At 44.1% G+C, this 72,089-nt stretch overlaps 2 protein-coding genes across 2 annotated transcripts; one reads left to right on the forward strand and one right to left on the reverse strand.

Annotated features, from left to right (window-relative positions):
- Positions 1–769: 769 nt before the first annotated feature.
- LOC308316173 (mitogen-activated protein kinase kinase kinase 12-like) lies at positions 770–31,060 on the reverse strand (the record flags this gene model as incomplete). Its single annotated transcript, XM_080764610.1, has 15 exons — positions 30,977–31,060; positions 25,669–26,228; positions 25,134–25,317; positions 24,091–24,282; positions 21,727–21,885; positions 19,238–19,396; positions 18,502–18,610; positions 17,149–17,258; positions 13,743–13,859; positions 12,236–12,373; positions 9,683–10,042; positions 8,618–9,041; positions 7,637–7,704; positions 4,997–5,342; positions 770–1,198 (listed from the first exon to the last, which is right to left on the reverse strand). Exons 2-15 carry the CDS (start codon positions 26,174–26,176, stop codon positions 770–772), a joined length of 3,303 nt encoding a protein of 1,100 aa, XP_080620736.1. The 5' UTR covers positions 26,177–26,228; positions 30,977–31,060.
- A 2,033-nt stretch (positions 31,061–33,093) lies between these two features.
- Positions 33,094–49,687, forward strand: aaas (achalasia, adrenocortical insufficiency, alacrimia). Its single transcript, XM_080763572.1, has 17 exons — positions 33,094–33,217; positions 37,763–37,882; positions 38,438–38,565; positions 38,655–38,710; positions 39,327–39,418; positions 40,636–40,682; positions 41,296–41,394; positions 43,051–43,194; positions 43,326–43,446; positions 44,043–44,167; positions 44,252–44,312; positions 44,405–44,495; positions 45,034–45,115; positions 46,177–46,244; positions 46,402–46,468; positions 46,749–46,833; positions 49,244–49,687. Exons 2-17 carry the CDS (start codon positions 37,775–37,777, stop codon positions 49,433–49,435), a joined length of 1,566 nt encoding a protein of 521 aa, XP_080619698.1. The 5' UTR covers positions 33,094–33,217; positions 37,763–37,774; the 3' UTR covers positions 49,436–49,687.
- Positions 49,688–72,089: the final 22,402 nt, after the last annotated feature.

The raw sequence follows: 72,089 nt of genomic DNA on the forward strand, positions 1-72,089 counted from the left end.
TTTTAAAGGAACCATTTGATGGTCCCAATGTCGGGGCATGTTGTCTTTGAAGTGGACCGTTGTGTGGTCAAGGTTTTAACCAAACAAAAAGGTTGTGAACCACTGCTTTCTAGAACCTTGGTTGTTCTATATGGCATCACTCTGAGGAGACCGTTTCGGTTCCAGTTGGCACCTTTATTTTCCTGTGTGGTACTGTACTGTACTGTACTGTACTGTACTGTACTGTACTGTATTTGATTCTCAAAGTACTGGGCTCCTCAGCAAAAAAAATGTTGATAATAGCGTCACAATCATTTCAACCATTTTTATACTTTTATACTATTCAAAAATAGCGGATGTACAAGTTCATTGTGCGCCATTTCGTGCCACGCTATGAGCTTGTGGATCTTTTTTTAAACCGTGAAAACTTGTGCAAATCTTTTCGTGTACATTTTTTTTTTCAAAGACAACATTTTTTTAACTGAAACCGTTGCTTCTGGAGGTCCCCTCTGACTGGCACGACATATTTTTGAGATGGGGGTCCGCGCAGCCAATTATTATTTTGGGGGTCCTTGGCATGAAATGGCTTGAGAACCACTGTACTGTACTGTACTGTACCGTACCGTACCGTACCGTACCGTACCGTACCGTACTGTACTGTACTGTACATGTGAGCTGTTCCAACAACAGCAAGGTGGTTGTTGGCTGCAGTGCAAGGTAGTCGGAGGGTCTTGGCTGTAAGGTAGTCAGTGGGCCTTGGCTATAAGGGCTAAGCGTCTAGTCAGTGGTTCTACATTGGGCCCGTCTGAGGGCTCTGCTGTTGAGGGGGGGGTCCCGGGCCTTGCTGGGGGGAGGGTCCCGGGCCTTGCTGGGGGGAGGGTCCCGGGCCTTGCTGGGGGGAGGGTCCCGAGCCTTGCTGGGGGGAGGGTCCCGGGCCTTGCTGGGGGGAGGGTCCCGGGCCTTGCTGGGGGGAGGGTCCCGGGCCTTGCTGGGGGGAGGGTCCCGGGCCTTGCTGGGGGGAGGGTCCCGAGCCTTGCTGGGGGGAGGGTCCCGGGCCTTGCTGGGGGGAGGGTCCCGGGCCTTGCTGGGGGGAGGGTCCCGTCTGGGACGGGCCGGGGGGCACCCATGCACCCGCGCTGGGGGGGCGACTGGGCTCCCCGCTGCCTGATTGGTCCAACTCAGCGCTGTCGCAGTCCGAGTCGTCACACAACCCCCGACCCTGAGAGAGAGAGAGAGAGAGAGAGAGAGAGAGAGAGGGGAGAGAGGGGGGAGAGGGGGGAGAGGGGGGAGAGAGAGAGAGAGAGAGAGAGAGAGAGAGAGAGAGGGTTCTGAGTGGTGCAACCACTCCAAGGAACAGCAGTGTCACTCCCTATATGTCCTAACGGTAACCTATGTGACTATGTCCCAATGTTTAGAGTACCATTAGGGGGTGCTGTTGCACCACTCGCTTCAGACTGGTCTGATATTTCATTAAATTGCGACCCAGACCCGAAATGTAACTTCAGGATTCCAATTTAAAAAATGGCAGGGTAGGTTAGGGTAGGTAGGGAGGGAGGGGCAGTTGTGACGGGTGCCCCAGACAAACAAGTCAAAGGCACCGCTCACTTCACACAAGTGTAATTCTTTTTTGCCGTTTTATGAATTTGTCCGATTTTTGAGGGGCCCTTCCTATACACAGGTTTAATGTTTGTCTTTAGTTCAAAGCTTGTTTAGTAAACGCATTGACAACGAAGGGAACATTTACGCCATAATAGTGTCGTTTACGTCATATTGTCTCTTTATTGTTAATGGCGTTTAATGTTTGTGTTGGCACCGTTTGTTTTACATCACCCAATCAACATGACTGAGTTAGACTTTAATATATTAGCGCCCCTCACTTCACACGGGTGTGATTTTTATTATTTTTTATCGTAGGCACGCTTTTATCATGTCTGCGTCGTCGGGTTGTTATTGTTGGTTGTCATGGCTGCCAGTTCCCACCTGATGTCGTGTGTGAGCTCCGACTGCTCCAGACCGTTCTGAATAACTGCCAGCTTACATAATGTCTTGAGGCTAGGATTGAAGTCTAAGACATACAGGTCATCAGGGTTGGTGTTTCCTCCAAAGAGGAAGATACGATCTCCCACCATGCATGCAGCAGCATATCTCATACATCGGACCCGGACCTTTCCCTTGGGCTCAACCTTCTTCCAGGAGAAGGTCTCTGGACTGAATTTACACACATAATTATTGTTCCAGCCACCAAATATGTACAGCTCTCCATTGTAGGTAAATGCTGAATGATAGAGTCCTTCTGGATGAGGCTGTGGAGATGGTGTGCTCAGCCAGAGGTTGGTCTCTGTGTCAAACACTCTGAGGGGGTACTGGTCCACATTGTCCCCAAATACAAACATCTTTGTCCCGATGATGGTGGCAGAGTGAAGGTATGTAGCAGTAGGTTGAGTTCCTCTGGTGTTAATTAAAGTCCAGACCATTGTGCTGGTGTCCAACTTGTACATGTCATTAGTCCATCCAGTCAGCATGGTGCATCCTCCATGTATAAACATGACCTTCTCCAACACACATGCTGAGTGGTACTCCCTCTCCTCTGGAACAGTGCCAGAAACCCTGGGTTTGAACCATCTGTAGGCGTCAACATCAAATGCATAAAGCACATTGCAGTAAGGCCTCCCTCCCCAGATGTAGACTATATCTTCAACCAACACAGCTGTGTGGCCAGAGCGCCTGGATGGAACCTCTAGGTGGCGTCGTCCTCCTCTTCCTGGGCTCAGCTTCCTCCAGCATAAAGACACTGTGTTGAAGACGTGAACATCGATGGGATCACTGTCTCCTCCAAAGCAGTACAGTTTGTCCTGCAGCACCACAGCTGCAAGGCGACATCTCTCTGCTCCTCCTTTCAGACGGACGGTCCAGCGGATCATTCTAACATCAGGTTCTTCTTGCTTCTCTGTCCCACAATGCAGTTCTGACTCTCCGTCTCTGTCCCAGGATGCAGTTCTGTCAACCACACGCCATCTCTTATATCTCTACAGTGGTACAAACGTCATGTGACGCCTCTGGCCAATCCGTGAAGCCGGTGTGTTGAGTCAGCCAGACATACAGTAAGTAGTCTGTCTATCTGTGTCCGTCACTCAGGGAAAAGGCTCCAGTTTATCAGTCTATCATAGAGTAATGAAAGGATAGAGACCGAACGGGAGCGTTGGCTGCTTCAACGTTGGATAGCCTTACTGGAGGCTTTGGTGTCTATGCCATGCATGGGCAACTGGCGGCCCGGGGGCCACATGCCGCCCTCACCGTCACGTAATGCGGCCCTCAGGTTAATATCCGAACATTGATATATTATTGATTTCAGTTAATTACTAGTATTGCAATGTTATTGTTGTCTTCTCTTTTTTATGTCCAATGTATTTGTATTTAATTCATAAAGTTATATAAGATAACTATAACTAAATCCATTTGAAATTCAATAAAACTTTTACTTTTACTACTTACTAAAAAAAATGGCAAAAAAAATATTCAGGATTTCAATTCAAATACAGCAAAAAACTGCTGATCTACAAGCTCAAAACGCGTCGCAGTGCGACGCGTTTTGAGCTTGTAGATCGGCTATTTTTGCTACGACATTAATATGCAATGTGGCCCCACTGGAGTGAGTGTGGAAATATTGTGGCCCTCTCTATCGTCAAAGTTGCCCACCTCTGCTCTATGCACAACTCACCTTCCCTGTGGACCGGTTTGTTTGTTTGTTTGTTTGAACTGTGAATGTTCAGGCCTGTGTGGAATGCCAATGCATTGATACCTTTTCCTCCCTTCTATTTTTGCATGTTTATATGTATATTTCTTTGATGTGTTTCTTTACCGTTTACCTCTTACCTGTAGCATGGCATAGTTTATATAGTTTCAATATGCAGATTATAATCTTTTGCTAGTGTATTGTTTAGACTGATGCTATAGTGTCTTGGTTTTCCTATGATCCTATAGATTATACACTGTCTGCCTCTCTGCATTTGATGCTTTATTGTCAGTCGCTCTGGATTAAGAGTGTCTGCTAAATGCCTAAATGTACCCTTCGCTAAATAAAGCGATTGTCCAATTCCAATCCAAATAGTTTAGCAACTTTAGCAAGTTTGGGCAAGCTTCCGTCACCTCATAGCTGGCAATGTTATTTGTGCTGTTGAACACATACACAGCGTATTGTCGCCGGGAAAGTTACAAGACTCACCTGCCCTAGCCTGGAACTAACCTATGCTTTTTATGGCATAGGCAGCTCCCGGCAGGATCCGCCGGGAGAAACTATGCGCAGCTGCGCGACATGAGACTAATTACTTAGAGCGACAGAGAGAGAGAGAGAGAGGAGCGTGTGTGTGTGTGTGTGTGTGTGTGTGTGTGTGTGTGTGTGTGTACATGTGTATGTCAATTTTACAAAGGTGAAGACGATCAGAAATCAGCAGAGAGTGAGCGATGTTTGCTTTGCGCTACTCTATGCCGAATTGAAGTGGACTCAGACCCAATAAAAACGTCTGGGTTTCCTCGGCTATACACCTGCCCAGGTGATGGCAATCATACTAATCACCGTAGTCTGACCATGCGTTGCATTACAACTCCTGTAAAGTTGATTGAGTTTCTCCCTCTAACATTTCCTCATGTTTTACGTTATTGCATTTTTTTTCCTCTCCATTGCATAGCCTACTGCAGGCCTTGTTGACAAGATTTATAAGACATTTTCAAGCTCTTGCTACTGAAATGATCGATTATTTACGCGGATAAATCCCGCGCAACAGGCGCTCCCAGGCTGTGGAGTGATGATGCGATCCATTTTCATATCAATAAACTTCGTCTTTTGGATAAAACTTCGTCTTGGGCGGCGGGCGTTACTAATAGAAAGGACGGGCGATTTGGGGCGTTAACGTGCACCCACGAGTGGGTGCACGGGGCTTCAGAAGGGTCAATGTGTAAATTGTCTCCAGCATGTCTGTGCCCCATGAGCATGTGAAGCCGCTGGGGTACCATACCGTACCTCATTAGCATTCTGTCCCAGGTCCAGTGGGGGTGGCGTTTTAAAGGGGGCTCGGCCTCCGCCGGGGGCTCCTCCTCCGTCTCCCCCTCCCCCCCCCGACCCCGCGGCGGGGTCCGGGGTGTTGTCGGCGGGGATCTCGGAGCCCTGCGAGAGCAGGTCGTCGCTGCGGTTGCCGTCCAGCCGGTCGTCACCGTCCAGCCGGTCGTCCGTGTTGGTGCTGACCACGTCGGGCGTGCCGCTGTGGGAGTGGTCCGTGGTGTGGCCCTCCTCCTCGCCGTCCGACACCGACAGGTTCTCCGAGCTCAGCGTGGACGCCGACTGGCATTTGGTGATGCTGGTCGGACGTCTGAGAGAGAGAGAGAGAAAAACAACACGTCCTTTAGTTGGCTTATATCGGCGCGGTGGGGATTTGACGTTCATGTCTAGAGTAAAGGCCCATTCATAGTCTGGATTTTCGGTGGTGAGGTGACCATCACTCCGGTGGTGAGGTGACCACCGGAGCTGAAATAACGTTGAGCGGTGGTGAGTAAAAACAGAGAGAAGGGCTGGAGCGGTGGCGGTGGTTTGCTCTTCACCGCGGCTCGTGACGTCATGTTGTAGTTGGGTGGTCACCCCACCACCGTAAATCCAGACTATGTATGAGCCTTAGCCTCAGTCTGTTGTGTGAAGAACAACCCGCTCTCTGTGCTCACAGTCACACATAGTATTGACTTCCACGATCGCCTGAACGTAACATTCTTCACGTCAAAGACCTAATAATTTCGAACGAATCTCTCATGTGACGTCCCACTGGTTTATAATAAGAACTGTTAACACATCATTGTCACGGGGCAACCCGTGCCCTATAGACACTAGAAGACTCTACAATATAAAACTGGTCATGACAAACACACACTGCACAGATGCTTCCATTAATTGACTGTCATCAAGCTCCTTGGAGAGGTGGCCATGTGTAGCATCATATACCCTTATCTGTGTTGCCTAATTCTATTGTAATTGTTTTGTGTGATGTGATGCCTTGGAAAACATTCAGACTCTAAATGGGTAATTGTATAGTTGGTCTAACTCATGGGTCATGGTTTACCTGGTTTGAGTAGATTGGTCCAATTACTAATCATTGTGGGTGGGTCTCACCTGGTATATAAGGGAGGCTGGAAATGTTGAGGGGGATTGCTCAGTTGGCTTGAGACAGCAAAGAGACAACACCAAGGGAGAGCTGCCAGGGTCTTCAGGGAAGGCATAGCCTGTTTTCAGTGTCTTTAGTTCTTGGTTTGTTGTTTTTGTCTTTGTTAGTTATCAAGTGTTTATTTATTACTTTTGGTTTTTGAAAGTGTATCGTGGCCAGTATCATTCGTGCAGTATTTTGTTTTGCCTCAGACCCGGGCTGTGACAATCCGTCATATGGGCTGTTCATCAGTTTTGGAGGTAAATAAATACAACAAAAGATGTACATTCTTGGACTGTGTCGATTCTTGGAGCCTTGGCCGTTCGGGCAACTTCACATGTGGTGGCAGCGGAAAAAGAAGAAAAGACAGTCCAGAATGCCTACAAATCGACATCACCAGCAGCAGCAAGCCATACTCTTGGAGGAAGAGGGTGCCACAGGGGGAGCTGTCGAGGACGGTATCCAGCCCAAGGTGGACACAGCCACTTTCCAAGAGGCAAGCTTTGCCAATTACATCAAGCTGGTGGAGCCATTTCATCAGTTCCAGAGGGACAAGGGTACAGAGAAGGTGAAGGAGAGGCAGCAGCTCAGTGGCCTCAACCTCCGGATGGCCCAGCGCCAGTGGACATGGAGGCACAGGGGGCACAGCCAATGCACCTGCTGGGGAAGCAGTGTCTACTACTGGTGCACTTGTGGGGTGAGAACTTTGGTGGTCTTCTTTCAAGGACGCCACAGGGGGCGTCATCTGAAGGGGGGGGGAAATGTCACGGGGCAACCCGTGCCCTATAGACACTAGAAGACTCTACAATATAAAACTGGTCATGACAAACACACACTGCACAGATGCTTCCATTAATTGACTGTCATCAAGCTCCTTGGAGAGGTGGCCATGTGTAGCATCATATACCCTTATCTGTGTTGCCTAATTCTATTGTAATTGTTTTGTGTGATGTGATGCCTTGGAAAACATTCAGACTCTAAATGGGTAATTGTATAGTTGGTCTAACTCATGGGTCATGGTTTACCTGGTTTGAGTAGATTGGTCCAATTACTAATCATTGTGGGTGGGTCTCACCTGGTATATAAGGGAGGCTGGAAATGTTGAGGGGGATTGCTCAGTTGGCTTGAGACAGCAAAGAGACAACACCAAGGGAGAGCTGCCAGGGTCTTCAGGGAAGGCATAGCCTGTTTTCAGTGTCTTTAGTTCTTGGTTTGTTGTTTTTGTCTTTGTTAGTTATCAAGTGTTTATTTATTACTTTTGGTTTTTGAAAGTGTATCGTGGCCAGTATCATTCGTGCAGTATTTTGTTTTGCCTCAGACCCGGGCTGTGACAATCCGTCATATGGGCTGTTCATCAGTTTTGGAGGTAAATAAATACAACAAAAGATGTACATTCTTGGACTGTGTCGATTCTTGGAGCCTTGGCCGTTCGGGCAACTTCACAATCATATTATGAAAAAAGAAGCCCTGCTCACCGTCTCCGTGGCAACTCCACTTCGCTGTCGACTTCGCCCTCCTCCTCTTCCGAAGACACGCCCCTCCTCTGTAGTCATGGCGACGGGGATAAAACAGAGACACAAATGAGGAAGAGCTGAACATGTTCAGTAGAACGTGTAGCTCCGGACACCGTCATTTACATCTTGAACATCTGATACACGATATATAGCTGTGAAATAAAGGTTCCTTACTTGAACCATCAAGGCCTGCTCTACTCAGACAGTCTTATAAAGTGTGTTGGGTGCAAAATGAACACCCGAAAATAAATAAATTCCGCACTCTCAGTCGAGTAAGAGTCTTCGTTAGCTGTATTTTTTACTTCATTAAATGTCCATAGATTTGGCTCCGACTTGACATAATTTCTGAAAGCCAGACGTTGGAGGGGATAGCGCCCCTCAGAAAAAGGCCTATAGTTTTGACCCAAAAGAAAAGACAAATGAAATTTCTTCATGTCATATGACAGCTCTTCTCTTCACTGTATGTACCTTATTAGTCCAGCACCAGACAGGAACTGGATGTGCGCTAGCCACCTACCTTTTTATATGAAAGCAGGGAATCATAGCTTCAAATTGACATATTGGTTGTTCAGTTTGGCCCACCAGTTTTGGAGATATGGCTTATAGAGTAATGTCTTGGAGAAAACAGGCTTGAAAGGTTCACTTCTGTGGTCTCTAACTTTACACCTACAGTATAGCTACATGTTTAAGTATTTATTTCATATTTATATGTCGATTTCAGCTCCGACACTTATTTCAGACATGCTCTAGTATGTGAAGAGTCTGCCTGTGCTATAAACTTTTCTCCTCTGGTGAAAAGCTGTAATTTGCGCTATGGCAGCCTCTCAGTCAAATGTGGTCACACATGTCACGCATGTACCTGTTTCCGTGTGATGGCGGCCCGGTACAGGATGGCCGAGGGGGTGAGGTGTACCTGGGGGAGGGGGTGAGGTGTACATGTACCTGTTTCCGTGTGATGGCGGCCCGGTACAGGATGGCCGAGGGGGTGAGGTGCTGCCCGCCCCCGCTCCCCCCCGCTGACGAGCCGCCGCGGGGCAGCCGGACGGCGCCCGCCCCCGCCCCCTCCTCCTTGTCCTCTCCTCCGCCCCCCAGGGAGCCCCGCCCCCCGGCCGCGCCCCCCCTCCCGCTGCAGGGCGAGTCGGGGCTGCTGGAGAACGGGAAGGAGGCGGCGTCTTCGCTGGGCGTCTCGCTGCGGGGGGGCGTCTCCGCCAGGTCGTCCAGGAGGCCGGCCCCGCCCCCTCCCAGGCCCTCCGAGGCCCGCCGGGAGGAGGGGTCTCCCTTCCCCCCCGTCACGTGGCTCCTCCCCCCCGACCCCCCGGCCTCCAGAGCGCTGCAGATCAGGTCCGGGCTGGAGGACGAGAGCTGCCTGTGTGTCGTGTTGTGGAACAAGGTTAATATACAAGAAACTAAAATAACAAAAACATTATTGATTGATTGACTGAATAGTTTATTGAACATAAATGTAAAAACAGCAACAGAGTCCTACAGTCAAACACTCAGTTCAAATTAAGGGATAGCACCAAAAAAAGGTCTTTGCAAAAAAAGATCCGTCACTCTACAAGCTCATAGCGCACCACCGAAGTGCCGCGCTATGAGCTTGTAGGTCTGCTATTTTTGAAAAATCGAAGAACCACTGAGGATGCAGAAGACATTTTTTTTAATCTGATCTCAGGTCAGAATGGGTTAGACCCACTTTCACTTTCAGAATTATTCAAAAAATAAGCAACATAAGATGAAGACGATGAAACATGGAGGTACAGATACAAGGTTTTCTGCCCGACAGTGGATGAAATTATCATATATTAACCCATTCTGACCGGGAACCCGTTTTGGTGTTAGCATCGTGTTATGCTTTAGCTATTGAAAAATAGCAGATCTACAAGCTCATAGCGCGCCACCGAGTGGCGCGCTATGAGCTTGTAGATCTGCTATTTTTGAAAAATCGAAGAACGACTGACATTTTTAGAATCTGATCTCAGGTCAGAATGGGTTAAAACCTTCCCCTACCTGGCTTGCTGCTCGTGGCTTAACCCCCGCATGGCCGCGCTGGGGTCCAGCAGCTGCTTGCCTGCTTGCGGGTCGCCGCCGCCCGACCCGGCAGCAGAGATGGCGTTGATGACCACCTGCTGTGGACCACCGGAGGAGGACGGCGAGGGCAGGCGGGTGGCCTTGAGGCCTGCCAGGTCTCCGCTGCTGCCCTTGCCCGGCTTGCGGTGGCGGGTCTTGACCCGGCGGGACCGGCTGGGCGACGTGGAGGTCCGGTTGTTGTGGTTGGGCTTGGGGGCGGGGCAGGAGGACGGCGCGGTGACCTGCAGCACCGACAGGTCCATCTTGGGGAGGATGACCTCGGACTTGAGGATGTCTGGCCTGGGAAGAGGTAAGCCATAACCCATTTTGGTGTTTAGCATTATGTTATGCTTAAGCTATTGAAAATTAGCAGATTACAAGCTCATCGCGCACCACCGAGTGGCGCGCTACGAGCTTGTAGGTGAAAATGTGCCTCAAATTTGGAATATATTTTTTCAGAACTAATGTTTTTTACTCAAATCTTTGCTTCTGGAGGGTCCCTGGAACACATATTTTCAGATGGGGGTCTCGGAGGCCAATTACAGATCATTTTGGGGTCCTTGACATGAAATATTGAGTGATATAGGCCTAGAAACATTAGGTATTTCAGAAAACTGTCATTTCTTTCAGGCCTAAATGGGTTAAGGAAGGAGCGGTCAAATAAATAACACCTGTTCACCAGTCGTTGCCTTTTAGCAAATGGTTGTAGTTGTCATAATGTGTCTGTTCCTCTGTATAAAATAGCTTATGAAATGAACAGAAATGTCATCATTCCATAGAAGTCTGATGTAATGTATGCATCCTATACATATCGGTCACATTTTTCTTCCCCCCCATTCTGAATTCCCATAGACGTGTTTAATCGTCTGTGTCACGGGGCAGCCCGTGCCCTATAGACTAAGGACTAAAGTCTATAGACTATACTAAAGTCTATAGACTATACTAAAGTCTATAGACTATACTAAAGTCTATAGACTATAGACTAAAGAGGAACAAACAGGCATAGACTACTACACAGTCTGCTTCTATTTAACAGCAAGCCGGCTTGGAGGACGGTGTGACTGGACCGTCATTTAGTGTTGCATGTTGTTCTAATTTTATTATTTGTACAGACAATGAATTATAAATAGGACACAAAGATGGTGTGGTGGGGGTTTTAACAGCATTTCTGTTGACTGGGAATTGTGTTTAATTATGATTGTTTGCCACCTGTGACCTGGCTCTCCTGCAGTACTGGTGATCCTCTTTGATTGAGTGGGGGAAGGTACCAAGTGCCGTAGAGCAGGAGGGGTGTCTGTCTTGTGTTTCAAGAGCTCTTGTGTTATAATGTTCTCTTATGTTAATAATGTGGCGCCCTGAAATGTTTTAGTGTATTTGGAATACGTTTAGTAAAACCATAATATAATTGTGTAAATCAACTCATGGGCCGTAGTTTGCCTTATTTGAGTTAAGTGGTTAGTTCTGTGTTCTTGGTATGGTCTCACCCAGTATAAAAGGGAGGCTGCAGGATGCAGAGGTTCAGTAGTGGCTTGGACAACAAGCAGGTAACACCCAGGGAGGGAGAGCTGCTAGGGGTCCCCTTTTTGGAAGGGTTTATACTATAGCCTAATACAGTTTCTTACGTTCTGGGTTTTTGTTTCCTAATTTGCTTTCAAGCTAAGTTTCATCTGTCTTTTTTTGTGAGTTTAGTCTTCAGTGTTTTCGTTGGTCTGTTATGACCTTCCACTGTAAATACTGCTGCATTGGGGAGAAATATAACCCTCTAAATGGTATTTATTGCTGGATTCTGTCACTTTTTGGAGCCTTGGCCACTCGGCCAACTTCACAGTCAGCATATAATAACTATATATGTTCCAAAAAGAAACGAATGAACCCGGTGGTTTGGCTCATATGGATATGAAGCATCAACTGACCGTCAGAAAAAGATCAAATATAAGTGACTGACTAATGACTATATGGTAAACGATACAGAGCCACCTCCCCTGACAATAGCACCGGAATAATAATTTGTTTATTGTTAAGACCAGAATTCTTAAGACAATGATTTTATGATGCCCCAATATTATTGTCCGTAGAAGAATTACCTCCGTGACCCGCAGGGGAAGAACAAGTGACGTCAGGGACTCTAAGCGAAGGTGAGTACCAAAACCCAATAGAGCCCAGAAAGCATCTGTGTCATCTTAGATTTTTTTTGGCGTTATGGCTATTCAAAGATAGCAGACATACAAGCTCGCAGAGCTTCACTTGTACGCCTGCTATTTTGTTTTACGTGAAGGAGAAAGTGATTAACCCATTTTAGGCAGGAACCCCTTTTGGTGTTTGAAACATTGTTATAATTTAGCTATTGAAAAATAGCAGATCTACAAGCTCATAGCGCGCCACCGAGTGGCGCGCTACGAGCTTGTAGGTCTGCTATTTTTTGAAAAATCGTGGCGCAAATTTGGAAACCTAGATATAAACATGGTTAATGGTTATAGTTCATGTGATATGCACCTCTTTCCAGAGGGCAGTTTCTGTGGCACGTTCCTCTTCTTGATGAACTTGTCCATGTTGTTGTTGGAGGAGCTGCTCTGTCTGGAGGTGTGATGTTTCAACAGGCCGGGGCACTTCTTATCCAGAGAATGCTCTCTCCTGGAGAAACACAACATAATCACAGTACTTCTTATCCAGAGAATGCTCTCTCCTGGAACAATTTAGGCATATAGCAGACGCTCTTAATCCAGAGCGACTTACATTAAGCAAGAACAAAAAAGCATGGGAATACATCACACAAAAGCATTTATCATGAAACATGCGTAAGCTAAGAAAGTAACAGTGGAATATCTATATAATGAAACATACATCTATACTACTATGCTATACATATGTACTATGACGTGCTATGACTACAGAAATGCTATCTAAGGGGGTGGGGTAAGTGCTATGGGCCATGATGGAGTCTGAAAAGGTGGGTTTTCAGACTACGGCGGAAGATTGGGAGTGATGCTGCAGTTCTGACTGCAATGGGAAGTGCATTCCACAGTTTTGGAGCCAGAAGGGAGAAGAGTTTGGGACGTGTGGAGCAACACAAAACACAACAGTACTTCTTAACCAGAGACTTTTGCTATAATGAACAAAATGATGTTGGTGGTTTCCTTGTCGCCATGACTACAGAGAGGCGGGGCGTGTCTTCAGCGGAAGACGCGGGCAGTGAATTGACAGTGAAGTGGAGTTGCCACGGAGACCGTGATTAAGGCTTCGTTATGAACGGTATTTTTTTTATTAATGTCCTTAGAATGTGTTAATCTGTGTCGGGGGGCCAACCACATGATGTGGCTATTGTCATAATAGGGGAACATTTTTTATTATATTTATTTTTTTAGTGGGAATATTTGGCTAAAACAGACATAACAACGCTGATCTACCAGTGGTTTACAGTTTAAACCACTTTAAACTTTAAACCACTGGTTCTCAAACCTTTTCAGCATCTGCTATTTTGTATTTTCAAAAGATTTTGAAAAGTTGTGAAATGGGACATTCTGCATAATGACTCTGAGTAGCCTACTTTCTACTTTTGGTACTTTTTTAAGTACATTTTGATACCAATAATGTTGTACTTTTACCCAAGTAAATGTTTTAATTCCAGACTTCTACTTTTTCGTAAAAGTACGTCAAATAATGTGAGTACTTTTTCCCCAACACTGCCCTCTAGGTCCTTGGACCTCACTTTGAGAACCCCTGGTTTGAACAGAGCATACTGTATATCAGGGGGGGGGTCCCCAGATATAAATGGCATTAAATGGGGGGTCAGTAGCCTCTACATGTCAAACTGGGGGTCCTTTTCAAATGGGGTCTTGCCCTGAAAATACATTTTCAGGGCAAGACCTCGACCTTGCGCGTGCCGACTCGGCCCCCCAGCCTGCAGGTACCCTATAGTCAAAATATGGCCCGTGAGGAAAATGAATTGGGGAACCCTGCTGTATATGTTGTGGGTTTAAACGGTACAGTAGGTACAGTATACCTCTGTAGCTCCTTCTCTTTGAGCTCCAGCTGCAACATGACGGCGTTCAGCTCCATGTACAGGTTGTTGGCCCGCTCCAGCTTGCGCTCGTAGTGCTCACGGATGTCCAACGCATGCCTGAAAGGAAAAGAGAGAAAAAGAGAAAAGGGGTTTAATACTAATGACATCTTGGCTCTGCAGGAGGGGACTCTAAATACTCTGCAGGAGGGACTCTAAATACTCTGCAGGAGGGACTCTAAATACTCTGCAGGAGGGACTCTAAATACTCTGCAGGAGGGGACTCTAAATACTCTGCAGGAGGGGACTCTAAATACTCTGCAGGAGGGACTCTAAATACTCTGCAGGAGGGGACTCTAAATACTCTGCAGGAGGGACTCTAAATACTCTGCAGGAGGGGACTCTAAATACTCTGCAGGAGGGACTCTAAATACTCTGCAGGAGGGACTCTAAATACTCTGCAGGAGGGACTCTAAATACTCTGCAGGAGGGACTCTAAATACTCTGCAGGAGGGACTCTAAATACTCTGCATGAGGGACTCTAAATACTCTGCAGGAGGGGACTCTAAATACTCTGCATGAGGGACTCTAAATACTCTGCATGAGGGACTCTAAATACTCTGCAGGAGGGACTCTAAATACTCTGCAGGAGGGACTCTAAATACTCTGCAGGAGGGACTCTAAATACTCTGCATGAGGGGACTCTAAATACTCTGCATGAGGGGACTCTAAATACTCTGCAGGAGGGACTCTAAATACTCTGCAGGAGGGACTCTAAATACTCTGCAGGAGGGGACTCTAAATACTCTGCAGGAGGGACTCTAAATACTCTGCAGGAGGGGACTCTAAATACTCTGCAGGAGGGACTCTAAATACTCTGCAGGAGGGACTCTAAATACTCTGCAGGAGGGACTCTAAATACTCTGCAGGAGGGACTCTAAATACTCTGCAGGAGGGACTCTAAATACTCTGCATGAGGGACTCTAAATACTCTGCAGGAGGGGACTCTAAATACTCTGCATGAGGGGACTCTAAATACTCTGCAGGAGGGGACTCTAAATACTCTGCAGGAGGGACTCTAAATACTCTGCAGGAGGGACTCTAAATACTCTGCAGGAGGGACTCTAAATACTCTGCATGAGGGGACTCTAAATACTCTGCATGAGGGACTCTAAATACTCTGCAGGAGGGGACTCTAAATACTCTGCAGGAGGGACTCTAAATACTCTGCAGGAGGGGACTCTAAATACTCTGCATGAGGGACTCTAAATACTCTGCAGGAGGGACTCTAAATACTCTGCAGGAGGGGACTCTAAATACTCTGCATGAGGGACTCTAAATACTCTGCAGGAGGGGACTCTAAATACTCTGCATGAGGGACTCTAAATACTCTGCAGGAGGGGACTCTAAATACTCTGCAGGAGGGACTCTAAATACTCTGCAGGAGGGACTCTAAATACTCTGCAGGAGGGGACTCTAAATACTCTGCAGGAGGGACTCTAAATACTCTGCAGGAGGGACTCTAAATACTCTGCAGGAGGGACTCTAAATACTCTGCAGGAGGGACTCTAAATACTCTGCAGGAGGGGACTCTAAATACTCTGCAGGAGGGACTCTAAATACTCTGCAGGAGGGACTCTAAATACTCTGCAGGAGGGGACTCTAAATACTCTGCAGGAGGGACTCTAAATACTCTGCAGGAGGGACTCTAAATACTCTGCAGGAGGGGACTCTAAATACTCTGCATGAGGGACTCTAAATACTCTGCAGGAGGGGACTCTAAATACTCTGCAGGAGGGACTCTAAATACTCTGCAGGAGGGACTCTAAATACTCTGCAGGAGGGACTCTAAATACTCTGCAGGAGGGACTCTAAATACTCTGCAGGAGGGGACTCTAAATACTCTGCAGGAGGGACTCTAAATACTCTGCAGGAGGGACTCTAAATACTCTGCAGGAGGGGACTCTAAATACTCTGCAGGAGGGACTCTAAATACTCTGCAGGAGGGACTCTAAATACTCTGCATGAGGGGACTCTAAATACTCTGCAGGAGGGACTCTAAATACTCTGCATGAGGGGACTCTAAATACTCTGCAGGAGGGACTCTAAATACTCTGCAGGAGGGACTCTAAATACTCTGCATGAGGGGACTCTAAATACTCTGCAGGAGGGACTCTAAATACTCTGCATGAGGGGACTCTAAATACTCTGCAGGAGGGACTCTAAATACTCTGCAGGAGGGACTCTAAATACTCTGCAGGAGGGGACTCTAAATACTCTGCAGGAGGGACTCTAAATACTCTGCAGGAGGGACTCTAAATACTCTGCAGGAGGGACTCTAAATACTCTGCAGGAGGGACTCTAAATACTCTGCAGGAGGGACTCTAAATACTCTGCATGAGGGGACTCTAAATACTCTGCAGGAGGGGACTCTAAATACTCTGCAGGAGGGACTCTAAATACTCTGCAGGAGGGACTCTAAATACTCTGCAGGAGGGACTCTAAATACTCTGCAGGAGGGGACTCTAAATACTCTGCAGGAGGGGACTCTAAATACTCTGCAGGAGGGACTCTAAATACTCTGCAGGAGGGGACTCTAAATACTCTGCAGGAGGGGACTCTAAATACTCTGCAGGAGGGACTCTAAATACTCTGCAGGAGGGACTCTAAATACTCTGCAGGAGGGGACTCTAAATACTCTGCAGGAGGGGACTCTAAATACTCTGCAGGAGGGACTCTAAATACTCTGCAGGAGGGGACTCTAAATACTCTGCAGGAGGGACTCTAAATACTCTGCAGGAGGGGACTCTAAATACTCTGCAGGAGGGGACTCTAAATACTCGCGGTACAAAAGAAAATGCACGTTTTCACGTTGTCCCATATTCCAGTGTCCCCCCTTTCTCCACTGAATAGAAAAGAAGAAGGCACTGGCTGGCTGAAGAAGGCACTTCTTTTCTATTCTGTGGAGAAAGGGGGGACACTGGAATATGGGACAACGTGAAAAGGCCCTGATAAACAGACCACCATGTATAGTTATTAACTTATTATGCATGCTGTAGCATTATTATCTACTGTTAGACTGTTCATACTAGTGGCCGATGATAGCCGCTCCATATACTCCAGTAATGTAATTAGTACTGTAATTAGTGCTGTAATTATTTACACACAGGAACTCCTTGGTTTGTGCAGGCAGTCACTATAGGGACTACTTTCTTGTAGTGGAATTGTAATTAAAACATCATGTTGCCTTTATATGGTGTACATTTTAGAAAAGATAATTCCAGATTTTCCAACGGCTAAGAGGGTCGGAAGCCCTCCGGGGTGCCTCACCACTGCGCCTTTTAGCCGCTGTAAAACCCACGGTAAACCTTTTATATAGATAAAAATGACCCTCTGGTGGAACACAGACCTGAGCTCCTCTCTGCGTCGGTTGATCAGCTCCTCGTCCAGTCGGTGGAGGCAGGTTCCTTCAGATTTAATCTTCTCAAAGTGCTGCTTCACCTCCTCCCGCCACTCCGCCTGGTGAATTACATTTACATTAAGATACAGTGATTATGGTAATAGTACGGTTATTTGTCAGTCACATGTTGTTGTATTGTATATAGATTGTTGCTGATTGAAGTTCTCAGTCCCAGGTCTGGTTGCTGCTGTGGTGCTCGGAGCTGGAGAACCATCCACCTTCCACCTGCCCCACCTCGTCACCGTGAGCCTATCGTCAAGCAGAGGGGCCGGCTTGTGGAAGACTACTTAAGCACAGCTGTGACTTACTGAAGCTTTTTGGCATTGTGGCTCAGTCTGTCATACTGAGAACACTCTGTCCAGGGAGCTGAGAAGTCCACCTCAGTCTGTCATACTGAGAACACTCTGTCCAGGGAGCTGAGAAGACCACCTCAGTCTGTCATACTGAGAACACTCTGTCCAGGGAGCTCTGAAGACCACCTCAGTCTGTCATACTGAGAACACTCTGTCCAGGGAGCTGAGAAGACCACCTCAGTCTGTCATACTGAGAACACTCTGTCCAGGGAGCTGAGAAGACCACCTCAGTCTGTCATGCTGAGAACACTCTGTCCAGGGAGCTGAGAAGACCACCTCAGTCTGTCATACTGAGAACACTCTGTCCAGGGAGCTGAGAAGACCACCTCAGTCTGTCATGCTGAGAACACTCTGTCCAGGGAGCTGAGAAGACCACCTCAGTCTGTCATACTGAGAACACTCTGTCCAAGGAGCTGAGAAGCTATATTGTATACAAAGCCAACACTAGGGACTCTGAATGTTTGGAGAATGTTTGGAGCGCCCTATACGTGTCTGAATAGTATGCCTCTGTCGCAGTGTTGATGTTACAAGCAATTATATACTAATTATTATACTTACGTTATGGTTTAACTGGTATGGTATAAGTCAAAGGGAACATATGGGAGCTTGCTTTTTGTAAACGTCATTCTTTTGTTAGGCATAAGGTAGAGTAGAGAATGTATTTAGGTTCATCATATCATTTGTAACCCTTCTTTTCCTTTTGGTGGTTAGGTTTAGGTAGAGGGTTAATTTGCATTTAGATTAGGTGTAGTTCATTTTGTTTGTTTCTCTGGGTTGCCCCATACAGCCATTTTTGGTCATTATATAATTTAAATAACATCAGGTCTGCTGACGTACCTGGGAATTGAAGTAGGTCTCCTGGGGGGTGGAGAGCAGGTCTGCTGACGTACCTGGGAATTGAAGTAGGTCTCCTGCGGGGTGCAGAGCAGGTCTACTGAGCCAAACGTACCTGAGACTTGAAGTAGGTCTCCTGGGGGGTGGAGAGCAGGTCTGCTGAGGCGATGTCCAGATGCAGCAGGATCTGCCTGAAGGAAGGCCTGCTCCTGGGCTTGCAGTTCCTGTGGAGACAACGTGGAGGACTTTCAGAAGGACTCCGTGCCGTTCGACGGTGCACCACGTGTACTTATGTGTTAAAAAAAGGTCAGTTATGGGTCGACTTTAACCCATTTAGGCCTGACCTCGAAATCCCTTCGTGCGGCGTAGTTTAGCTCATAGGAATAGTTTGGTTTGGTGAATCGATATTTTTCCAACTCATGGCGACCAGGAGGCTAAACTAGATGCAGTATTGAAATGGGGATTGGGGGAACTGTCTGTGAGATGGAGGGTCACAGATTTAGAGGTGTGGCTGCGCACCTGTTGTGCATGGACTTGATCAAGGCACAACAGGTTAAATCAGCCATCTCCACAAACACTCAGGAGAGAGAGCCTCTGTCCGGACAGAGGAGAGGCGATAGCTCTCCACACCATGCTCTGAGTTCAGTTCTAGTTTGACTCAGGCCAGGTGTGACTGCTTAAATCAGTCACCCTCCATCTCACACTGTCGAAAAACCGGAATCACCAAACCAGACTTTTCTTTTCTTTTTTCAGTTTCAGTGGCCTAGACCAGATCACACACACAGGCCAGTTTGGAATGAACAACGGGCTTTCCTCCGAGGTGGGAAGTCTGGAGACACAAGGTTACTCACCAGGTCTGTCGGAGGAGGATCTTGAATCCGTCGGGGCAGCTTTCTGGGATGGGCAGCTGCAGACTGTTGTTGCCCACGCCCCAGATGATGGCGGACGAGTCGACGTCCTTGTAGGGGACCTCTCCGGTGAGCATCTCCCACAACACCACGCCAAACGACCTGCCACAATGACATATGACTCACAATAATGACCCACAACACCACGCCAAACGACCTGCCACAATGACATAATTATGACTTACAATAATGACCCACTGCACCTCTGCACAAAGGCAAGAGATGTGCAATCATTGCTTTATTATTGTGGTGTTCCAGTATAGCCTTGACACTCAGTATGAATTTTCATTTCGTTTCACTTCATTATTCAGACTGAAAGCCCTTCCTTCCCACGGCAGCAGTTTCTGGGATGGGCACCACTTAGTGGGCAGTACCATGGAGGACCCACTTAGCGGGCAGTACCACTGAGGACCCACTTAGCGGGCAGTACCACTGAGGACCCACTTAGCGGGCAGTACCACTGAGGACCCACTTAGCGGGCAGTACCACTGAGGACCCACTTAGCGGGCAGTACCACTGAGGACCCAGCGGGCAGTACCACTGAGGTACCACTGAGTACCCACTTAGCGGGCAGTACCACTGAGTACCCACTTAGCGGGCAGTACCACTGAGGTACCACTTAGCGGGCAGTACCACTGAGGACCCACTTAGCGGGCAGTACCACTGAGGACCCACTTAGCGGGCAGTACCACTGAGGACCCACTTAGCGGGCAGTACCACTGAGGTACCACTTAGCGGGCAGTACCACTGAGGACCCAGCGGGCAGTACCACTGAGTACCCACTTAGCGGGCAGTACCACTGAGTACCCACTTAGCGGGCAGTACCACTGAGGACCCACTTAGCGGGCAGTACCACTGAGGACCCACTTAGTGGGCAGTACCACTGAGGACCCACTTAGCGGGCAGTACCACTGAGGTACCACTTAGTGGGCAGTACCACTGAGGACCCACTTAGCGGGCAGTACCACTGAGGTACCACTTAGTGGGCAGTACCACTGAGGACCCACTTAGCGGGCAGTACCACTGAGGTACCACTTAGTGGGCAGTACCACTGAGGACCCACTTAGCGGGCAGTACCACTGAGGAACCACTTAGTGGGCAGTACCACTGAGGACCCACTTAGCGGGCAGTACCACTGAGGACCCACTTAGCGGGCAGTACCACTGAGGACCCACTTAGCGGGCAGTACCACTGAGGACCCACTTAGCGGGCAGTACCACTGAGGACCCAGCGGGCAGTACCACTGAGGACCCACTTAGCGGGCAGTACCACTGAGGACCCACTTAGTGGGCAGTACCACTGAGGTACCACTTAGTGGGCAGTACCACTGAGGACCCAGCGGGCAGTACCACTGAGGACCCACTTAGCGGGCAGTACCACTGAGGACCCACTTAGTGGGCAGTACCACTGAGGACCCACTTAGTGGGCAGTACCACTGAGGTACCACTTAGTGGGCAGTACCACTGAGGACCCAGCGGGCAGTACCACTGAGGACCCACTTAGCGGGCAGTACCACTGAGGACCCACTTAGCGGGCAGTACCACTGAGGACCCACTTAGTGGGCAGTACCACTGAGGACCCACTTAGCGGGCAGTACCACTGAGGACCCACTTAGCGGGCAGTACCACTGAGGACCCAGCGGGCAGTACCACTGAGGACCCACTTAGCGGGCAGTACCACTGAGGACCCACTTAGTGGGCAGTACCACTGAGGACCCACTTAGCGGGCAGTACCACTGAGGAACCACTTAGCGGGCAGTACCACTGAGGACCCACTTAGCGGGCAGTACCACTGAGGACCCACTTAGCGGGCAGTACCACTGAGGACCCACTTAGCGGGCAGTACCACTGAGGAACCACTTAGCGGGCAGTACCACTGAGGTACCACTGAGAACCCAAAGGTCCCAAACAAATATCTTGCAACCATTCATTCACACTATCCAGCTCAAGACCCAAAATAATAATAATAATAATAATAAACTTTAATAATAAACTATATTTATAGAGCACCTTTCATGACACGAGTGCAGCGCAAAGTGCTTTACAAGACAACAAAGTATAGAAAATATCAAACAACATAACAATCAAGGCATAATCAGTACAAAAAATGCAAAAATATAAAGACAAAGAAATAGGTAAAAACAGTGAGATTAAAAAAAGATTAAAAGAGATATTTTGTTTGAGTTTGAGTCCCACAACTTTTTTTTTTCAAAACAAAACAAAACATGAACCAGTGAAGTGTTTCAGTACTTTAGTGTGAAGTCCATGCATCTGATGAGCCTTTTTAGTTTAGTTTGTTTTCACGTCACACGACGCAGCATAGTTCAAAACGGAACACATTCATAACAGATTTGGTTCCGGCAAAACATTTGCTTCTTTGAGTATCCAGATAAAATATAATACAACATACAGTAAATGTTTTACTGTATTTACCAGATATCGACTTTCTCTGACACCGGCTCGTTCCTGATGACTTCGGGGGCCATCCACGCCACCGTGCCAGCGAAGGACATCTTGGTGCTTTTGTCGCTGAGCTCTTTGGCGGTACCGAAGTCGGAGATCTTTACCAGGTCGTCGTGTGTGATCAGCATGCTGTAAAAAAAGCACAGGGCAGAGGAGACGTCATTACGGGGGGCACATATACGTTTGTCTGACGTACCAATAGTCCCACATAGGTGGCAGGTTATGACTCACCCGTGGCTCCGACATACGTGGCCGGTTAATAAAGGCCTATTCATAGTCTGGATTTTCACCCAGACCACCGCGACAACCACAAAATAATGTTGAGCGGTGGTGAGTAAAAACAGAGAGAAGGGCTGGAGCGGTGGTGGCGGTGGTTTGCTCTTCACCGCGGCTCTGTGACGTCATGTTGTAGTTCGGTGGTCACCTCACCACCGAAGATCCAGACTATGTATGAGCCTTTAGACTCACCCGTGGCCCCGACATGCCGAATAATGAAAATATGTATCCATAATTCCATATCATGGAAATATTATTGATGCCTATCATCTAGTTTATTAAACTTATTTTATACGTAGATAGAGAGGATGTGGTACTATACGATGTGGTAGATGGAAATGGGTATTCCATAAGGAGACACCTTTATATTTGATGCAGACTCACTGGACTAGAATAGTCTCTATCCACATTATGCCATTTTGGAAATTATACTCTTCCTACTTCCGGGTCTCTTCCGACTTCCTACACAGCTGTTACCAATGATACTAATTAAGACTCTATATTGTGCATGTTCGTTCAGTGAACTAAAAACAAACATTAAACCTGTATATAAAAACACAGAAAGCATAGAATATGAGAGAGAGAGAGAGGGGGGGAGAGAGAGAGAGAGAGAGGGAGAATTCCAGCACCATGGACAGCATCAAAGTGGGCTGGAATCAGTCCTACAGTAGGTCATTAAATAGATGCATTATACTGTTGCTCTCGTGTAACATTTTGAAATGACATTTTCCTTCCACTTTCTAACATTTTTGTCGGTTAACAACCGAGTAATAATGTGCTCAAATGCCAGACCTGTGCCTCCTCCTTACTTTGCTGTGCTATCGTATAATCACCAGCTTTGACCTTCTTTTCAACTTGCTAGGTTGACACCATGCTGTGCTCCATGCTCCGCCCATCCACACTGTAGCACGCTTCAGGTCAACAACATACGGTACTGTAAGAAACTCTTATCTCCATATTTAAACGTTTGTGTTGTTTAGGGGGGGACATTAACGCCCTGTTTGATCTTGCTACAGTGTCACACAGTAGAGAGTATTCACATGCATGATTTTAAACCCATCAGGACACGCCCCCCTCATCTAGACTGAGTGGCAAAACATTGAGCAGCATGGATGGAGTGTTGGAGTTTGGAAGCGCTCGTTGGAAATCACTCAACCGTCCTGCCGTACCACCTGTTTCTAAATGTCACATAATGCAGGAGGCAGCAAAATGTTGTGTTATTGAAAACAAGCACTTCCAAACTCTGACACTTAGACAAATAATCAAATGCAGGGAATTTCTTGACAGAAAGTAGCTCATAACGTTTCTATGGTGGATTTTTATGAAACAAAAACATTGCAGATAGAAAGAGGATAATTCAAGCTTTTCGTACAGCTGCAATGTTGGTGAGTTTAACATTGTTTAATGCAATCAGACAGGACTTTAATGTTTGGATGTACGGGGCTGTCAAGGCCAGAAAGTAGTTTTTTGCCACTCAGTGGGCGTTCCCGCATAACTTCCAGGTACGATGACGTCATGTGCATACCCTCCCATTCTGACCGGGAACCCATGTTGGTGTTGGCATCATGTCATGCTTTAGCTATTGAAAAATAGCAGATCTACAAGCTCATAGCGCGCCACCGAGTGGCGCGCTACGAGCTTGTAGGTCTGCTATTTTCGAAAGATCGAAGAACAACTGACATTTTTAGAATCTGATCTCAGGTCAGAATGGGTTCATCAGACCAGTTTGTGTCCAGTGGAAACCTCGTATGAATCTGACCTCAGGTCAGAATGGGTTAAGCATAAAAGGTAACAGATCCACAAGTAGCAGATGGACAAGCTGGTGGTGTTTGATGACCACAGTGACTTACTTGGGCGACTTGAGGTCTCTGTGGATGATCTTGTGGAGGTGGAGGGACTTACTTGGGGGACTTGAGGTCTCTGTGGGTGATCTTGTGCAGGTGGAGGGACTTACTTGGGGGACTTGAGGTCTCTGTGGATGATCTTGTGGAGGTGGAGGGACTTACTTGGGGGACTTGAGGTCTCTGTGGATGATCTTGTGCAGGTGGAGGGACTTACTTGGGGGACTTGAGGTCTCTGTGGATGATCTTGTGGAGGTGGAGGTAGTTCATGCCCCCGGCGATGCCCATGGCCCAGTCGATCAGCAGGGAGGGGGTGATCTTCCGTCCGGCTCGGAGGACCTCGTAGAGCTGCCCCTGGGCACAGTACTCCATCAGGATGCAGTAGCACGGGGCCTGGGTGCAGATCCCCCTGGGAGGGGGGGGGGGGGGGGGGGAGGGGGAGGGGAGGTGAGGGGAGCGGAGCAGAGAGGAGGGAGAAATACACTGTGATATGGTGGGAGAGTATAGGCAGTGGTAGAGACAGTGGTGCAAAGTAACTACAATTTTGAGGTATTTGTACTTCACTTGAGTTTTTCCAATTTCCAATACTTTGACTTCTAATCCGCTACATCTCAGAGACGAATATTGTACTTTTAAATAGCAGATCTACAAGCGAAAATTAGTACTTTTTCCACCACTGTAGAGAAGCAGCTCAACTCAACAAGGTACAACATAATGATGTCAGGAGAATGGTACCAACATCATTGCGCTGTTGGGCAGCATGCCAGAGACTGGGGGCCCTATCTCGAACCACCCCTTATTACCCTTTATCCCTAAACTTATTTGCCATGTTTTACTATTTTAAAACAGATCAGCTATTTGAACTATTTTATAAATGGTAAAAAATGGCAAATAAGTTTAGGGATAAATAAGGGGTAAGGGGTAGGGCTGTGAATGAGGGTTCCTTACTTGAACGTGATGATGTTGGGGTGAATGAGGGGTCCTTACTTGAAGGTGATGATGTTGGGGTGAATGAGGGTTCCTTACTTGAACGTGATGATGTTGGGGTGAATGAGGGGTCCTTACTTGAAGGTGATGATGTTGGGGTGAATGAGGGGTCCTTACTTGAAGGTGATGATGTTGGGGTGAATGAGGGTTCCTTACTTGAAGGTGATGATGTTGGGGTGAATGAGGGTTCCTTACTTGAAGGTGATGATGTTGGGGTGAATGAGGGTTCCTTACTTGAAGGTGATGATGTTGGGGTGAATGAGGGTTCCTTACTTGAAGGTGATGATGTTGGGGTGCTTGAGCTTGCGGAGGTGTTTGATCTCCGTCTCCTTGATGTCGCGCACCTTCTTCACGGCCACGTCCTCACCGTGGTAGCGGCCCAGGAAGACCGCCCCCTGGGCGCCGCTGCCCACCCACTGCAGGTCCGAGATCTCCTCGAACGGGACCTCCCAGGGGTCTGCACGCACAGCAAGACACAGCAGGGGTGTAACGATAACAGCGATATGATATACGCATCACGTATCAGAGCTTAAGTCATCATATATAGCTAATAGTTATATTAGCTATTCGTTTTCTCTTCTAACCTAGATTTCATGGTTTCCTGCCCAATTGATTAAATCAACTATAGATTTAGTTGACTAAAATCTCATATTTATTCAACTAAAACTAAAACAATTTAGATGACTATTATGACTAAAACAAAATCAATATTTGCATGGTAAAATGAACACTGTGTGTGTGTGTGTGTGTGTGTGTGTGTGTGTGCGCGCGCGCGTGTGTGCGTGATGCGTGTGTGCGCAGACCTTACCTTCCGGTGTGTGTTTGTGTTCTGTAGAGTAGGCCTTCCCGATCATGGTCCAGACGGGTTTCAGACACCCAAACAGCCCCTCCAGGAAGCCCCCGCCGCCCGCCTGCAGCCGGACGTTGTCCGAGCGGCCACGCACCGCGCCTCCGGCCTCCGCGCTGACCCCCGCCTCGGCCCCGCCGCACTGACACTGACACGCCTCGTGTTCGTGCAGCTTCAGCACGCTGTTGTCAAAGTGGGCGGGGCCGCCACCGCCATCGCCGCTGCTGGGGGTGGGGCTGCTGCCGCCGCCGCCGCACGTGTGGGGGGGCTGGCCGCCCACCTCCGCGACGGACAGCAGGTTGCGGATCACGCACTGCGTGGGCGTCAGGTCCATCTCGGGCGTGCGGCAGTCGTTGGAGGGCGTGCGCTCGCCGGCGTCCAGCCGGCGGTAGGACGGCCCGTCCGAGACGGGGGTGCTGAAGCCCGACAGGGAGGGGGAGGGGGTCTCATGGATGCAGGTCCCACTCATCGGGGGGGTGAGTCCATCCAGGAGGAGGTGAGCGGGGAGGAAGGACTGGAGTCTGAAAGGAGAGAGTTACAAGTCAAAGTCAAAGTCGTACGATTTGTCACACACGATACCGCCGTGAAATTTGTTCTCCGCATTTGACCCATCTCTTGGAGCGGTGAGCCGCAGCCGTGCCGCGCTCGGGAGTAGATTTGACCCCCAATCCAACCCTTTGATGCTGAGTGCCAAGCAGGGGGAGGCACTGGGTCCCATTTTTACAGTCTTTGGTATGACCCGGCCGGGGATCGAACCCCCGACCGCCCAGTTTCAGGGCGGACACTTGAACCACAAGGCCACTGAGCTGGAGTTACCAGGAGAAAATGTTCTAAAGTCTTGGTGAAATGATACAAGACACAAGGTCTTATTTATCCGGTCGTACTCGATAGCACCCCCCACCAACTCTGGACATAGATGCCATAGCCTGGGAGGACCGCCGTTCAGAGTATGGGTCCCCCATTGAGGTCTCTGTCTACCCATTGGCTCAGAGGACAGCCAATGATCAAAAAGTGAGGTCGAACACAGCCCAGCCTCTTTATAGATCAGTCCAGTATTATGACCTATTATTTCCACACTTTTAGAGCGTGAAAAGTGTGTCCAAAAGTCCCTTCCTGAATCCTAGCATACCTATTTATACGCACCTCGACGGTGGGTGCTGTGCATAGAGCACAATATGGAAGGAGGTAGCGAGAACGCTAGGCCTCAACGCTTTTGAGGCCTAGGGATTTAACCCCTAGCCTAAGGATTTAACCCCTGGGCCTAGGGATTTAACCCCTAGCCTAAGGATTTAACCCCTGGGCCTAGGGATTTAACCCCTAGCCTAAGGATTTAACCCCTGGGCCTATAGGGATTTAACCCCTAGCCTAAGGATTTAACCCCTAGGCCTATAGGGATTTAACCCCTAGCCTAAGGATTTAACCCCTAGGCCTATAGGGATTTAACCCCTAGCCTAAGGATTTAACCCCTGGGCCTAGGGATTTAACCCCTAGCCTAAGGATTTAACCCCTAGCCTAAGGATTTAACCCCTGGGCCTAGGGATTTAACCCCTAGCCTAAGGATTTAACCCCTGGGCCTAGGGATTTAACCCCTAGCCTAAGGATTTAACCCCTAGGCCTATAGGGATTTAACAATATGGTCATTATCGTGATAGCAAAGAAGTCTATATTATCATGGACCTGTGAAGTAAACAAGCAGTTCTTTTTTTATCATTTTTATCCCACGATTTTGCAACCCAGTTGTTTTCACCCAGTGCCAATTAACTAATGTAATCCTGGGCGCTACACTTCCTCTGCCATCCTCCTTCCATGTGAGCTTGTAGATCTGCTATTTTCAAATGGCCAAAATGTATAGGGTTGAATTAAGTGCTGGTTACTGTAGCCTATCTACAAAGTAACTACTAACTAAAGTTTTAAAGTAGAGTATAAAGTACAATATTTGGATGTCGTGGAGTAGAAGTAAAAGTATTGGAAATTGGAAATACTCCAGTAACGTACAAATACCTCAAAATTGTAATTAAGTACAGTACTTGTAAATGTACTTCTTTACATTCCACCACTGATACTAACCATGACATAAAAATCATTTCAGCACTGGACAGCTCCACCAGGTGTATGTCAGATTGTGGACTAAGGCATGAGAGGCAAACATTTCCAAGTCAAGGACCCCCAAATGTATGTGTATTTGGGCCACAGACCCCCGTGTGGAAATGTTTTGTGCCATGGGAACCGCAAAAGAGAAGATTTGTGTTAAAACAATTAACATTTCTCTCTCCAAACGCTCTTAGAACTGATCGTGTATAGGCCTATACTACTACTACTACTACTACTACTACTACTCATCCTCATCATTTTTCGACCGCGGTCGAGATCATGGATTTCACAATGCCATGCCAGACTTCCCGGTTCTTCATTGCCATCCCCATTCATTGCCATCTTGCTTACTGATGCCTGTCTGGTCTGCTTTGAGGCAGGACTCCAGAGAAGAAGGGAAGATATATAAACCTCATTGTCAGCTCTGTATAGCAGTGGCCGGCAAACTGTGTTCTTCTGGATCGGACTAGTGAAGAAACACGGGGAAGGTTGCCGTATATTAGATCAGTCGATGGGTGGTTCTTCCAAGACAGATTTTGCGCTCTCATTAGAAGGCGGGTGTAAGTGCCATCCAACCGTTTTTCTAGTTTCTTTTAAAGTGTCCTTAGAACTAGTCGTGTAGGCCTATACTACTACTACTACTAATAATAATAATAACTGATAATGTACGTTAACTGTTAACATGCAGAGTCTAAATCACCTTAATGTTTTGTATTTTAATCAACAAAACATTTTGCAACTTGATCTCTCCTTTATTGAATAAACCCTCTATACACCATGCATGCATAAAGACCACAATGCGCAACCTTGTCGATTGGCATTTTTCACCGCATGTCGGCCCCACAGGTAGTCAGAATCTAGACCATCTCACTCCACTCAGCAGATAAAACTGGCAAACAAACGAGACGGTTGCTTAGTTGGCAGATAGCCAGACAGTCCCCCAGGCAGACAGAGAATATACCCCGGCTGCTTTTCATAAAACAATTCCTTGTGAAACACGTGCAGCAGTGCTGATATCTCTGAATATAGCCCATTCTTGGCCGGGAACCAAGCATTATGTTATGCTTTAGCTATTGAAAAATAGCAGATCTACAAGCCCATAGCGCGCCACCGAGTGGCGCACTACGAGCTTGTAGGTCTGCTATTTTTGAAAAATCGAAGAACCACTGACATAGAAACATATAGCTTTTTCAGAAAAGTGTCAGGATGTAGAAGACATTTTTAGAATCTGATCTCAGGTCAGAATGGAAAAGTGTCAGGATGTAGAAGACATTTTTAGAATCTGATCTCAGGTCAGAATGGGATAGGAGAAGCAGACAGACAGGCAGTCAGTCAGGTAAAGGCACCATCTGAACTGGAGGCTGGATTTATGAATGAACCACCAACCAGTCCACCACCATGTGTCTTCTGGACCACATGAAGCCTATATATTATAGCATGTTATGTATACGTTAACTGCTAAAGCCTGCATGGGGGGCATCCGGATTGTGGGGGAAGCTTTGACTGAAAATATCAGATCGTCAAGCTCAGCAAAGACACTATAGTACAGTGTGGGGTTTAACCCATTTTGTGCGGGAACCCCTTTTGGTGTTATAGCATTATGTTATGCTTTAGCTATTGAAAAATAGCAGATCTACAAGCTCATAGCACGCCACCGAGTGGCGCGCTAAGAGCTTGTATAGGTCTGCTATTTTTGAAAAATCGAAGAACGACTGACATAGAAACATAGGCTTTTTCAGAAAACTGTCAGGATTTAGAAGACATTTTTAGAATCTGATCTCAGGTCAAAATGGGTTAAGTGCAGGTTAACCCATTCTGAACGGGAACCCATTTTGGTGTTAGCATCATGTTATGCTTTAGCTATTGAAAAATAGCAGATCTACAAGCTCATAGCGCGCCACCGAGTGGCCCGCTACGAGCTTGTAGGTCTGCTATTTTTTGAAAAAAATCGAAAATAGAATCTGATCTCAGGTCAGAATGGGTTCATCAGACCAGTGTGTGTCCTAGTGGAAACCTCGTATGAATCTGATCTCAGGTCAGAATGGGTTAAGTGCAGGTTAACCGCTTGAACCCTGTTGTCTATCCTGGGGGGCAAACAGTCTGTGAAGAATAGCTATAGATTGGCTATTTTTCGATGGAGACATTTCCGTGTGGAGGTGGGAAATATAGAGGATCTAGTATAGGCCCTGAGGGACCCCCTTTCCGTACTATATTATGCTTTAAGTGTTTACTAGATGCATAGTTAGACGGGGGAGAAAAAGCAGTTCCCATGATTTGCCATTCAGAAGAAGTGACGACAAAGGCATTGTCTGTGCATGGACGGACGGAAATATTGCATAACCGTTCAAATGTGTGACTGTGTGTGTGTGTGTGTGTGTGTGTGTGTGTGTGTGTGTGTGTGTGTGTGTGTGTGTGTGTGTGTGTGTGTGTGTGTATACAGTACGAGAGAGGAGAGACAGAGACAGACAGTGCACATGTACCGATTTCACACACAAACCTATACACTATTGAATAGTAGAGGCTGCTGCCTATAGGCTACTGCACCACACTGCATGGTCAGAGCAAAATGTACCCAAAAAGAAACGTGATAGCAGGGGGTAAACACACGCGCACACACACACACACACACACACACACACACACAGAGAGAGAGAGAGAGCCACCAACGCAGGGGCAATCAATCTTTAAATAACCATGCATGCACCACCATGGATGTAACGATGACACTCACTAGCATCACAGCCCTGACGTGCGTGTGCATTCAGCCGCTAAACTCTCCGTGTCCGTGCCAAGTCTAAACTGCCGCAGCGGCTGTTGTAAGATAAGACTGGACCGCTATATTAACCTATAATGTCTCGAACGTTTAATTAGTTATGGCCATCATCAGCATTCATCAACACAAGCATAGCCGCGATTTCATAATTGCGCCATATCGTTATGCTGCATGCAGGAAATGTGATTTCTTCGACGGCCACTGTTTTTCTTTTTTTCTTTTTTTTTTTTGGACCAGAACAATTCATATTGGTGCAATGTGAGCGGTGTGCACGCGACGCACGGACACCATCATCACCATGTCACTTGAGCGTCATTTATTATTAAATATGTGCAACATTTTTGGGTATCATTATTTTAAAAAAATCACGGTTTAATTGAAAAAGCATGACATTCATTCCCGTACCTTTCTGGCTGGTGGTGGGTTGACGTCGGGGTTGACAGAGCTGAGAGGTGCTGTGCTGCTGTCTATAGGTGAAGGTTTCTCTACGTTGAACGGTGAACAAGATATACGGTTGTTTTCTCCTCCTCCGGGACTACTATTATAGCAGTCTCTTCTTCTTCCTTCTTCTTGCTCTTCTTTGCACAGAGAGAGTTGAACGTTTTGTCTCAGAACGAGTCCCAGCGGGCAAACTGTGTTATCAATAACCTGGGAGCCATGAAGACCGACACACAGACAGCCACCGTGCCGTGCGCGTGAGACATGTCCGCCAGGCTATTTTTCGTGCAGGGGAGCTGCCTGTCTCACCGCAGCCTATAGTGCTGAATTGACGTCACGAACTGGAGGAGAGGCTGCGAGTGGGAAAAAAAAGCTCCACAAAAAAAGCTCCACACGCCGATCTACAAGATCACAGATCTGCTATTCTCGGAGGCTATAGCATTATTATACATACATTTGGCTTCGGCCGCAGGCAGGGGGCACCAATCATTCTTTAAGATTGGTTTCATGCATCCTATCCTAAAGTCATGTTTGTTGTTTATTTGCTTGATGTTCTGATTGAACGAATTAAAAACATGCATGGATCATGCACTCATCTCTATAAGATCGTGCACCCCTCTCACTTGCCCTCAGTGATGTATAGCCCAAGGTCATCGGGGTTTCGTGTCTCATATACCTACCCCTCAGGGCCCCTCACTCAGGTGACCCAGCCAGCATGGCAGCGCCAGCATGGGGCGATCATGTCCCGATGTATTGGACTAAGGCAGAGGCAAATGATTAGGGAAAGACCAGTCACCGGTACCGGTGCCACTACTCACGCTCACCAGGGCCACACAATCCGTTGCTCCGGAACTGGGAGGAGGTATAGATCAATCTGGCCCGTGGAAGGACTAGGCTCTGTGGGTTGAGGTTGACGTTATTGGCTCCTGTCCGAAAGTTTGAAGTGGCCCGGCCGTTTCGTAGGCCTATATACAAGATGCTGCAGATGTCCTCCTGCTCATCCAGAACTCTCAGAGATGCTATGAGTGATCTGGCTCTGCATGCCTTTCCTCAAGAAAAGAAAATGCAAACAAACACTCCAAAACATTTTGCAAATTTGCGCACACACACTCCTATATCCTCCTGGTGGAGACAGAAGGGCACTTTTTCTAGTTTCTTTACTGACACTATAGTTTGCCAACAATTCAATTCTATCAACCAAAATTGAAAATTCTATATGCAATCAACTGCAAACCACTTCACCTGAGCCTGCAGTGGGCCACAGGTGTATTGCATAATGCAATTTGCAACTTGCATTCAACTGCATCATCTGCATGTGGCATATTATGAAACGATTATGTTGTCTTGTGTGAGATCTTGATTTTTTATTGCTATACATATTAACAGTTTTTGGATATGGAGCGGCGTTGGAGAGGGCCACTATATTTCACACTCACTCCAGAGGGCCACAATGCATATAGTAAAAAGAATTGCTGATCTACAAGCTCACAAACACGTTTTGGGCTCGTAGATCTGCTATTTTTGTTATATTTGAATTGGAATCCTGAATTATCTTTAGCTATTTCTGAATTGGAATCCTGATTTTTGATTTTTTTTTTCAAATACATTTGTCTGTCTTAAATGCAAATACATTAGACATAAAAAAAGACTTTAGTACTAGTCATTAAGCTATACTAATTTAGACTGAAAGTGGTCATTTTTGCATGTTTGGAATTGTAACAGCTGAAATCAATAATGTATTCTGATATTGCATTTGTGTATTGGGGGTGTGTACAAATAGAACCAAAACATGTGTACACTGTCAGAGTTACAGACCTATAAAGGTCCACTTGGACCCCTTGGAAGTTGGAACCCCCCCCCCCCCCCTGGCCCCTGGGGGTCCTTGGAAGTTGGAACCCCCCCCCCTGGCCCCTGGGGGTCCTTCCTTGGAATGAAAAGGGTCGACAATCACTGCTCCTAAAGTTCTAAACGGTGCAATTTCGTTTTCAATCCTGATGAGGGCAGCAATGTCCCATCTCTGGATTTAAAACATTTTGGCACCATACTAATGGTGTGTAGTTTAAGTTTGAACCTTACCGCCTGCCGTTGTTCAGAACGCGGCGGCATACAAACAAACAGTGAGCTGATTTTACTAGATCATCACTCAAAGTCTCAAACTGAACGTATAACTGAACACATAACAGCCCAGCCCAGGCTAGGACATCAAAGGTAAGATTCCAAAAGAACAGTTCTACTTGACTAATACACACTAAACTATGTCAGTCAATGGCAATGCTAACTGGCTAACTATACTATAGCTAGCTTACACACAAACACACGCACACAGCTACGTGATATTATGACTGTCTCTTCTCTTGGCAGAAATAACCGATCTACAAGCTATGTTCGCATGTATATTCTGCTCTTTTTGTTTGGCCAGTCGTACTTTTTAGTTTTTACAGTGTATAAACTGTGTTTGCTGTTTGGTAGAAAATGTCAGCAAGAACACCTTACCCTAAGTACAGCAGTGGTTCACAAACTTTTTCGTGTGAAGGACCCCCAAATTGACACTACCGGTAATCGGCCCGCGGACCCCCAGGGACTCCCATAAGAGAAGATTTTTACGGCTCTATAAGCAGTGATTCTCAACCTGTTTAATTTCAATGACCCCAATGTTTGACATGCATATTAGTCTATACAGACGGACCCCCATTTCATGTCATTTCTATATTATCTGGGAACCCCAATTCTTGTAAAATCAATGTTAATCTGAGAGGTTACAGACCCATATGGGTCCATTTGGTTCCTAACTATCATTTAGCTGGGTCAGTGCCGGTTCTAGGCCTTTTGAGGCCCTAGGCAACATATTATACAGAGCCCAAAATGTTTATAAACAAATCACAAATGTTTATAAACAAATCACAAATGTTTATAAACAAATCACAAATGTTTATAAACAAATACCAAAATGTTTATAAACAAATCCCAAATCCCTTGGTCCTACCCCCCCGACCATGAGACTTACTACAGGCCAACTGGTAGTGGTCCTACCCCCCCCATGAGACTTACAAATCCCAAATGTTTATAAACAAATCCCAAATGTTTGTAAACAAATCCCAAATGTTTATAAACAAATCCCAAAATGTTTATAAATAAATCACAAATGTTTATAAACAAATCACAAATGTTTATAAACAAATACCAAAATGTTTATAAACAAATCCCAAATCCCTTGGTCCTACCCCCCCCGACCAGCTGGGTACCCCCTGGGGGTTCCCGGACCCCACTTTGGGAACCACTGCACTACAGAACATGCAGTGGAACTGCTGTTGTCTATAGGCTCCAGTAAATCTGCATGATTGTCAAACATTATCATTGTCAAGTAGGACCCCATTTACTGCCATTACAGTTGTTATTACCCCCAGGGCCCCATATAGTTATTTATTACCATTACTGCGGACCCCCCATCTGAACATGTTTTGTCCCGGCCAGGGACCTCCAGAAAAGCAATCTAAGCTCCAATAATATAGTGTAGTGTTGGGGAGCATTAAGCTCATTAGTTTAACTATGTAGCTTAACTACATTTTGCTGTAGCTTGCTGGTAGTTTCTTTTTTTTCTTATTTCTTTTTTTACACCTGAATAATAATTAGGTAATACGTGCAGACAATAGGTGTCATTACAGTTTTATGTTTAGTTGTCTGTGTGTTGAGACTGAGAGAGAGGCTGACAATCTCCACAGATCCTCTTTTGTTTGTCTCTAGTCTGTCTTTACTTTAGGAACACAGATGTGTTTACTGAAGTAAATGTCAACCTTTTTTAAAATAAAACTCAGTTGAGAGGCATATTTATCCTGGCTTGTGACTTTTTCGTTTCATATTCTCAATTTAACGATATAAAGTACTTGTTGGAACTACTTTTTCTATCTAGCCGTCTGTAGCTACATTTCTCCATTTTACACGAAGTCTACACAATTAGAGTGTAGACAAAATTGTTTTGCGCAATGTTTGCCAGTTACTGTACTCTCCTATGCCTTAGGACCTAAGGTACCACATCAATACAGCATGGCAATGGTGGACAAAATCTTATCCCAGTTCCAACCATAACAAAATATTTTTTCGTTTTCTGAAACTGATGTGATTAATAGAGTCCACAGTAAAAGCTCTGGTTTTGTGTGTTTAAGAGTCCACTAAAGATGTGTTCTGTTGTTCTGTGTGTGTTCTATAGGGTCCACTAAAGATGTGTTCTGTTGTTCTGTGTGTTCTAGGGTCCACTAAAGATGTGTTCTGTTGTTCTGTGTGTTCTAGGGTCCACTAAAGATGTGTTCTGTTGTTCTGTGTGTTCTAGGGTCCACTAAAGATGTGTTCTGTTGTTCTGTGTGTTCTAGGGTCCACTAAAGATGTGTTCTGTTGTTCTGTGTGTTCTAGGGTCCACTAAAGATGTGTTCTGTTGTTCTGTGTGTCCTAGGGTCCACTAAAGATGTGTTCTGTTCTGTGTGTGTTCTAGGGTCCACTAAAGATGTGTTCTGTTCTGTGTGTTCTATAGGGTCCACTAAAGATGTGTTCTGTTGTTCTGTGTGTTCTAGGGTCCACTAAAGATGTGTTCTGTTCTGTGTGTCCTAGGGTCCACTAAAGATGTGTTCTGTTCTGTGTGTGTCCTAGGGTCCACTAAAGATGTGTTCTGTTCTGTGTGTTCTAGGGTCCACTAAAGATGTGTTCTGTTCTGTGTGTTACTGTGTTCTAGGGTCCACTAAATATGTGTTCTGTTGTTCTGTGTGTGTTCTATAGGGTCCACTAAAGATGTGTTCTGTTGTTCTGTGTGTTCTAGGGTCCACTAAAGATGTGTTCTGTTGTTCTGTGTGTGTTCTAGGGTCCACTAAAGATGTGTTCTGTTGTTCTGTGTGTTCTAGGGTCCACTAAAGATGTGTTCTGTTCTGTGTGTTCTAGGGTCCACTAAAGATGTGTTCTGTTCTGTGTGTTCTAGGGTCCACTAAAGATGTGTTCTGTTGTTCTGTGTGTTCTAGGGTCCACTAAAGATGTGTTCTGTTGTTCTGTGTGTGTTCTAGGGTCCACTAAAGATGTGTTCTGTTCTGTGTGTTCTAGGGTCCACTAAAGATGTGTTCTGTTCTGTGTGTTCTATAGGGTCCACTAAAGATGTGTTCTGTTGTTCTGTGTGTTCTAGGGTCCACTAAAGATGTGTTCTGTTGTTCTGTGTGTGTTCTAGGGTCCACTAAAGATGTGTTCTGTTGTTCTGTGTGTTCTAGGGTCCACTAAAGATGTGTTCTGTTCTGTGTGTTCTATAGGGTCCACTAAAGATGTGTTCTGTTGTTCTGTGTGTGTTCTAGGGTCCACTAAAGATGTGTTCTGTTGTTCTGTGTGTGTTCTAGGGTCCACTAAAGATGTGTTCTGTTGTTCTGTGTGTGTTCTAGGGTCCACTAAAGATGTGTTCTGTTGTTCTGTGTGTTCTAGGGTCCACTAAAGATGTGTTCTGTTCTGTGTGTTCTAGGGTCCACTAAAGATGTGTTCTGTTCTGTGTGTTACTGTGTTCTAGGGTCCACTAAAGATGTGTTCTGTTCTGTGTGTTCTAGGGTCCACTAAAGATGTTCTGTTCTGTGTGTTCTAGGGTCCACTAAAGATGTGTTCTGTTGTTCTGTGTGTGTTCTAGGGTCCACTAAAGATGTGTTCTGTTCTGTGTGTTCTAGGGTCCACTAAAGATGTGTTCTGTTGTTCTAGGGTCCACTAAAGATGTGTTCTGTTGTTCTGTGTGTTCTAGGGTCCACTAAAGATGTGTTCTGTTGTTCTGTGTGTTCTAGGGTCCACTAAAGATGTGTTCTGTTGTTCTGTGTGTTCTAGGGTCCACTAAAGATGTGTTCTGTTGTTCTGTGTGTTCTAGGGTCCACTAAAGATGTGTTCTGTTGTTCTGTGTGTGTTCTAGGGTCCACTAAAGATGTGTTCTGTGTGTTCTAGGGTCCACTAAAGATGTGTTCTGTTGTTCTAGGGTCCACTAAAGATGTGTTCTGTTGTTCTGTGTGTGTTCTAGGGTCCACTAAAGATGTGTTCTGTTGTTCTGTGTGTGTTCTAGGGTCCACTAAAGATGTGTTCTGTTGTTCTGTGTGTTCTAGGGTCCACTAAAGATGTGTTCTGTTCTGTGTGTTCTAGGGTCCACTAAAGATGTGTTCTGTGTGTTCTAGGGTCCACTAAAGATGTGTTCTGTTGTTCTGTGTGTTCTAGGATCCACTAAAGATGTGTTCTGTTGTTCTGTGTGTTCTAGGGTCCACTAAAGATGTGTTCTGTTGTTCTGTGTGTTCTAGGGTCCACTAAATATGTGTTCTGTTGTTCTGTGTGTTTAAGAGTCCACTAAAGATGTGTTCTGTTGTTCTGTGTGTTCTAGGGTCCACTAAAGATGTGTTCTGTTCTGTGTGTTCTAGGGTCCACTAAAGATGTGTTCTGTTGTTCTGTGTGTGTTCTAGGGTCCACTAAAGATGTGTTCTGTTGTTCTGTGTGTTCTAGGGTCCACTAAAGATGTGTTCTGTTCTGTGTGTTCTAGGGTCCACTAAAGATGTGTTCTGTTCTGTGTGTTCTAGGGTCCACTAAAGATGTGTTCTGTTGTTCTGTGTGTTCTAGGGTCCACTAAAGATGTGTTCTGTTCTGTGTGTTCTAGGGTCCACTAAAGATGTGTTCTGTTCTGTGTGTGTCCTAGGGTCCACTAAAGATGTGTTCTGTTCTGTGTGTTCTAGGGTCCACTAAAGATGTGTTCTGTTGTTCTGTGTGTTCTAGGGTCCACTAAAGATGTGTTCTCTGGTTCTGTTCCCCCCTCCGCACCCTGCGGGTCAGATCACGCTCTGTGAGTCCAACAACGAGCTGGTGTCCGGAACCGGAACCAGCTGCCTGAAACAGGTCTGAGCCGCATTTTTAAAGGTCCACTCTGCGATTTTGTCGTGCCAATGTCAGTTTAGGGATACAAATGATTGAGTCATTGTGTGGTTGTGTGGTTGTGTGACATTGGACGGGTGTTCTTGTCCAAAGTGACTCTGTTTTAGCAGACAGTGGATCGTGGATTTTATTATATATTGAAAGAGGTTCTGGCACGATAAAATTCTGTCCTTCAAATTTACTTGCCTGAAAGTATGCACATTAAAATATACTCTTAAGTGCTGAAAGGAAAAGAATATCCGTCTATTTTCAAATAGCCTAAATATGCATAGTGAAGTGGTTAATGTATGTTTTGTCAAAATCTACAAAGTAACTACTAACTGAAAGTTTTTGATGCTCATACATACATACATACGTGAACACATAGGTGAACACGGACATTGCTGTTCCTTGGAGTGGTTGCACCACTCAAAAAAGGTGTGTGTGTGTGTGTGTGTCACTCACTCACTCACTCACTCACTCACTCATATACAGGAGTCAGGTCTGTTCTAATGGAGTGTATGTGTGTCTCTCATACAGGAGTCAGGTCCGTTGAGTCTCTACTTCCCCCGGGAGTCTCTGAAGCCTCACAGCCGCACAGAAAACAGCAGCAAGGCTGCCTTTCTGGACCACAGCGAGACCTTGTGGATGAGAAGTGCAACCGCATGGTATGTAACGCTAGTAGACTGTATACACACACACACACACACACGCACACACACGGTTTTTCTAACTCTTTCCTCTCTCTGGCTACCAGGAGGGATGCAGGTCTCACTGGACTACTGGATGAAATTTACACCTCAGGTTCAGAAGGTGAGGACTGAGGATGCCTGTCTGTCTGTCAGTGTTGTTTTTGGGTTCAGAAGGCGAGGATGTCCCGAGGATGCCTGTCTGTCAGTGTTGTTTTTGGCAGCAAATTTCTATTTTAGTTTTAGTCATAGTCTCTTGAATAGTCTCCATTTAGTTTTAGTCACCCAAAATGTTTTAGTGTTAGTCTAGTTTTAAAATTAAATTTTATTTTGGTGGGCCTTGATGCCAGTTGTGAGCTTGTAGATCGGCTATTTTCAGCATGCAACCAAGTGTAAAATGACTTATACTGGATCTCTTGTCCACTAGTCCCTTCCTAGTTTTTATCTGTTGACGAAATTGTCAGTATATTTAGTCTTAGTTTTAGTCATCATAGCTTAGTTTTCATTTAGTTTCCATTTAGTTTTGGTCAGTGAGAAAAAGGTAGTCGACGAACATTTCTCGTCTTAGTTTTAGTCCAACAAAAACAACACTGCTGTCGTCGGTCTCTCATTCTAGCAAGCTTTTTTTAGAAGTATTTTTCAACTCGCTCAACGGTCGGTATCTACTGTATGTCATGTCTCTTTTTATTTTGTTTTCTTGTACACCCCCATGATGTCCCTCTCTCACTCCTCCTCCTCAGTGCCCAAATGTGTGTCAGTGGCGTCTGGCTTCGTCCTGGCGTTGCTTCGACGGCTGTCCTCCTTCCACGGCTCCCTGTTTCCTCACCTCACGGTAAGTGGAGCCTTGTTGTTTTTGTCTTCTGGTTTTCTGTATCGTTGCTCGCCTTTTAACCGGCACTAAAAAGAGAGAACACATAACCCCCGTGCTGGCCTCCCTTCACTGGCTCCCGGTTTCTTTTAGAATTGATTTTAAAGTCCTTTTATTTACTTTTAAATGTTTAAATGGGCTGGCCCCCGAATACCTCTCCGGGCTCGTAAAACCCTACACCCCGGCTAGAGCTCTGCGCTCTGCGGATCAGGTACTGCTAGAGGGCCGAACAACTAACAAAAGCACTAGGGGGCGCTACGCTCTTTCGCGGCTGCAGCTCCCAGGCTCTGGAAGAGCTTTGCCCCTTCACATTCGCTCTGCCCCCTCCATTGGTGTTTTTAAGTCTCACCTTTAAAGGGACACTTCACCCTTTTTGCAAAAAAATATATGTTAATGACGTTTAGGAGCTTTAGAACACTTTCCTGGGGGTCTTTATGTGTGTAATATGTGGTTTTAGATATTTTAGATTGTAGCAGTGAGCCTGTTGTCTCTGATGTCATGGACACTGGGCTCACTTCCTTCCTGGACTACATGTTGTCTCAGTAAGACAGCTCTCCCCCTATCCACAAGGAGGAGCAGTGCACCAAAGAATTATGGGAATTGTAGTCCAGGAAGGTAGTGAGACCAGTGTCCATGACATCAGAGACAACAGGCTCACTGCTACAATCTAAAATATCTAAAACCACATATTGCACACATAAATACCCCCAGGAAAGTGATCTAAAGCTTCTAAACGTCATTAACATATATTTTTTTGCAAAAAGGGTGAAGTGTCCCTTTAAGACTCATCTTTTCTCCCTGGCTTTTAATCCCTCCTGAGTCCATTTTATGCTTTCATGCTTACATTTTTGTCATTTTTTATTATTGTGTTTCTCGTTTATATTCTGTGTTTTCTCCTGCCTGTTCTCTGTTCTGCCACTGATGTACAGCACTTTGGTCAACCTTGGTTGTTTTAAAACGTGCTCTATGAATAAAGTTTGATTTGATTGATTTGATACTGCAACCAAATACAATATAATCTTGGTGGTCCTTGACATGAAAAGGTTTGAGAACCACTAATATTAGCAACATAAGTTTTCTAGAATAGGCTGCAGGTAATTAATACATGTTCATAATGGCATTGATTACACAGGGGTTTGGTACAGTATGTTAATTGAAGATGTTTGTAATCCACCACACAGCTGAGCAAGGAGGACATGATTACCGAGTTTTCCCAGGTGCTAAAATGGTAAGTTGTGCAAAATCACTGAATGTACAGGTATTTACTTTGTTTTTATTGCATTTACATAATCTGCATAATCAGTAGAGTAAAATATGTTACTACTCTATTTGGAGGTCTAAAATTAAATGTATTTTTCTTTCCTTTTTTTAAAAATCTATTTCAATATTATTTGTAACTCCGTCGGTAGTGCCTTTGAATTGGAGGTTTCTGGGTTCAATCCTGGCCAACTTGCCATATGAGTTTGATTGAGTACTTTATTAACTGTTGCAATAGTATACAGTAAGTAGCCTTGCCAAGCCCATCTCCTGTTTCTGTAGCGTGAGGCAGCTTGATGTACAAGTACACCCCCCGGACATGACGTTAGTATGTCGCAGGGACTTACGCCCCAATCCAAACATGAGCAGTAAATAACTTAAATACAAAACAAATTAGGAATAGTTGCAGCAGTTACAGTAAGTGTGTTGGATCAGTGACTGAAGCTGGGCTGTGCGGCCTACATTCTCTAAACGCTCCCCCTACAGGTCTGACTGTGCGGTGCGAGCCTTCATTCTCTAAATGCTCCCCCTACAGGTCTGACTGTGCGGTGCGAGCCTTCATTCTCTAAATGCTCTCCCTACAGGTCTGACTGTGCGGTGCGAGCCTTCGCCTGGCACCCTCACACTGACAAGTTCGCCGTGGGCCTGCTGGACGATTCCATCAAGATCTACAACCCTAAGAGGTAACAGTACAGTACAGTACAGTACAGTACAGTACCCGCTTCTATACCGTTTAGGCCTGACATCGATATTCTTCTAAATTCTGACGGTTTTCTCAAAAATACCTCATGTTTCTGTATCAGTGGTGCTCAATATTTCATGTCAAGGACCCCAAAAATGATATGTATTTGGCCTCCGACCCCCATCTGAAAATATGTTGTTCCTGGGTCCGTCCCCCCCCCCCCACCCCAGAAGCAAAGATTTTAGTTAAAAACGTTCGTTCTGAAAAAATATATATATTCCAAATTTGCTATTTTTCAATAGCTAAATTATAACAATGTTTAAAACACCCAAAATGTTATTTGCATTGTACAATAAAGGTATTGCACAACTGAGGGGGGTGTGCGTTCCCAATGGATATCGCCCTGGTCAATTTCTCGTTCACCTTTTTATTACTGCAGACCCTGAGACTCCTGTCACCAAAAACATACTCTTCTTTATAGCAATGAATGTGAATATAGACATATTTAACATTTATTTTCACAAAATACCACCCCCCCACACACACACACACACACACACACACACACACACACACACACACACACACACACACACACACACACACACACACACACACACACACACACACACACACACACAAAACAACAACAAAAGAAACATGGTAATTTGTTCCCCATGTTGTTGTTACTGAACTTAAGCACTTATCCTATTGTTTGATGTATGCATTTTACCTTGCTCATTGTAAGGCGCGATTCATACTCCTATTCTCTAGCCTGAATAAAAGTCTGTTCAGCTCTGTAGAGCCTACATTGTGACGTCATTTGAGGTTCGGGGGGGGGGAATTAAAAAACTTCAGTGCACTGTGCCTACACATGTTGCGACCGAAGGTCCGAAGGTCGCAACATGTGTAGGCACAATGCAAGGAATAAATGCATTCGCCATGTATCCGAAGGAAGTCTGATCCAATCATTTTTAGATTTCTCCAGTTTAATCTTTAAGTTTAAGTTTTGTTGTGTTCAAGATCTGATTTTAGGCATGTTTAAGCCTCCAGGAAAATCCGTGTTGAGGTTCTTAATCCACTGTTTTTCATTAAAACGTCTTTGTCCTACTGTCCAGTTGGGGTTGTGTTGAAGTCCAGCGCATTTTAGAGCTTCAATGCCGTGAGCCATGAAATGTTGCACAAATCTTGTGGTTGTCTTTTTGGCATTGTTAATATTGTATCTGTGTCGTCCCAGCCTAGTACCTATTGTTTTACCCGTTTCTCCCACATATTGTAAACCACATTTTTCACATGTGATTAAGTAAATGCAGTTGCTGGTTCTGGCTGTTATTTGTTGTTTAATCTCTAACACGCGTTTTGTGGTTCTATTTTTTACTAATTGTTTGGGTTTGAAGTATTCTGGTCCCTGGCGTGCTGGTGTGTTTTCTTTTAGCTTGCTGTGTACTAGATAATCTTTAAGGTTTTTATTTTTTCTGTAGGCCGATATAATTTTATAATCTTTTAGAAGAAGATCATCATCCAAACTTCTGACGAGCCGAAATCATTTCGGCACTACAGCGGTAAAATAGGAGTATGAATCAGCCCTAAGTCTGAGTGTCTGCTAAATGCCTACAATACATTGTGAATTGTGTGTGTGTGTGTGTGTGTGTGTCAGTTCCATATGTCCCACGTTGAAGCATCGCGTCCAGAGGAACGTGGCCGTGGTTCGCTGGAAGCCTCTGTGTGCGTCTGCTCTGGCTGTAGCCTGTCATAACTGTCTGCTGGTCTGGCACGTCGACCCCTGCTCCCTGTCAACCAGGTATGCACGGCACACACGCACACACGCACGCGCGCACACACACGCACACGCACGCGCACGCCCGCGCGCACACACCATTTTACTATGGTATGGTAGTGCTGTTAACATCTCCTCCCTGCCCGTTCCCTCAGACCGTCCTCCGGCTGTGCTCAGGTCCTGTCCCATCCTGGACACTCTCCAGTCACCTCCATAGAATGGTCTCCCAGTGGATCTCTGCTGGTGTCGGCATCGCCCGTCGACATGGCCATGATAGTACGTCTGTCCGTCTATCTGTCTGTCTCTCTGTCTGTCTGTCTGTCTGTCTGTCTGTGTCTTGAGTCTCCCGTCACTGTGGTCATGATATTACGACTTCCGTCTGTATGTCTGTCTTTCTGTGTATCGGTTGCACATCCGTAGCTGAGCAGTTAGTGTAGCGATAACAATGAACATATTTTCTGATCGTATCTTTGTGTTGGTGTCCAGATGTGGGACATAAACATCGACATGCGAATCCCTTGACTCCTTCAAAACTGCTCTCAAAGGGCACCTATGGACGGCTGCAATTCAAAACTGGCCCCCGTAAAATCTGAATCCCCCCCACCCCTGTTCCCCCTCACTGTATATGTTTCTTTTCCCTTTTTACCTCCTATGATGATTTCCTTTTGACTATATAGTTGTGTCTATTCGTACGTCTCTAAACGTTTGGATGAATTGAAAATGGTGGGCCCTATTGTAAACGAGTGTAATGCTTTATGGTGTCGTCCACTCACTGTTAACAGTTTTTGTATTGAGTTGTACTTGAAATGTACTGTAATTCTGCTGTAAAACTGTTAATAAATCAATCAATCAATCTTTGTGTTGGTGTCCAGGTGTGGGACGTAGCGGCAGAGAGCTCCGTCCCTCTGCACCGCGTGGGAGGAGGAGGAGTCACCTTCCTGTCCTGGTCTCCTGACGGCAGCCATGTTCTGGCCTCCACGCCCTCCGCTCTGTTCAGGTTGGACACTAAAGTATTATCCATCCGTTTGGGTTTCTTCCACCAATCTATTAGTTTGGTTAACTTAACGTGTGTTTCTCTCAGGGTCTGGGAGACCAGGATGTGGACGTGTGACAGATGGCCGTGTTTGAAGGGCCGCTGTCAGGTGACAACACTTCACTATGCTTTATAACCATCCTTAATGTTCTGGCACAAAGCCAGATGAACTGATGATGGTGTTTGATTTTAATCTGTCAGTCCGGCTGCTGGAGTCCAGATGGGAGTCGACTTCTCTTCACTGTCCAGGGAGAGACGGTCATCTACGCCCTGACCTTCACTGATATGCTAGGTGAGTGTTCTTATATTCTTGTATGGGTTAGGATTAGGAATAAGGTTAGGTTTAACCATTTAGGCATAGTTTACTGAGGTTACGTTTAGGAATACCAGACGGAGCGTTCTGGTATTAAACCCAGGGGCCAATAGGATTCATATATTATTCATTTGAAGATGACCAATTTGGCTTGTTTTATTGTCCAAAGATAAATGGTAAATGGTGCATTTATATAGCGCCTTTATCCAAGGCGCTTTACATAGATTGTACATTACATTCACCCATTCATACACCGATTGCGGCGGAAGCCATGCAAGGTATACCAACCAGCACATCAGGAGCAATTTGGGGTTCAGCGTCTTGCCCAAGGACACTTCGACATGTAGACAGGAGGAGGAGCCGGGTTTCGAACCGCCGACCCATGGATCATTGGACGACCTACCTATTGTGGCACAGATGAACTAGCCTTTATACGAAAGCGTTTCTTTAAAATGTTGAAGTTGTGCCGCCATGCTTGTAACTTGATAAATGACTTGGTGGTGACTTTGGCCACCAGGGGGACACTCGGGGTCAAACGCAGCAACGGTGGTAGCTGACCTATCGGAGACGACCTTCACCACCCCAGACGGAGACATGGCGTAAGAATAGAATATAGGCTGCCTAGCCATCTGGATTAATATTAATATATATATATTTAATATAGGTTGCCTAGCCATCTGGATTAATATTAATATATATATATATATAATATATATAATATATTAATATAGGTTGCCGAGCCATCTGGATTAATATTAATATATATATATATATATATATATATATATATATATAATATTAATATAGGTTGCCTAGCCATCTGGACCAGGTTTAATTTAGACTCTCTGTCGGGGGGCTACCTGATGTCCAAAACGGTTTCTTATTCGTTACTGTTACTTACTTATTAAAATGCAAAAATAGCAGATCAACAAGCTCAAAACACAGCACTGCATTTCTAACATGCTTGTGTGACGCTGTAGTATGTTCAAGTAGGGGGTTAATTTCCCCAAAAAATAAACACAAAAAGTTTAAATATGGAGTTAAGAGGTTTCTGCCAAACAACAGTGATATAATGTATCTGTTTAGTAGAGAGGGAGAAAGAGGATTATACAACAACGTATAAATTAGCCTTAATTGGCCCCCAAAGTCAAACACACAAACTCATCACTGTGTAATTCAATTGTGTCTGTTGGCATCGGTGGACAGGTCCAGTGTCTTATTGACACATTAATGTGGCACCAAAACTGTGGAATGCACTTCCCATCACAATCAGAACTGCAGCATCACTCCCAATCTTCCGCCGTGGCCCATAGCACTTACCCTACCCCCTTAGATAGCATTTCTGTAGACTTGGATAGCATTTGCTACAGACTTATAGCATGTTATGTAGACAGCACTAGAATTGCATTGTATGTAGTCATAGCATATAGCATAGTATAGTATATATATGTATAGTTTCATTATATAGATATTCTACTGTTACGTTCTTAGCTTATGCATGTTTCATGATAAATGCTTTTTATGTGATGTATTCCCATGCTTTTTTGTTCTTGCTTAATGTAAGTCGCTCTGGATTAAGAGCGTCTGCTATATGCCTAAATTGTAAATAGGGTGGGAGGAGAGGTCCAGTGTCTTATTGACATTATTAATGTGTTCATAGGGTGGGAGGAGAGGTCCAGTGTCTGGCCTGGGACCCCAGAGGAGAGAGACTTGCCGTGCTTCTCAAAGGTCAGCCTCATGTCCTCCCGTGGTGTGTCCCATCTGTAGACGTTATGATGTCATGCTCTCTCTGCCCTCCTGTGGTACATTTTAACCCGTTGTTAGCTTGGAGATCTGTGTATAACTGTAGCTTTGTTTCTCCTGTGTTGTCCCACTTTGTGTCCAGGTGACCCCCAGGCCACCATAGCAGTGTTTAAGACCAGAGTCAGCCCCATCTTTGAGCTGTTGCCATGGTGCGTGGATGTTCATTATTTTGTCCTCCTGAAATGTTTTATAATATTAATGATAATGATGATGATAGTAGTTATCCAATTTTGGGTGGGAACTCCTTTTGGTGTTTCAAGCATTATGTTATACTTTAGCTATTGAAAAATAGCAGATCTAGGTCTGCTATTTTTGAAAATGTAGTGCAAATCTTTGAATATATGTTAGAAGACATTTTGTTTTAATTTCGACGTCAGGCCAAAATGGGTTAAAGTAATAATACTAATAATACTGTGTGGTTTCTCTCAGTGGGTTTGTTCAGGGAGAAGCTGGAACGGAGCCCCGACTCATGCAGTTCCATCCTAACTTCCAGCATGGAGCCTTGCTCACTGTGGTCAGTCCTGTTTTTTTTCTTTTTTTTTTCACTTAATTTTTATTGAAGGAAGAACAGACAGACAAAAACTCGACTAACAAGACAAAACGGGAAAGAAAAGGAAAAAAGACAAAAAGTAAAAGAAAAAAGGCTGCATTTTTCATATTACAATACACATTCAATGAAATTCTATTGCAATATCGCTAGGCTGTGAGAAGAGATTCCACTTTTCCCATTTTTTTATAGAATTTATCCTTTTATTGATTGAATTTATTGATTGCTTTTTTACTTGATGCTAAGAGTATCTTGATTAAATATGTATCATGTGTTAGAAACTCTTCAGGGATTTTTCCCAACAGTAGAAAAGAAACAGACAGAGGTATCTCAAAACACAGAATGGTCTCCAAAGTGGAGTGAATATCCTGCCAGTATTTCTGTCAGTCCTGTTTTTGATTCTGTTGACACTGTGGCCAGTCCTTATGGCTATAATACTTCATGACTATCGCTTCACAAAAATGACAGTCTCGCGTGGCCAGACTTGTTGCCTCCTCTCGTAATTTTCAAACGCTTCCGTCGTACAGTCTGGAGAACGGAAGCTCGTTCCATGAAAGCGATAAAGCAGATGTGACGCATCCCCTCACTTTTGCCGTGGTCGAAAACCAAGTCCTACTAGAAGCAAAACAGTGTGTCGATTGTTATGAAGCTAAGATGGCTAGTTCGTTTTCCGTGTTATTTCTTCTTTCACTAGTTTTGTCCGTGTTAATTCCATGATACCTTTCTGTATTAAACTATCCGCTCACAAATAACATGAATTTGCCGCTTGTATGACACTTATGCTCCCGTCTCGGTTGCGTTTCCAACGGCACTACAGTTCCGTGAGCGCCGCGTGAACGCGTCGTGATTGGTCGAATATCTTTCGCTTCCGTTACTCGACTCTTGGGAGCTGTAGTTCCAGACTCTTGGGAGCTGTAGTTCCAGACTCTTGGGAGATGTAGTTCCAGACTCTTGGGAGATGTAGTTCCAGACTCTTATTTAGCATTCAGAGATTGTGGAATAGTGACACATTTTCCACAGAAAATGACGTCTCCCTCTTCTGAGTACTACCTAATTCCAGGGGTCTTCCATAGGGGGTCTTCTGAGTAGTACCTAATACCAGGGGTCTTCCATGGTATTCTTGCACCCATTTCTGTGATTTTCTACCATTTTGAATTATAGTAATGTTGTGTGTGTTTTTATGTATCGTACTTTGATAGTGGTTCATTAGTATTCTCAGTAGTCTAGTAGTAGTTTATCAGTGATGTAAATGGGTTTTCAATGTAATGAGTCCCAAGAAATTCTTATGAGTCCCAAAAATAATCACACCTGTGTGAAGTGAGTGGTGCGCAGCATCCGAAACGGTTGAGAAATGACAGTTACCGTGTGGCGGCCCCTCTACTGTACCCTCTACTGTACTGTAATGTACTGGCACCCCCGAAAGCATACAGTTAATACGTGCGTGTGTGTTTGTTTGTGTGTGCATTAGTTTGCGCACAGATGGTGAAAAACAACCATGCTGTTTTCATGCTCATACCCAGCCACCCACCCACACACACACACACATAGCTCCGTAAGGGAGTGGTTGCACCACTCCAAAAATAATAATAATAATAAAACATTTTTAATTTAATTTTATAAAAAGAAATATATAAAAATATCAAATAGGCCTATATCCCATTCTGAACGGGAACCCATTTTGGTGTTAGCATCATGTTATGCTTTAGCTATTGAAAAATAGCAGATCTACAAGCTCATAGCGCGCCACCGAGTGGCGCGCTACGAGCTTGTAGGTCTGCTATTTTTGAAGAAATCGAAGAAACGACTGACATTTTTTAGAATCTGATCTCAGGTCAGAATGGGTTAATCAGACCAGTGTGTGTCCATTGGAAACCTCGTATGAATCTGATCTCAGGTCAGAATGGGATATGCATCCCGTGGACGCAGAGGTTGTTAGTGTATTGCGGCCCAAAACTATAAAGTGCGTTTTGGGACGCAAAAAGCACTCTATGGTCTATTAGCCCATTCTGACCTGAGATCAGATTCATACGAGGTTTCCACTGGACACACACTGGTCTGATGAACCCATTCTGACCTGAGATCAGATTCTAAAAAATGTCAGTCGTTCTTCGATTTTTCAAAAATAGCAGACCTACAAGCTCGTAGCGCGCCACTCGGTGGCGCGCTATGAGCTTGTAGATCTGCTATTTTTCAATAGCTAAAGCATAACATGATGATGACACCAAAACGGGTTTCCGGTCAGAATGGGTTAGTATATCTTTCGCTTCCGTTACTCAACTCTTGGGAGCTGTAGTTTCAGAGTCAGAGAATTGTGGAATAGCGACACATTTTCCAACAGAAAATGACGTCTTCTCCCTCCTCTCTGTCTCCCCCCTAGTGTTGGTCCAATGGAAGGATCACCCATGTGCCGTTCTACTTCCTGAGCGCGGGGGTCCCCCATGTGGGTCTCAACGACAGCCCCTTACTGCCCCACCCCCAGGAGGGCCCCGCCGACCTGAGTCGCATCCTGTTCTCAACGCTCCTCTCCCCGCAGTACAGTACCATCGGTGGACCGCTAGAACTGATCTGAGAACAGTACAGTACCATCGGTGGACCGCTAGAACTGATCTGAGAACAGTACAGTACCATCGGTGGACCGCTAGAACTGATCTGAGAACAGTACAGTACCATCGGTGGACCGCTAGAACTGATCTGAGAACAGTACAGTACCATCGGTGGACCGCTAGAACTGATCTGAGAACAGTACAGTACCATCGGTGGACCCCTAGAACTGATCTGAACTAGCCTGGGCACCATTTAATTTAGGGTATATGATCCTCTCGGGAGCGGATGATATGGCTACGTCATGTTGTAGTATTGTTTTGTAGTCGGAACCTTCCTTTTCCCTCAATAAAAGCTCTCGTAGCCTGTAGCTTTTATTGGGGGAAAATGGAAGGAACCTTCCTTTTCCCTCAATAAAGTTGCCTGCCTGTTGTTCCTGCCTGTGGACTACAAAACAATACTACAACATGAAGTAACGATATCATCCTGATGACTACAAAACAATACTACAACATGACGTAGCGATATCATCCTGATGACTACAAAACAATACTACAACATGACGTAGCGATATCATCCTGATGACTACAAAACAATACTACAACATGACGTAGCGATATCATCCTGATGACTACAAAACAATACTACAACATGACGTAGCGATATCATCCTGATGACTACAAAACAATACTACAACATGACGTAGCGATATCATCCTGATGACTACAAAACAATACTACAACATGACGTAGCGATATCATCCTGATGACTACAAAACAATACTACAACATGACGTAGCGATATCATCCTGATGACTACAAAACAATACTACAACATGACGTAACGATATCATCCTGATGACTACAAAACAATACTACAACATGACGTAACGATATCATCCTGATGACTACAAAACAATACTACAACATGACGTAACGATATCATCCTGATGACTACAAAACAATACTACAACATGACGTAACGATATCATCCTGATGACTACAAAACAATACTACAACATGACGTAGCGATATCATCCTGATGACTACAAAACAATACTACAACATGACGTAGCGATATCATCCCCTCCCGACAGGATCATACGGACTTTTGAAACGGAGACCAGGCTTTCCTCCGAGGTGGTGGAAAGGCTGGTGAGGCGAGAGGTTAGAACTGATCTAACAAAAACAGTGTTGTGATTTGGGCAGCCGTCCGGTCAGCGGTCACCTGACTGAACAGAGAGATAATAATGAGAAAACAACGAGAATGTTACCCGGCCGCTGTGACAATTATTTGAAGTGATCAAATTAATTCATTATTAAAAAACAAAGAGAAACAAAGAAGAAATTATCGATTTACATAAACTGCGACGAGTTGTGAGCTTGATGGTATTTTCCCTTTTGTTACGTCCATATAGAGCGTCGCAGTCCCGCCCCCCCCCCCCCCCTCGAGAGACCCGGAAAAGAAATCCCCGTTCATTTTCCTCATAGACTTTTCAGGAAGTTTTTTTTTAAAAGACGTTTACGCCGCGGACAAAGCCAACTCTTGTCGTGACAAATCATGACAACAAACACTATTTTTCGGGCCAAACAAAGAATTAGAAACTAGGAAAAAAAACGGTTTTGTTGTCATGATTTGTCACGACAAGAGTTGGCTTCGTACGACGCTTAAAAAGGTCTTTAAATAAATACGTTTTGAAATGTCTATGGGGAAAATGCATTGGGATTCATTTCATGGGCCACTCGTTGTTCTGAAAGGACTGCGATGCTCTATGCCTGTGATGTTTAAAAATGAGCATTCACATTTTCCTACTTGCTGTGAAGAATGAGAGATCCTGTGAATGTCTCGTCTAAATAACAAAGCAAAGTGCCAGCAGTTCCACCGAATGAGGGGGAAAAGTCTTGTTTTCCTGGTGCTGTAGCCGCTGTCCACAGACAGGAGAAAACAGAATCCATCGCCAGGGAATCCCCCAGAAGAGAAGATTAATGTAAAATAAAATCCAAACAACCTTGGTACTTTTAAAAACGTTTTTCAAAAATAATATCTGGTACAAGCTTTCTACGGCACAATGTGAGCTTGTAGATCTGGTATTTTTGAATAGCCAACGTATAAAATATAGATGCTGTATTACTTTCTTTTTTTTCTGGGGACGACCACTTTATTCTTTATAATAAAGTAGTGAGTTGAAAATAAATGCAGTGTTCTTCTTTTGCCTTTTGCTTTCACGGAAATAGAGAATTATGCTGGTAGTTACAGTACTTATGAATTATGCTGGTAGTTACAGTACTTATGAATTATGCTGGTAGTTACAGTACTTATGAATTATGCTGGTAGTTACAGTACTTATGAATTATGCTGGTAGTTACAGTACTTATGAATTATGCTGGTAGTTACAGTACTTATGAATTATGCTGGTAGTTACAGTACTTATGAATTATGCTGGTAGTTACAGTACTTATGAATTATGCTGGTAGTTACAGTACTTATGAATTATGCTGGTAGTTACAGTACTTATGAATTATGCTGGTAGTTACAGTACTTATGAATTATGCTGGTAGTTACAGTACTTGTTGTTTGTTATTTCCCAGCTTTTCCTCCGTGGTAAAAAGCCTGCTGACGTGAGGTTATACTTCCCACCATCTCATATCTTATGCTGAAGACAAAACAGACTGACAGTGACTGTCATGTAACAAACAAAAACTTAACTAAACTGAAATGTATAACAACTAGAGCGGTGCCCACTGGCCTACTTTGAACAATGCAAGTTGTTGATGCATGCCATGCCCCACCCAGTTATTATGTCTGTGTCCCTTTTTTTTTTAACCCATTCTGACCGGGCACCCATTTTGGTGTTGGCATCATGTTATGCTTTAGCTATTGAAAAATAGCAGATCTACAAGCTCATATCGCGCCACCGAGTGGCGCGCTACGAGCTTGTAGGTCTGCTATTTTTGAAAAAATCGAAGAACGACTGACATTTTTAGAATCTGATCTCAGGTCAGAATGGGTTCATCAGACCAGTGTGTTGTCCAGTGGAAACCTCGTGTGAATCTGATCTCAGGTCAGAATGGGTTAATGCACATATATGGAGTTATTTGTCAGGCATGTCCAAATATGGAGTCTATGCAGACGTCAGAATGTCATTGTGATGTTTTGAACAGGCCGAGATCTCGGGGCTTATTTATTTAGCGAATGCAAAGTCCTTAAGCCAAGCGGTTGCCTCCGTCCTGGTCTGCTGTGTGGAGGGTGATTCATCCTCCTTCCAGTCCTTTGGAGAGGACACACTTCTATGGTGTGCTCCGTAGTTTGCTCCTCACCACACATACGCACACAGTGGGCTTGGGCTACTGCTAGGGGATGATCAGGTGTGATCAATTTGGCTAATTTGGGCCCTGTCCAGAGCCTGGACAGGGCAGAGAGAGGCCTTTTGTGGCGGTTGTTGAATTTGCGGTCGGTGGGGCATAGCTCCATGGCTCCATAGCTCCATAAGGGAGTACTCCAAAAGGGTGGGCCTTCTAACCACCAGGACAGAGAGGCAGAGGTGCGCGCTTTTCTACCCCCAAGACAGAGCCTGTCTGTCTTGGGCCGACCACTTTGAGAACCACTCAGCTGACAGCTGATACAAAACAATGTCATACAAAAGATTCTGCTGCCATCTAGTGGACACTTGAAGGAAAGCTCAACAGACCAATGTCTCATTACACAGTTGACCGGCTGTCCTGGTTGAGGTTCACACCTTTTTCCCCATAATATACTGTACACCAAATCCCGCCAATATACACGTCATCATGCATCAGGTTGTGAGCTTATGTATAGTTTGGCTATTTTCGCTGATTTGTTTGCTCTGGAATAGGTTAATTTGTGCCACGCTGCGAGCTTGTATACATCTGCTGTTTTGGAATATATTTAAAACATCTTGGAAGTGTGAATTTTTAAACACAGTTGAAAATGATGTTTGTGTGCATGTTTAAAAAGAAAGGACAAAATGTGCAGGCTAGGTTGTGTCTGCTGTTGAAGGTTGTTATTGTAAGTTATAGCCTGGTATGTGACTCTTCGAATGCTTCTTTCTTTCTTTTCTTTCTGATAATCGCGTCCCTCCCAACCTACTCCGGACGAAGGAGCCATAGGTATAACATGAGTATAACAGAGCCAAGATGACATGGACAGTAATGCGTACTGTACTGTGTTGTGAGGTTGTACAGTGTAGATCTGCTCTTTTCAAATTGCCGGTGTATATGTATAGGCTATATAGGTTTAACGTGCTCATGTTGCCCCCAAAAGAGTCACTTCTTTTGGGCATGTTTTCATATAGACCTGGTTGCTTGTTTCTCTCGCAATACCTGGCAACATTGACTCTGGTCAGTCGTGCACACGTATAGCGCTTTTATACAAGTACAAAGTAGGTTGATTTCTCACTTTCCTGCGTTCAAAAATAAGCTTGTGAACAATTAACTTGATCGTTTAATACCCCATCAATCATGAGACGGAACAACAGCAGGGAGAAAAGCATCCGTCAGCAAAGACAAGACATCCATCACTCACTGGAGAACAACATCTATATATATACTACCTGAGTAATGTGAGCAAAAGTTTGATATTTTCAGGTCAAAATGTTGAATTACTTAAATCCACATTTATGCAGCGATGGGCGGCAGGGAGTTACAAGTAATCACTCATTTTTGTCTCTGTGTGTGTGTGTGTGTGTGTGTGTGTGTGTGTGTGGGGGGGGGGGGGGGGGGGGGGGGTGGACATGGTGACTGAGGAACATTTTCCTGGTCCTCAAGGGACACAAAGGAAATGGTTGTTTTTGAGTGGTGCAGCCACTCCATTGTCCAGCAGTGTGTGTCCCTGCCTGGCTGGCTGGGTCCTGTTGCATGGTGGTTTATTTATGTGTGGATGGATGACATCTGGCTGCTATCCCATTCATGTGGAGCAGGTGTGCCAAGTTTGGCTCTGGGCCAAATGCCAAGAAAACAGAGGCTATCATCACCTATAACATCCATTCCCCCAGTCAGCACGCTGTGAAGAGTGAAGGTCAGGAGGTCAATTACTCCACTTTGTCTGCAGGGCTCGTGGGTCAACTGGCCAGAGCGCCACACAGAAAGACCTTAACATGAGGAAAGGGGCTCTCGATGGCACGGCCAGTTTGGTATTGTTGTCCAACCAAAGCTTCTGCATGCTCAACCGACGAGGGATTATTGTATAATCCCTTAATGTTTATAAATATATATATATATTTTTTTTATCCCACGATTTTGTAACCCATTTTTCACCCCTGTGCCAATCATCTAATGTGATCCTCGGCTCTACACACCCTCCGCCAACCTGGGGAGAGCAACGGACTTAACTCATGCTTCCTTCATGGAGTGTCCAAGTTGCTCTTTTTTCCCTGGTTGGACGTCGTAGCGCATGGAGGAACACGTTATTCCAACCAGTTCCTTTCCCCTCCATCAGGCGCCCCTATTTATTTAGTTATGTTATATTCACCGTAATTTAAATGCTGTATTTTCGGACTGATATACCGTAGTTATTCTTATAGTGTCAATCAATCAATCAACCGACCGAGGTGTTGCATAGCAATAGATGTTGGGAGTGGGCAGGCGTTTGCTTCTAATCTAATTGGCTGTTCACTTTCTTGTCAGCATTTAGCGAAGACATTTATAATACATTTATAATAAAAAATAAATGCCCTGTACCTTATGCTGGAGGTACAAGCATGTCTGACTGACATTTATAATAATGATATACAGTCATATTCCCCTGTGTGTGTGTGTGTGTGTGTGTGTGTGTGTGTCCATGGTGAGCAGGCTGTTCTTTCTGGAACAGACTGTATAGTTGCTGCTGTTCAAAGTTTTACATCATTTTGCTTCCCGGTCTGTTCTTTTTGAAGCTATTTCTGCCTGAAGGGAAGCGGAGAGCGGCAGGCGACTGAGGGACGAGAAAATGTGTTTCATGATGATGATGTTTCACACAAGGTAGCGCCAGGGCTGGACTGACCGTATAGGACGTACCGGGCATATTCCCCGGTGGGCCGCCATGATATTTAAAATAAATACATTGACAGGAAGGCAGGCCAATAGGCAGCAGGCCACCAGGAAAGGTTCCGGGCATGCTGCCATTCTGCCATCATGATAATTCCACTGTACCTGTACTGTATATCAGTGAGTGACAAATAAACCCTCTTCTATCTTGCATCCTTTTGCCAGCATCATTCTCGTGAGAGCAACAAAGGGTTGTGTAGTTGTCTTGTTGGTTTGTATCATTTATGTTGTTCTGTAAAAGTGGTGGTATTACTAGGGGCTTGTTTGTTTGTGTGTGCCTCGACGGAGCGGGTTTAGTTTCTGCTATCTGCGTGTGTGTGTGTGTGTGTGTGTGTGTGTGTGTCTTTATGGATTAATTACCTTCACTGGCTGGTAATCAGGATCTATAGCGCGTCCCATGAGATAGAAGGTGGACTGATAAACCATCTGGAATTCACTGGCAAAACATTCATGGTTCCTGATCCATCCGCTCTCACCACTAACCTCCATGTTCACTAACATCTGTCATTAGTTCCATTAGTATATAGGCTTCAGGATGCAAAACTATCATGAGACCTAGCAGATCATGTCTGTCTGTGTGTCTGTCTGTCCCGCTTTTGTGCCCATATATGGAGCTGAGTGATTTGTGTCACCATGACTCAGCCATAACCATTATAAGGAGTCCCCAAAGCAGCTATACGTCCAAAACCCAAATATGTACGAGCTGCGTTCGCTTCCCGCGTTTGCGCGTCTTACTGGTAATGTTCACGAAGGGGACAGATGGCATTCAGACTACGTGGCTTCTGCGTGGTTAGAGGTTCAGGTTGGGTATATATAATGCACAATTACATTTACTTATAAGTACTGTACACAATTTTGAGAAGTACTTGAGTATTTCAAATTTCCAATACTTTTACTGTCTACTCCACTACACTACATCTCAGAGGCAAATATTGTACACAATACCCCAGAACTCAGAGTGTATACTCGATCATTCCCCCCCCCCTCTCCCAGGAACCCTGAGGGGGTCCCATTTTGTGTCACCTTCACCTATCCCGTAACCCCGGAGGGTCGTTGGGGCACCACAGACGATCTGTTGACCAGCTCTCTCCATCCCGCTCTGTCCTCGGCAGCTCTCATTGCCTCACTGAGTTTCAAGTGTGTCCATTCTCCGATGTTATCTTCCCATCTTTTCTTTTGTCTCCCTCTTCTCCTGCCACCTCGTACGGTACCTTGCAGGATGGTCTTTGCAAGGCCAGAGGATCTGGTGATGTGTCCGTACCACCTCAGTTTCCGTTTTATGACCGTAGTAAGAAGGTCATCATGTGGGCCAATGGCTTGGCTGACCTTTTGCCGTACTTCCTCGTTGGTGACGTGTTGGGTGTAGGAGATACCCATGAGTCTTCTGTAGCATCTCATCTCCATGCTCTGTATTCTCCTCTGTGTACATCTCCATTTTGTGTACATCAACAATATCTCAAATTGATGTATACCTGTAGCACTTTTCTGAGTACCCAAAGATGCCTTAAATGGGGGGGCAATAAGGGAAGAAATCATTGTAGGGAAAACACTAAGACTAAGGAATAAATTATAATCAATAAAAAAACAGTGAAATGAGTTAGCTGGGGAGCGCAATATTGAGTTTGAGGGTGTTTATTTTATTTTATTTTATTTATTCCACGATTTTGTAAGTAACCCATTTTTCATCCCTGTGTCAATTATCTAATGTGGTCCTGGGCTCTACACACCCTCCGCCAACCTAGTCCCCATATATGGGGGACAAGGGGAGACCAACCTAGTCCCCATATATGGGGGACAAGGGGAGACCAACCTAGTCCCCATATATGGGGGACAAGGGGAGACCAACCTAGTCCCCATATATGGGGGACAAGGGGAGACCAACCTAGTCCCCATATATGGGGGACAAGGGGAGACCAACCTAGTCCCCATATATGGGGGACAAGGGGAGACCAACCTAGTCCCCATATATGGGGGACAAGGGGAGACCAACCTAGTCCCCATATATGGGGGACAAGGGGAGACCAACCTAGTCCCCATATATGGGGGACAAGGGGAGAGCAACGGACTTGAACTCATTGTTCCTTCATGCCAACATACACTTTACACAACGATAACAGGGAACAGAAACACAAAAAAACAAGTCCCTTGTTTAATTAAAATGTGAAATATTTTTCTCTTTCACCCAATGAGCAACAATATACTGTGCATGAATGAGCAAGAGTCTTATATGCTTTCCTTAATTAATTATGATCTTCCAAAAAGCGCTGCATGGCTGTTGTAGATTCCTTCCTTTTTTTTTTCATGCCCGTCTCGTCCTGCACTCATTTCCTTACATAATTGAGTGTTTACTTTCATCTCTGCCTGTCTCAGTGAAATGTGGAGTCCTTTCTTCTCGTCCTTGTGTCCTCTGAAACACTCCCATCCCGGCAGCATCCATCCTTCCCCCACACTGGCCTTTTTTCTCCTCCATTGCTTTTACACTATGTGGCGTGCCAACTTACTGTTGCCAGATTTTTGCGAGCTAATAAGCAACGACGTCTATGAATGAAAAACGAGTCCAAATGAAGTGACTATTAGGCCGCATGAGCACTTTAAACAGACGTTGACTATTCTCTTTCTCACTCTCTCTCTCTTTCTCACTCTCTCTCTGTCTCTCTCTCTCTCTCTCTCTCTCTCAATCAAAAAAAAAGAAGCTTATAATAAGCAGACCTGGTGCCAACTGGCTCGCTTTGCTGTTCCTTCACCATTGAGTAACTCATTGATTACAATACATGTCTGATACAATGAATATAAATATCTAGCTCTTGTGGTGCTCACAAAAGCCTGAGTAAATGTAAAAATGACCCAAAACATTTTTTTTAAGTGAAATATCCCTTTAACTCTCAGGGCTGTATTTTGCGTGTCTTAAGTACCAGGTCTTATTCCCTAACTTGAGTAAACCTGGATCAATGCCATTTGGCTATTCTGAGTGGCCAAAGAGCATTGGTCACGCCTCCAGGTCTTTAGTTTACTCAAGTTAGGGAATAAGACCTGGTACTTAAGACACTGTAATTCCTCCTGTTCTGCGTTAATGTCCTTCTCTATAACTAATACTATTAGTTATCTTTATTATAAATGATAGTCAATGTACTTGAAAGTCGATTAACTTCCATCATGTATTTATTGAGCCATTTGTACTGAAAACAACACTTGTAACTTTTATTTTTTAAGTAAAAGCGTTTTCGAACTTGCAGTGGATTTCCTGTCCATCTTATATGTTATGCGTACCTTTACCCCTCTAGACTAATTGGTCCGTAACACACCGTACTAAAAACACCTGGCATCGGTCGGGGCTTTAGATATTCACTCGCCCACTTAGCATCCATAGTTGTCAGGTATACGCCGATGTTCTAACGTTGAAAAGTGTCTCACATGTTCACAATATTCTACATTATCTTTTTGTCGTCCTGCTTGGCAAATGCATTGTATTCTGACTGAATGCAGGGCTATTTATCCTGTCAAGATGAAACCGCAGGAATCACGGAACGTCCTTGATGTGCATCACATGTGATGCCCCGCAAATTCATGACAATCTACTCCGCTAGTCCGCGCATGCAGACCTGGTTTTGCATAATGGGTAAATGCGAGAGGATTGCGGCATTAAACTTGACAGTTGGAGAAAAGAAAGTCACACCGTTTAGTCAGGTAATTAAATTGAGTGATCTTTGTCTTAAACATGAAAGGCATTGAAAAGGCTTTGAAAGGAGAGGAGAATAAATTGACAATCTGTATATTATTCAGCTGCATCTGACATTGATGTCATGATTCATACTTGCATCGATAGACACTTTGGAGGACAGATGGCTTACCGTTTTGTAATAGGCCGTGTGTGTGTGTGTGTGTGTGTGTGTGTGTGTGTGTGTGTGAGAGACTGCGTGCAAAACACCAGATATTGTTGTTGTTGATGACGAGAGTGAGAGTCTGGAAGAGGCATTCCTTACCAAGGCGCTTAATTAAGTACCAATGTCTTAAGGATGCTATTATACAGCTTGGCTACAGATGTAAACTATACTTGTGTCCATGAATCAGTCGTGAGAGGTCTATGATTATAATGTATAGGCCTTTTTTTCTTTTTTTACGTGACTCTAGATTGTTGTTGTTTATAGGTGGGAAACCACACTATTGTTATTGTAAATGAGGATACTTTGCCATGCTACACAACACGCTTTGATGGTTGGTTGGTGGTATAGGTCATTCCAATTAATGGATTGGAATGAATTGTGCCTTTTGGAATTGGCCGGTTGAGTAATATAGCCTATATTATACCATACAGTGCCATCTGTGTGAAGAATGCATAAAAACATGTTCAAAGGACTCCCGTTTTCAATAAACTGATGCCAGAGTTGTTCCCTTTCCAAGTTCCGTTCTCTGCACCAGACGTGTTGAGACGATAAAACACTGAAAAAGTCTCCTGTTGGTTTTGTTGCATAATGTCTCCGTCGGGTGGAAAACCTCATATGTCCAAAAAAAACGTACTTTTCGTGATTCAAGAACGGCACTATAATAATAGCAGATTTATATACAGACTCAAAACGTGATGTTGGAGAACCTGCACTTCGCATCCACGTTTCGAGCTTGTAGATCTACTGTTTATGATGTTTTGTGTGACCCATGTGCTCTATGATCAATGTGGGCATTTATATAAATTGTAGGAGAAAACTATCGCACGCTATAGCAATCAGGCGTATGGACAGGTGCGTACTGCGTATAGGCCAGTGGACATCAATGAAAGCAATGAGGTACACCCGCACACAGTGTATTTGCTCGGCCCATATTATTTAATTAACCCATTCTGACCGGGAACCCATTTTGGTGTTGGCATCATGTCATGCTTTAGCTATTGAAAAATAGCAGATCTACAAGCTCATAGCGCGCCACCGAGTGGCGCGCTACGAGCTTGTAGGTCTGCTATTTTTTTTAAATCGAAGAACGACTGACATTTTTAGAATCTGATCTCAGGTCAGAATGGGTTAATCAGACCAGTGTGTGTCCAGTGGAAACCTCGTATGAATCTGATCTCAGGTCAGAATGGGTTAAGCCACGTTTCGGTCACTATAGGGACAGTTGCCTGAAGAAGGTCCCTAACTCCCTATAGTGACCGAAATGTTGCTTCATTATCGTTGCGTCATTAAATAAGACAATACTCTTGTGCCGAGCAGATACACAGTGTGCGGCCGGGTGTACCTTTATTGCTGGCATTTATAAAAAAATGAAAAACAATAACACAAAGTTAAAACACGGAGATGAGAGGTTTCTTCCCTGACAGCGACGGTATAACTGGGTTGTTCCTGTGGAGGTCCTCCTCATGCTCCATGGCCCCGGGAAGTCACGCCAATTATCTGTCACAGTGGGGGCCGCCACTGGGGGGCAGCCTATTTGAGGAGGAAACTTCTTAAAATAAAATAAGAGCAGGAAGTCACGGCCTCTCCCTCTCTCTCTCTCTCTCTCCAACCTGAGTGGACGGACGTGGGTCCATCGTCCACGTGTCCCGTCCCGCAGTGACCCTGCGGCGAAACCAGTGTAGCCAGAATTTGCGAGAGAAATATGCAACAACCTGCATGCAGGTCTGCATGTAAAAACAATCCCAAAGGAAACCATGCAGGTCTGTCTGCATGTAAAAACTATCACAAAGGAAACCATGCAGGTCTGTCTGCATGTAAAAAACAATCACAAAGGAAACCATGCAGGTCTGTCTGCATGTAAAAACTATCACAAAGGAAACCATGCAGGTCTGTCTGCATGTAAAAACTATCACAAAGGAAACCATGCAGGTCTGTCTGCATGTAAAAACTATCACAAAGGAAACCATGCAGGTCTGTCTGCATGTAAAAACTATCACAGAGGAAACCATGCAGGTCTGTCTGCATGTAAAAACTATCACAAAGGAAACCATGCAGGTCTGTCTGCATGTAAAAACTATCACAAAGGAAACCATGCAGGTCTGTCTGCATGTAAAAACTATCACAAAGGAAACCATGCAGGTCTGTCTGCATGTAAAAACTATCACAAAGGAAACCATGCAGGTCTGTCTGCATGTAAAAACTATCACAAAGGAAACCATGCAGGTCTGTCTCATGTAAAAACAATCCCAAAGGAAACCATGCAGGTCTGTCTGCATGTAAAAACAATCACAAAGGAAACCATGCAGGTCTGTCTGCATGTAAAAACAATCACAAAGGAAACCATGCAGGTCTGTCTGCATGTAAAAACTATCACAAAGGAAACCATGCAGGTCTGTCTGCATGTAAAAACTATCACAGAGGAAACCATGCAGGTCTGTCTGCATGTAAAAAACAATCCCAAAGGAAACCATGCAGGTCTGTCTGCATGTAAAAACTATCACAAAGGAAACCATGCAGGTCTGTCTGCATGTAAAAAACAATCCCAAAGGAAACCATGCAGGTCTGTCTGCATGTAAAAACTATCACAAAGGAAACCATGCAGGTCTGTCTGCATGTAAAAACTATCACAGAGGAAACCATGCAGGTCTGTCTGCATGTAAAAACTATCACAGAGGAAACCATGCAGGTCTGTCTGCATGTAAAAACTATCACAAAGGAAACCATGCAGGTCTGTCTGCATGTAAAAACTATCACAAAGGAAACCATGCAGGTCTGTCTGCATGTAAAAACTATCACAAAGGAAACCATGCAGGTCTGTCTGCATGTAAAAACTATCACAAAGGAAACCATGCAGGTCTGTCTGCATGTAAAAACTATCACAAAGGAAACCATGCAGGTCTGTCTGCATGTAAAAACTATCACAGAGGAAACCATGCAGGTCTGTCTGCATGTAAAAACTATCACAGAGAAATATGCAACAACCATGCAGGTCTGTCTGCATGTAAAAACTATCACAAAGGAAACCATGCAGGTCTGTCTGCATGTAAAAACTATCACAAAGGAAACCATGCAGGTCTGTCTGCATGTAAAAACTATCACAAAGGAAGCGACTAAATCATGAGCACTTTACAATTTAGGCATTTAGCAGACACACTTAACCCATTCTGACCTGAGATCAGATTCTAAAAATGTCTTCTACATCCTGACAGTTTTCTGAAAAAGCTATGTTTCTATGTCAGTCGTTCTTCAATTTAAAAAAAATAGCAGACCTACAATAAGCTCGTAGCGCGCCACTCGGTGGTATACAGTGTATAGTATACTTTCTAACAGTCGTTGAACCGAGGACGTTTGTAGACCCGTCTGTACTGTAGCCTTTAAACAGAGCCGAGGCCCGCGGGCGGATACACATTCTGTTGATGGTTCTGTGCGTCTGCCAGCTATAGGCTCCCACTGCGTGGTCCACTTTGATGAAAGCTTCCAGGTACTGGTGCTGGTAGCTCGCGAACCCTTGTTTGGTTACCCTTGCTGTATACTATACACTATAGAATGTTATGTCTACATAATGCATTATGCTATATCTAAATGACATATTTGCATATGCCTGCAAGGTCGTCGAGGCTAGGGCAACGTGTGTATGTGTGTGTGCGCGTGCATGTGTGTGTGAGAGTGCTGTGTGTGTGTGCAGCTTAATTACCTTCACTGGCTGGTAATGAAGTGATATTCCAGTTAACTGTGTGTGTGTGAGAGAGACTCTAAAGTAATAGTGCTTGGTTAAAGGGTATAAGAGCTTATTAGTCCTGGGATGTTTTTAGGTTTAGGTGTTGCATAACACAGCTTTTCAAAGAATGAATGGACTGATGTGGTCTCAGAACAGAACAGAGGAGCCTGTCAGAATGAATGGACTGATGTGGTCTCAGCACAGAACAGATCTGGAGCCTGTCAGAATGAATGGACTGATGTGGTCTCAGAAGAGAACAGATCTGGAGCCTGTCAGACTGAATGGACTGATGTGGTCTCAGAACAGAACAGATCTGGAGCCTGTCAGACTGAATGGACTGATGTGGTCTCAGAACAGAACAGATCTGGAGCCTGTCAGACTGAATGGACTGATGTGGTCTCAGAACAGAACGGAGGAGCCTGTCAGACTGAATGGACTGATGTGGTCTCAGAACAGAACAGATCTGGAGCCTGTCGGACTGAATGGACTGATGTGATTCTTTTTTTCTTTTTTTTTAATTCAAAAAGTTCTTTCCAGATTCAAAACGATTCTCTATTCAGAATGATTCTCAATTCAATACATAGGATTTCATCACGATCTACTCCAGCCTTGTGGCATGAAAGCAGAGTATACATTTATTTAAAAAGGATTATTGTAAAGGTTTTATCAACTGAATGTTGTGAACACACACAACATTTTAACTTCTGACTGAGTCTGATATACTTTTTCTCACTCATTTACCAGAACAATACATTCAAGTAAGAACTGCTGTAAAATGAATACTAGTGGTAGGCTTAGGTTAGCTGGTGGTAAAAATGCACACATGCAAAGTATGCAGAAACCCATAATGTATTGCACAGGTTGAACTCAATCACTCAATCACTGTTATAGTTAGGTAAAGTTAGCTTAAGTTGTGGCAAATCTGCACAAAAAAAAGCTTACCACTAGTTTTCTCCACAGATGTGTTCATAAACGTGTCTACTATCACAGAAACATTTGTTCCAACCCAACTCCCTTGGGAAACTTTGTGACAGCTGCTGAAAGTTGGGGGTAATCAATATAAGGCAAAACATTCCAAATTTCATTATACTTTAAGTAGCATGTGACATGTCAAACTAGGGGGTTTTCATGATGCTGAATCCATTGCAAGCATTAGTTTTGCATGCTCCTTAAGCTTCTGGTAAGCTTACACTTCATATCACAAACACCATGTAGTGAATTACTCCTGTAACTGTAACCAGGACAAAAAAATCGTTCATAACGGGAATCGTGATTCTAATTCGAATCGATTTAGTTTGACACCCCTAATAAAAAGCAATGGTCAGGGATGGATGCACTATACTGACACTGCCTATTTTTGAACTAAAAAAATAGCAGATCTACAAGCTCACAACGCTGTGAGCTTATTTGTAGAATTCTTGAGTTTTGGGAGATTTTTAATTTAATATTCGTTACTGTTGGGAGGAAGCCACCTATAACGCGATACTGCGAAAGGGGGTTACCGCCAGTGTTTTTGGACGGCGCAACCCCCCGTTCTATATACCGATGCAGGGATATCCTGCCACGGAACCTCGTCTCTGAGCTGAAGCGCAGACATGAGGTTCCAAACGGAGCTATACTCTTTATCCAGAGTGACTCACAGTAAGCAAGATAAACACACACATCGAGGCTAGGCCATCTGCTATACCATGGACAGCTCCAGTACACTTCATCCTGGCTGCTGAATGCTACCATGGACAGCTCCACTATACAGTATAACAGTTATTGCGAATGCAGTGAGCACTTACTATGAGACCTAGCAGATCATGTCTGTGTGTGTGTGTGTGTGTGTCTGTCTGTCCCATATATGGAGCTGAGTGATTACGTCACCATGACTCAGCCATAACCATATAAGGAGTCCCCAAAGCAGCTATACGTCCAAAACCCAAATATGTACGAGCTGCGTTCGCTTCCCGCGTTTGCACGTCTTACTGGTACTGTATAGTGGAGCTGATCCATGACCCACGCAGCTATATACCAGTTATACTATAACTGGTATATTATAGCTGCGTGGGTCATGGATCTCCAACGGACATCGTTACCGACTCGGTGCTCTACAGCCGGGCAGCCGTCTAGTTTTCTTGAGGAGCACTATAGCTAGCCCCTCCTAGAAACAGCTATAGTGTAGATTCTGTCTTAGCCCAAACATTGAATGCCATTGACAATGAATGGAGAATTTACGTCATATGTGTCTGAGCAAATCAGCTGTCGGTATATGGAAACCCTTGGCCAATAAGGGACCACCATTCTTGGTGACGTAACTTAGTATAAGGTATGTTTCATGCTATACGGTTGGATTGGAGCACCCCTCACTTCACACGGGTGTCATTTTTCAAAAAACAGCACAGTAATTAGTTTGCTTTGAGTTCAGCCCTGAATGAATGTGTTCTCAGCTCTCTAGGCTGTGTGTGATCCATTCCTCATCTGCTTATCTCACATGAAATGCAGGGAACCTTGCATGAGAATAACATACGTCCCTATTTTGGTCATGCCAAGTTTTAAAACATGTTTTTCCCCGGAAATGTAGCGCATCACAGCATGCAAGCTTGTCTAATGTCTCATGATACTGTCCTACTTCCTTCTCCTCCTGCCCAACTCCCCCTAACCCCCCGTTCCAGACCGTAGAAGTAGCGTGCATGAACAATATATGTCCATACAGTTAAATTACTAGTCACATTATTATTGTTTTCTTTATTTTATTTTGTGATTTGAGATCGTTTTGAGAGCTGTCACTTGTCAATGTATCTCTGAGAGTATTGAGTTCACCTTGGACAGTAGGGGGCAGTATAGGAGCGTCTTACCTTCTCTTTCTCATGGGTGCGTTCCTCTTGGTAGAATGACTGTGAGCTTCCGGTCTGCAGGCAGCAACCAGTCTGAAAACAACCAGTCTATGAAAACAACTATAACGTTCTGTGTGGCTGAGTGTGCTTCTTTCTCCTGTTTATCAGGTTGGTTTTGGTGCATCAACTCACTGAATGATACCTATGTGATTATGATAACATTAAGTACACGTTCTGATGGTGGAGCCTAACTCCGAAGTGTTTGCAAGATGTGATTATTGTTTGTGATTGAATGCAGGACAGAACACACTAGTTTGGCTGTGGCAATCAATACAAAATGGCGACGTCCATGTGCAATGTTTTACAAGTTTACACTCCCAAAATAGAGCTCCCGTTTTTGTATATGATTTTGGTAATGTGTTTTTGTGAATTATGTGTGTTTTTTAAGAAGTGTGACCAGCTATTTTATTGTATTTGGACATGGTTATGAATAAGTTCAGCTCTCAGGATTAGTGATTAACTATGTACAGTAGGTACAGTAACTCAAAGGTGTTATTGCAGAAACTAAGGAAAATAGTATAATTACTTGAATGAGCATTATTAAAGTGCACTGAGTTAAAGGTGAATATTCCTGACTTTATTTTAATAAATATATTGTATCTATGGCGTGTAGACTAGGAGTCCAGTTTGTTGATGACATCCAGTCAGTAACATATCATTTAGTAGATCATAAACACTTGTAATGTTAGAGGTACAGTATAATAGATAGTAAATAATACACCTTATAATCTTATAAAGCAGAATAATTAAACAAAACAAAAAAAAATGAATACAAAACAAATTCACATTATAAAATCAAATCTAACTGTAAAAAAATACACAAATCACAGTTTCTCAGTCTTTGGTCTAATCTTAAATGCTTACCATACTTTTTTATTGTGTGACCACTTTGGATCCATTGAGTGACAGTATATCTGTGGGGAGGAGGGAGGACAGTATGTTAGACTGTGATTGGTGGAGAGATGGTTCTATTGTTCTCTTAGTCAATCATTCAAAGCAGTTCGTGGCTCTCTGGTATAAGAAGACTTGTTCTGTGTCATTTCTCCACAACTCCTCCAGGATCCTTTCTGATCACATCTGACTGTGGACTGCAGACTTCAGGTGAAGATGAACTCTCTTGAACCCACCAGGGACATTTCTGCTGAACAGGAGGAACCCAAAGACCTTGGTATGTTACTCAACCTCCCTTTTCACTCCCACTGTTCTGTTTTTAATCCCTCAATATTCTCAATAGTCATTTTATTGTTAGCTTATTATCAGTAGCTTTGTGTTTTGCATCACAGCAACAACCAAATATTTGTAGTATTATTTAAGGATTAAGTAGTCTCTGAATCCCTATATTTTAGTCATGCTAAGGTTTTAAGTCCATTGTTTTAATAGTTAGCTACATGACAGGGATGTGTTGCACAACAATTACTTGTTAATTAATATTGTTGTCTACTTATCAACCTATCAACAATTTTATGTTGTATTTGTTTCCAATCCAGTGTCTCTGTCTCATCATCAGTCTGACTGCCTTGACCTACCAGAGGTGAATGAACAAAGAAGTGTGACAAAGAAAAAACACCATTGCTGTGATCAGTGTGGACAACACTTCCCTAAAATGTCCAAACTTGAACGCCACCAGAGAATTCACACTGGAGAGAAACCCTATGGATGTGATCAGTGTGGACAACACTTCTCTCAAAAGTCCAGCCTTAAAAGCCACCAGAGAATTCACACTGGAGAGAAACCCTATGGATGTGATCAATGTGGACAACACTTCTCTGAAATGTCCAAACTTAAAAGACACCATAGAATTCACACTGGAGAGAAACCCTATGGATGTGATCAGTGTGGACAACACTTCTCTACAATCTCCAGCCTTAAATGCCACCAGAGAATTCACACCAGAGAGAAACCCTATGGATGTGATCAGTGTGGACAACAATTCTCTCGATTGGCCCACCTTAAAAGACACCAGAGAATTCACACTGGAGAGAAACCCTATGGATGTGATCATTGTGGACGACACTTCTCTGAAATCTCCAGCCTTAAAAAACACCATAGAATTCACACTGGAGAGAAACCCTATGGATGTGATCAGTGTGGACAACACTTCTCTCAAATGTCCAGCCTTAAAACACACCAGATAATTCACGCTGGAGAGAAACCCTATGGATGTGATCAGTGTGGACAACACTTCTCTCAAATGTCCAACCTTAAAACACACCAGAAAATCCACACTGGAGAGAAACCCTATGGATGTGATCAGTGTGGACAACACTTCTCTCATATGTCCCACCTTAAATGCCACCAAAGAATCCACACTGGAGAAAAGCCGCATGGGTGTGATCAATGTGGACAACACTTCTCTGAAATGTCCATACTTAAAAGACACCATAGAATTCACACTGGAGAGAAACCCTATGGATGTGATCATTGTGGACGACACTTCTCTCGTTTGTCCAGCCTTAAAAGCCACCAGAGAATTCACACTGGAGAGAAACCCTATGGATGTGATCATTGTGGACGACACTTCTCTCATTTGTCTGACCTTAAAAGCCACCGGATAATTCACACTAGAGAGAAACCCTAGTGTTTACATTATGACAAGAGCTTAGCACATCCACGTAAAAGTGTTGTATTACATTTTTAATTACAAGTGAACTTGTATAGGCCTACTGTTTAAATGACCTGTTATTTTTTTGTGGTATTTCTTTTTCACTGGGTCTTTCAGAGATTTTTTTAGATAATTATTCAAACCGAAAGGTATGGTGGTGACTTTGTGTTGGAGTCTGTTAGAGCCTCTTTTTTCCACCCATTGCATCAATATGGATGAGTCATTTCTGAATCTTTTTCTATTCCATTATAATAAACGGTGCCCATTAACACAATGCAGAAATAAGAATAGGTACAATAACAAGCCCTGGTTAACAAAAGGTTTACAAAATGCATGCAAAAAGAAAAACAAACTTTATAGAGATTTTATGAAATTCAGGACAAAGACGGCTGAAAATAAATACAAGGTGTATAAAAATAAACTGGTAATCATAATGAGACAAGCAAAGAAAGAATACTATAACAAAAGGTTAGAAGAAAACAAAAATAATCTTAAAGGTACTTGGAAAATATTAAATCAGGTAATAGGGAATAAAAATACATCCACAGAATTGCCCACTTATTTTACTAATGACAACAAGAGAGTGATAGAAAATATAAATGAAGTGGTGAATGAATTCAATTCTTTTTTTGTTAATGTAGGGCCAAGCCTGGCCAATTCCATTCCACAACATGCTGGGGAAAATGAAAATGATGAAGGGGGAAGTAGAATAATTCAGTCCATGTTTCTGGGAGAAGTGAGTGAAAATGAAATTAATTCAATTGTAGCTAAATCCAAGAACAAAACATCAACCGATTGTGATGGGATAGATATGATCATTGTGAAGAAGACTATTGACTGTATAATTAAACCTCTTAGTTATATCTGTAATCTTTCTTTTAGTACAGGAGTTTTCCCCGACAGGATGAAAATGGCAAAGGTTATACCACTTTTTAAAACAGGAAATAAACATGATTTTACTAATTATAGACCAGTGTCGCTGCTTTCCCAGTTTTCGAAAGTGCTTGAAAAACTGTATGGACAAAGATTGGATTCATTTATTGAAAAGAACAACTTACTGAGTGAGAGTCAGTATGGCTTTCGGACCAATCGGTCCACAGCTCTGGCACTCATGAAAATAAACGATGAAATAACAACAGCAATAGACAATCATAAACACACAATAGGGGTCTTTATTGACCTAAAAAAAGCGTTCGACACAATTGATCATACTATTTTAATATCTAAATTGAATAATTATGGGGTGAGAGGTGTAGTGCTAGATTGGTTGATCAGTTACCTTCACAACAGACAACAATATGTACAGTTGGGGGATCTTAAATCCGATTATATGAAGCTTGAGTGTGGGGTGCCGCAGGGCTCGGTCTTGGGACCCAAACTTTTTATTTTGTACATCAATGATATTTGTGAAGTGTCAAAGTTAATGCAGTTTGTTTTGTTTGCAGACGACACTAATTTCTTTTGTTCAGGGGATAACTTAAAAAAGGTAGCAGAAAGTATTACAAGTGAAATGGATAAATTAAAAAAATGGTTTAATAAAAATAAGTTATCATTGAATTTGAAGAAAACCAAGTTTATGATTTTCTCTAACAGGAAAAAGGATGAAATTACTCTCTCTATAGATGGAGTGAATATTGAAAGAGTGAATGAATTTAGGTTTTTGGGTGTTATATTAGATGAGAAATTATCATGGAAAAATCATATAGCATATATAAAAGCCAAGGTGGCAAAAAGTATTTTTATTTTGAACAAAGTAAAATATGATTTGGATACGAATTTATTGAGGATGTTGTATTGTACACTGGTTTTACCATATTTTATTTACTGTCTGGAAGTATGGGGCAACTCATTCAAGAGTAATATGACTCCCTTGATAATGTTACAAAAAAGAGCGTTAAGAATCATGTATAAAGAAGACTTCAGAGCACACACCAATAGGCTTTTTATGTTATCAGGTGTTTTAAAAATCATGGATTTGGTTGAATTACGTACATTATTGGTGGTGTTCAGAGCGAAAAACAGATCATTACCAATACAGTTACAGAAGTCATTTGTGTTTAGCTCAGAGGATGAGAACCATAGAAGAAGACATGATTTTAAACATCTGTTCGCCCGGACCACACTAAAACAAATGTGCACTTCTGTCACAGGTATAAAATTATGGAATTCACAAAACCAGGAGTTGAAGAGTTGTACAACAGTGTTTCAGTTTAAGAAAGTGTTTAAAAAGGAAAAAATGATAAAATATGAACGAGAAGGTTAGATAGATGTTGTTTTGTTCCCTCAGCGTTGTTTTGTTTTTGTTTGTTCTCTTGTTGAGCTCTATGTTATTTCGTCTTGTTGTTCTCTTTTTAGGGTGAGGGTGAGGGTTAGGGTTAGTTGTTAGTTGTTTTATTTTTTTATTTTGATAGGGGCAGGTATAAATAAGATTTATCTTCTTCCTGCTCCTTTTCTTTTCAGTTTTGGAATATGTAAAAAAAAAAAAAAATATATGTAAAATGAATATGTAAAAACCAAACTGAAATGAAATAAATAATTATGAAATGAAATGAAATGAAATATATCTACATTATTTACATTATATCTACATTAAGCTCTTGTCACATCCACGTAAAAGTATTGTATGATGATTTTTTTTCACATTTTTAATTACAAGTAAACTTGTATACTGTTTAAACGACCTGTTCTTTTTTGCCGTATTACTTATTCACTGGGTATTTCAGAGAAATTATTAAAACCGAAAGGTATGGTGGTGACTTTGTGTTGGAGTCTGTTAGACCCTATTTTATTTTACCAATCTTTTAAGATCAGTATCTACATTTTTTCAGACGATCACAATTTATTTTTTGCTTCATTACATCTGACGATACATGTTTCATTATTATGATACTGCTGTTATAGTGTATACTGAACATGTCACACCAACATTATGCTGCAGATATATAAATAAAAGTCTCAATATTCAATTTCATTCTCAATCTTATTTGTTGTTTTACTGTCATTTGACCTGCAGATTTTTTGTAGCCTAAATTAGATTTAGATCAACTTTGTTTCAGAGGTTGTTCACACTTGTTCTCACACGCAAATTGTATTTTTAGACCACACTTGGTAGGTATTGATAAACTGGACCACTAGAGAACATAACATTTGTTCCAGAAAAAACGACACCAGGTTGTATCGTTCTGGATATTATTATTAAATGGGATGCATGAAGGTCTATGATTGGAACATGATTACACACATTAATATGATCATATGCTTTTCATTAAGCTTTATTCTACACGTCCCCATAAAATACACCAGATAATTCAGATCCAGAGAGACATTCATTGCGTGTGGTTGTGCTTTTAGTCCATTAGTAGTATTACTACTTCAAGCAACTGAAAAAGTCTCAGGGTGGACACTCTAACAACAAGGTATACTTAGCTGGTTTTAGTGTACAGGTTAAGTTTAGTCTTATAAATATAATTTAACACCAGCTTGTTGCACTCAATCAATTTATACATTTAAAATGCAGATGGCCCACTCAGCATAACTCACACACATGTTGTCTCATTTGTA

This window comes from Protomyctophum bolini (genome assembly GCF_963924005.1).
Source record: "Protomyctophum bolini genome assembly, chromosome: 5".
NCBI lineage: Eukaryota > Metazoa > Chordata > Actinopteri > Myctophiformes > Myctophidae > Protomyctophum > Protomyctophum bolini.

What these genes read in the sequence shown, in the direction of transcription:
- aaas (XM_080763572.1), top strand. Translation starts at nt 37,775, where the DNA reads ATGTGTTCTCTGGTTCTGTTCCCCCCTCCGCACCCTGCGGGTCAGATC. An exon ending in GTTTGAAGGGCCGCTGTCAG is followed by an intron (nt 44,313 to 44,404) that starts GTGACAACACTT and finishes TTAATCTGTCAG; the next exon opens with TCCGGCTGCTGGAGTCCAGA. An exon ending in ATGGAGCCTTGCTCACTGTG is followed by an intron (nt 46,834 to 49,243) that starts GTCAGTCCTGTT and finishes TCTCCCCCCTAG; the next exon opens with TGTTGGTCCAATGGAAGGAT.